The sequence below is a fragment of the Lampris incognitus genome, chromosome 9, assembly GCF_029633865.1.
Source record: "Lampris incognitus isolate fLamInc1 chromosome 9, fLamInc1.hap2, whole genome shotgun sequence".
NCBI classification, from domain to species: Eukaryota; Metazoa; Chordata; class Actinopteri; order Lampriformes; family Lampridae; genus Lampris; species Lampris incognitus.
In genome coordinates this window covers 20,568,118-20,640,206 of record NC_079219.1, presented here as the reverse complement: position 1 = coordinate 20,640,206, position 72,089 = coordinate 20,568,118, and the positions used below count along the sequence as shown (strand labels likewise).

At 44.1% G+C, this 72,089-nt stretch overlaps 2 protein-coding genes and 1 non-coding gene across 3 annotated transcripts in view; 2 read left to right on the top strand and 1 right to left on the bottom strand.

Annotated features, from left to right (window-relative positions):
• The window catches only part of si:dkey-22o22.2 (neural-cadherin), a 178,092-nt gene extending 174,110 nt beyond the window's left edge, over positions 1-3,982 (top strand). Inside the window, exons 31-34 of the mRNA XM_056286943.1 lie at positions 172-352; positions 850-1,103; positions 1,453-1,610; positions 3,269-3,982. Of these exons, the coding sequence (XP_056142918.1) occupies positions 172-352; positions 850-1,103; positions 1,453-1,610; positions 3,269-3,982 (1,307 nt within the window). The remainder of the gene's footprint in view (positions 1-171; positions 353-849; positions 1,104-1,452; positions 1,611-3,268) is intronic.
• Positions 3,983-13,227: 9,245 nt separating this feature from the next.
• On the top strand, positions 13,228-13,437 carry LOC130118697 (small nucleolar RNA U3). Its single transcript, XR_008810768.1, has one exon. It is a non-coding gene; the product is annotated as a small nucleolar RNA U3 (small nucleolar RNA).
• A 48,925-nt stretch (positions 13,438-62,362) lies between these two features.
• ccne2 (cyclin E2) lies at positions 62,363-68,136 on the bottom strand. The gene is made up of 11 exons (XM_056286857.1): positions 68,123-68,136; positions 67,936-68,017; positions 67,767-67,820; positions 67,250-67,395; positions 66,747-66,882; positions 66,017-66,163; positions 65,787-65,882; positions 64,414-64,548; positions 63,889-64,000; positions 62,942-63,099; positions 62,363-62,473 (listed from the first exon to the last, which is right to left on the bottom strand). Exons 1-11 carry the CDS (start codon positions 68,134-68,136, stop codon positions 62,363-62,365), a joined length of 1,191 nt encoding a protein of 396 aa, XP_056142832.1.
• Between the last annotated feature and the right edge of the window lie 3,953 nt (positions 68,137-72,089).

Genomic DNA, 72,089 nt, shown 5'->3' with positions numbered 1-72,089 from the left:
CAAATGTCGCACAGGTAGTGATGTGTTTTACGTCACCCAGTGGCGGGGTGGTCCAAAATGACTCCTGGGAAGTGTATGCCAAAACTGAACGTGACAGAAATCTGTGAGTTTGTCCCTTTAAGCTAAACTTGAATAGAACCGAACCAAGCTAAACTCCTTCCTCCTCCCCAGGCTGTCTGCGTGACTTGCGTCTGAATGGTCACTCCCTCCCTCTGGACGGTCAGAGCTCAGAGTTTGTGACGGTATTGGAGCGTAGGGGCGTGACACCGGGGTGTCGGACCGACGCCTGCAGCTCCAGACCCTGCCGCAGCCCGCTGTACTGTGTGGACCTGTGGAGAAAACATCAGTGCAGGTGGGGAGGACAGCTGTATACATACACACACATGCATACACCACACATATAGACACACCACACACAGACACACACAACTTAACTTCTCACATCTTACACATACACAAAACATAGATGTACACACACACAACAATGCCTACACTTATACCAAAAATCAATATACATTCTCACACATTTACATGCACGCTCAAAAATTCACTTTCACATGTATACACACGTGCCCAGAGACTCCCACTCAGACACACATCGAAACACGTTTAAACACACATTTATGCGCACACACAAACAATGAGACATTAACTATTAGTAACCTCACTTAAAACTACAAGGACAAACTTGAAAAAGCACACACAAATTCACACAGATTGAGAGTTGTCCATCTGAAACAGAAAAATTCCTAAACATCCCACACAATAGGGTTTACATGAAACACAACACTGAATTTCCACATGCCTTTATCTGTCTGACTCCACACCCTGTCTGCCGTTGGTCCTCAGGTGCCCAGGCGGTCAGGTGACCGTGATGGACAACACAACAGGCCAGCAGCGCTGTGTGCCCTCACCTTGCGGCCCCTCAGCATGTCGCAACGGCGGTGTGTGCCAGGCTGTATCCCCAGACAGCTACCAGTGTCGCTGTCAGGAGGGGTTTCGGGGTCAACGCTGTGAGATTGGCCAGGTTAAAGGCCATCGCCTGGCTGCACTCAGCCCGAGCTCTATCCTGGCCATCAGCATGTGTTTGCTGGTGTTCTTCGGTAAGAGCATGGTGGAAAAATCCATTATTGATCGAGTCGTCTGAATGACAAAATCAATCAGTCATTCAGAACTATACATGTCTCCTTAACAACAGAACGAGAGGGATTTCACTCCTACCTAAAACAATCATGGGCGGTCAAAATGACACCTGGTTTTTAAACTCTATATTCTGTCAAGATAAATACCCCATTGAGATATTAATGCATTGCATATGTCTCTCCATCTCTTTTTCACTCAATCAAATTCAAATTTTTAGTCTTTGCAGTTTTTTTTATGTCTGTTCATATTTCTGTCTGTTTACTTTTATTTGTTTGTTGTGTATGAATGCATGTGTGTGTGTGTGTGTAGCTGTGCTGGTAGCAGTGACTGTGTGGAACCAGAAAGGAAGTCGTAATAAGTTCCGAAAGCGCGGTGTTTACCACATTCCTGCTGAACATGAGAGTTGGGAGGACATCAGAGAAAACATCCTCAACTATAATGAGGAGGGGGGCGGGGAGCAGGACCAGGTATGTACACACACACACACACTATCTAGACCAGGGGTCTCCAACCTTTTTGCACAGCAGTCCGGTTTAATATGGACAATATTCTTGCGGACCGGCTGGGGTGGGAGGGGGGTGTTAATCACGACCAGACTATAGGTTAGGTTTACAAGTCAATAGCATCAAGTAAGTAATGTTTGGATATTAAACACACAGCACATATTTTCTTTGCATGAACATATTAAAAACCTTGCAACTCGCCAATATCACCATTATTTGACCATTAACTAGAGTTGCAATGGCCATGTGTACTATTCACAGAGGATTGGGGAATAGTTGCAATCACAGCATTGTAAGATGCCGACAGATGTACTTTTAGGTCCCCCCCCCCCCCCCCGGTTCAGGGATGGTCCTTCCCTCTTCACACAGATGGCCTCCTTTACTCCCCGTTCAAACCAGCGTTCCTCCCTATCAAGGATGTGCACATCCTCATCCTCGGAAGAGTGGCCACTGGCCTGTAGATGGAAGTAGACTGTGGAGTCCAGGCCTGACGTGTTAGCTCTTCTATGTTGTGCCATCTTCTTGGCTAGAGTCTGTCTAGTTTCCCCAATGTATAAGTCACAGCAATCCTCCTGGCACTTAACAGCGTACACTATATTGCTCTGTTTGTGCTGGGGGACCTGATCCTTGGGGTTGACCAATTTCTGGCGCAGTGTGTTTTGGGGTTTGAAAGCAACAGAGCAGCACAGACAGACCGTACTAAATTCAGTGTAATTATAGCACAAATAGCCTATAACGTTATATGTTTATTATTCAGGTTTATTTATTTATTGCCGAATTATATCATTTCCTCGCGGCCCGATAACAAATGCTGTGCAGCCCGGTGTCGGTGGTTGGGGATTGCTGACCCAGACAGACACACACAAAAGGATGAGAGGCCTATTAAGATGGCATTGCAGTGATATGAAACATTGACTAAAACACAGAGAGAACATGCAAGAGATATGTTTTTGTTTTTTTGCAGGAGATATCTAGAACAAGTGTTTCAACAGTGCTTCAAATCACCACTAGGTAGTGTCATTAACACTGGTGCACAGACTAATGAGCTGGAGCCTAGTGGACTGGGCTCAACACAGTCCAATGGGGCAGTAGTTTAAGCCTTTAAAATCACGATATATCCCATTTTCAAAAACGGAAAGCTCACAGTACAGTCACGCTTATCTTCATCTATTTCCTGTTTATTCTGAATGTTTTTCAATAGGGGCAAACCTATAGTATAACAATTGACGGCACGGATGTAGCAAGTATTTGTGGAAGTGCAAATATATTCATTTCAACGTCCTACTATTTTTTCTGTGGAACACGCTAAGACATGTTTCACTATATTGTGAGCTTCTAGTTTTTGAAGAAGGTATATCGGCAAAGTGATAAGTGCCTCAACACTGAAGCAGTTGGTGTACTTTTTTTTTGTATGATTCGAAATGATGCCCAGCAAAGTTTTAATGAGGTCTACATTCAAAACAAATTGAACCTATCCTTTCAATTGATAAACCATAGGGTCTGGTCTCAATCCTATCTTTATCTCCTGTGTCTCCCTCCTAATCTAGTACTACAGCTGAGCAACTTACACTTAACTTTTTAAGAAATTAAGAAGTAAAATATTTCCCTCCATTCTCTTCCAGAATGCCTATGATATCACCGAGCTAAAGCGGCCCTTGTGCTCCAGCCTGTCCCAGTCCTCCTCTTGCACCACAGCCCCCCTCATCAAGTCCTCCCAGGGCTCCCAGGAAGAGGTGCACCCCTCTAGCTCGTCTTGCAGCTCTGGGGCTCCCTACCTCAGTATACCCCACCATCACCACCACCATCACCAGCACCACCCCCATGCTAGCAACACTAGCAGTGCCAGCTACGATGCTAACTATGCTAATGGAGCGGACTACACTAGCGGAGCTAATTATGTTAACCATGCTACCCACAAGACTGGAAATGTTGAGACGAGCGGTGCTGAGGCTAGCTACATGAATGCCCCCGCTGCGGGTTCACACTCTCACGTGGACTTTAAAAGTTATGTGGCCCGCATCATCTGGGAGGCAGACAATGACAGCGAAGCCTTTCCGCTGGATGCCTACCATGTCTGGTGCGTAGAAGGCTCTGGATCGTCGGTTGGAAGCCTCAGTTCGCTGGGGTCGGCCACTTCCCACCGAAATGTCACCGTGTCTGGGGAGGAGGAGGAAGAAAAGGGGGAGTTTGGTTACGATAGGCTATCACGTTGGGGGCCAAAGTTCCAGGCACTCAGTGAAATGTATGATCGGCCCCAGTTGGCCCTCACCTACAGGGACGCAGTGAGCTACATGCAGCGGAGCCACAGTCAGGATCCCCTCCCCCACCCACATTAGGGTTATCTGTACCCACCACGGATTCCCAACCCCAACCCAGCAAACCCACACATAACCAACCCTTGACAGGTACTTATAATGTTTAGCCGCATCTCAATGCCCTTAATGTGGTCCTCTTAAGACGAAGTTCCATCTCCTGAGTCGCTTAATGGATAGAGCAAGGCTCTGTCATTGACCATTAGGGGCTCTGCTCTCTCTAGGGCCTCTCACGTTAAAAAAAAAAAAGTGTTCCAAGGCACTCGAGGGTAAAGATATCCACCATATGGCATGTCTAAAAAAATGTCCTCAAATTTTTTCTTCAGTTTGGATGACAAGATGTGTGACAGGAGAGAGCAAAGGACTTCCAGTTAGTCTTCAGCCTGTCTTTAAGGATCACCAGGGAATAGTAGGCAAAGAAAAGGCCACTGTAGGAAGCTGAGATGTGTCCTTTGACAGTTGCTGCTCAGGAGTGTCAAAGGACAACAGAGCACATTACCAGTGGGTTGGCATAAGAGGCCTAATAGATACATCAGGCAAACAAAAATTTGTTTTTTGCTAAAGCAATTCCATCTGCTGTAATTATTTTGGTTTTTAGGCTTTTTGACAGTGTGTGGGTAGCAGAAGTCGCTCCTCGACACTTGTGACTGTATAATTGAGTCCCAGTGCAAGGCCAGAGTCGGTCACACCCACACTTTGTAACTGTTTTCATTTGGAAATGTTAGAGTTAATGAATTATGTTTGTGTCAATAGACTTTGTTAGTACAAAACCAGACTTGAACCTGTTCTAATAGCAACAAAACCACGAGGGATGTCCCCCGGGCAGCAGGAGCTGGGCACATGAAAATGGTGGCATTCTGATTTTTGATGTTGAAAGGTATCAAAAACAGTAAAATGTTTGCTCTTTTATTTTTGTTCTATTCCTGCTTCTTTATATTTGCCTTTGAATTGTGCAAAACAGTTGCGATTAGTATCTTAGTCAAGCAAGTGGCTTGTAGAGATGTTATATACAAAAATAAATAAATAAAATTTCATTCAACAAAGGTATAGAAGAACAAATTTCCCGACACTCAGCTTTATGATTTGCCATTTGGATGTTAGTCTCCACCACACAGGAGTTTCTACAAGGCAAAATTTAACTTACAAAAACAACACTTTATTTAAAATAAAAATCTTTTTTCTTCGTTTAACATGAATCTCATTGATTTTGTCAGATTAGTTGGATCAACCACAAATTCACTTAGTTTTCTTTTATTCTCGTTGCACTAGTAGAGGATTCTTTGTCCTCACCAAAAGCGGTTTTTTTTTGTTGTCAAAAACAGTTTAAAAAAAATTAAAAGGCTTGTCAAGCTTAGCAGGTGAACCCCCCCCCCCCCCGTATTTCAATCTTGTATAGTAGACACTAAGAAGAGGTTTGCAGAAGAGATTATTTTTATACTCCCATGTATAAACAGTTTCCCCTTCACCCCTTTCAGTTGGTTGTTCGTTGTGTAATGTGGTGGGTGGTGCTTTTCATTGTATTTCTGCTATTAGTTTGCAGTAGCAGTGGTGTTCAAACCCGCTTCTCATGCTGCATTCAGACTGCTAGCAACCACATTGTGAGACAGCGAATTTGAGATAGCCGAGCGACAGCTGTACTGCTAATAATGCTGCAGTGGTGGGCGGGACATAGGGCAATGCTAGTAGGTGATTGGCTGGTGATGGTCAACTTTGGCCAGAAGTTCGGTTACTGCTAGCTTACCCAAGCCGGTCAACATTTTCCGTTTGACTTTTATGAGCTGGTTAATTTAGTTCCTTGGTGATGTGTATGCACTTACTGTGAAAATGTCTTTATAACGACGTCTCATAACAGGTGTGAAAGTGTGGGTGAGGTTGTAGCTCGTTGAAGATATACCCCTCCCAAATTTAGCTGCTCCCACCTGTGGAAACTTTGTTCAAGTGGGGCAGGGAATTAGTTTTTTTCTCTACCAGGCACGATGGCAACTCAATTTCAGTATTCACCAGCCATTCACTATTTAACCAGCCATGTGTGATTTTTAGAAATAAAAATAACAAAACTCATGGTCACAGTTGCCCTCTTGCCAAAGTGGCAGGTAGACAAACCCAACCAGTCTCAGCCCAAGTTTACCAGTATGGTGTCTGGTGGCGGTTTCCCTCCCTACCTCCAAGCACCATCCTTGTAGTGTTGTGAAGAAAATGTCGACTGAATGTATTGTTTTCAAAAAGCCAAGAAATGTTCACGTCAAGGTCTGAAAGGAGACTCGTGGAGGTAGTCTACAAGCAAGCAGAGTACAATCAAGAAAATGTCATTAATGACTTTAACGTTTAACTTTAAAGTCACAAACATTCCTTTTTCATGGAGGATTACATTAGATTCACAATTCATGACAAAATTGATATTTATCAGCGTTATTGATATGAAATGAGGGAATTTGGATGAGGATCCATTTTCAAAATTGACTTCATGTGTAATGAAAATGGACTTCTTAGATGATTCTGTATTACTGTCAGATGTTTGCAGCCGAATCCAATTGCAAACATCCACCTTGCAATTGAATTCAAAATGGCCTCCCTTGTTTGGAATCTTTTTTTTTCCAAAGAGAGAAAAGGATAAAGAGCATTGGTTTTACAGCAGCTGTGAGAATTATTTAACCTCTACATATAATTTCTAAATATTCTTTTGTTTTGTTTTTTTGCCAAAAAACTGGGTTGAAAAATACATTCACAATCATGTTTTATATCAATTTATTATTAGGATGCACCATTGGTGCACCTTTCTCTACATTTATTATGGATATCATCGAAGAAAGAGAGTGAAAAGAACCTGTCGCAAAGCAAAATGAGTTGTTTATATGTGGTGATGATGAATTACAAAGAACTTATTAAGAAGTGTTGAGCACCTTTAAGCAGAACATTCTGTTAGCGTATTTTTAGGCTTCAACACTAGTTTCTTGAAGTACTTTATGTAGACGTTTGAGCCATCAATTCAAATAAATGTGCTTTTAACTAATTTTGTAGCACAGGAATATGTGCAAATGCTGGGAGAATAAATGATTTATATAACCTATGTAATCAAGTCAAATTCTTTGTCTCAAAGCATTTTGCAGACCAAAAGTACAGATTAGTAGCAGAGCTCAAACATAAACCATGATTCCAGGTACAACAGCCTCCCTCCCAACTGTACTGGCACATCGATGCAGAGGGAGCAGTAGAAACATCTTTTTTTTCTCCTCTGATCCTGTACTCAAAATCCAAGTGTCCCTTCTATAAATTGTGCTCTAAGCTATGCATCCAAATCAAATTACACGGGTGTCTTTTTATAAACTTATTTTAAGCTTCAAATACTGCAGTTTGTTTTGAGCTATGTGGTAAACGACAGCTGTGCCGATGTAACACAAAATCCAACGTTTTTTGACAGTCAAATGTATGCAAATGTGTTGATTGCTGAAAGTAACACAGACATACATGCACTTGCAAGACAGCCTTTTCACCCCAAACGAGCCAATGTCTAAAATTGTTGTATTGAAGACAGTCTTGATCTTGTTCTGTATGATATAATGTACATATATGTACGTTTTATAGCAACCGAACATGGAATATTCCTTTTGTATATGACTTTTAATAAAACAACTTCCCCCAAAGTACTTCTCGCTAAATAGATATCTTTCTTTTATCTCAGATATATGTCAAAAAAGAGAATAGATCGACAGATACAGAGACAGAAAGACGGATAACACCACAGTGCCACCGCCTGGTGAAATCCAAAAACGCCCAATCGGAGTAGAAAAAGGGGTTTTAAACGAGATCATAATAGCTTTATTTACTGATTTTACCTGCTCAATATCTATCAGTGATTTCAGAATTAGTTTCTCTGCTTTTCATTTTGACAGTCCATGTTTTCAAAGTGATTTTATACTAACCTTAAACCCGCTTTATGGACTATTGGCCTATTGAAGCAGACTTTCTCTTGTTTTGAGGCTACACAGCACTGGATTAAGCCTTCATCAAACTGACTTAGCCACCACGTGTATGATCGGTAGGGTCAAATTGATTCCTGCTTAGGGCTACGAAAAGGCTTGGGACTTGTTCTGGACTTATTTGATCTTTAAAGTAAAAGTGCTCCCCACTCTCTAAGGATGGTAAAGGCCTGGTTAGAAAAAAACAAAACATTTTGTATAGCAACACACCACACACGGACACACACACACACACAGAGGCGACTGGCGTGTAGGTGCCGGTGAACCCAATTGGAGCATATGAATTGTTCAATACTGCTGAATTGAGGTTAGTGAGCAAGTACGTACAGCTGTGGGGTGGGGGATGTGTAGCTTGGACACTCACCCCAAGCTTACAGTGCTTTCTCCCACGTTGCATTGTCCCTGACCTATATTGTGGCAGGCCTGAGATGGGTGGCGCTATGCTTTTGTCTTGTCCTGTCGCTGCAGTGAAATGGTTTCAGTTTACCTTCTAATACAGATTACACGTTTAATAACATAAAAAAGACTATGTGAAGTAGGCGTGAAATCGATTTATTTGCTAAGTGAATTTTACACATGCGCACATTTTTTTCTCTATCTGCATTTAATCTATCAAAACTTTCAGGAGCAGTGGGCTTCCCCATTCTCCGCTGCCCAGGGACAGAGTTTCAAGTTTATTTGTTATTCTCATGATGAAATTCCTGTTTTTGCCTGCTCAACACACAAGGGGGAAATAAAAGTACTTGGAGAAATCAAAGTGCAAAGAACAACATACAAGTACAAAACCAGCTCTAGATCTGGAGCCAGTGCCTCGGTCAAGGGCAATGGCAGGAGTACCGTATTTCCAAGACTATAAATCGCGATTTTTTACTCATCTGGCTGGTCCTGCGATTTCTATTCCAAAGTGATTTACACAATGTAATTTCGTTGGACTAATACACTGCATTTCAACTTAAGGCCGCTAGAAGAGAGTTTAATGTTGTGACTAAATTGAAAATACTGTACCACAGAAATTGAACGACGACAGAACGGACGTTGGAACTGTCTGCCGTGGTCATTTGAGTACAGGTAGTCCCTGGGTTAAGAACGCCCGACATACGAACTCCCGTACTTAACGAACCGCCCTCCGTAAAGCCTATTTAAAAAAAGAAAGAAGTTGTTCGTACTAACGAACGGACGGACTACTTTGCGCGACGCTCAAAACAATGCGTTTTGGGCGGTTCGTCGGCCCGAGAGGGAGAACAACGCCATTCATAACCATTACTGCGCTGGCAAGCGCGAATGGGGAAACCCCTGTGACTTTTGTCGAGCCCCTAGAGCCGAGGTATCAACCAAAAACACGTTAGAATAACCACAGTTCAGTGCAAGGATCGTAGAAGATGTTTGAACAAAGAACCAAAAAACACTTGCCAGACAGTAATATTAATTAAAAACACACGCTTTCGTGCAAATGCGGTTTTTCAGGGCTCTGTTTAAGTATCTTAAAGTCCATCAGTATCACTGAAAATTTGTATGCATTGTTTCGGTACGAAATAGGGAGCCCACAAAATGTCAACCCCCTAGACTGTTTAGTTTTTGTGTAGTGATCGCTCGAAATTTTCCGTAATTCAGTCTAAGATATATTTAACCAAAAACCAATAAATTGGTTGGAATTATGAATGGGGAAACCTAGTGCGTACTGCGTAGGGGCAATACCATCAATACCAACGGCACATGGGGCGCTTAGGGGATGGACAAGAGACGGACAGGGGACGGCCAGGGAGCGGCTAGGAGACGGGCACGGGGACCTGGGCGAGACTCAGGCGGGACTGTATCATAACGGAAATGGTAGTGGTACGTGTGATGTTCAGTATTAGGGGAATACACCTTTAAGGACACAGGGAATTATGGGATAGTAAACAGAGCAGCCACGGGAGCGGGAAGGCAAACGAAGGCCAGTCGGATCATGTGCACGTTATGCATGGAGCGAAATAAACATGCCGAAGTTCCACGGCTAATTCAGAAACGGGGTTATCATCTGTGAGAGTGAAAAGTAGGTCATTACAGTACGGAACTCTGGTAAAACAGAACCGATACTCGGATGGGACTCTAAACGGAATTATGGTACTTTAGCAGAACTCTGGTGAGACTGTTAACGGAACTGACTCGAAACGGGACTGCTATAAAAACTCTAAACGGGACTGCTACTTCAGTTTGATTTTAGTTGTCAACGTTACTCGACAATTTTATATTTCAAGCCCATGAGCTTATTACTGCACTGAATTGTAAGTAAGTCAATTCAAAATGTGTCGATATGGAATTCTAAAGATTTGATATGAAATTTTAGAATGGGGAAAACGGAAATCCCCATTCGCTTTTGTGTGTGTGTGAGTGTGTGAGTGTGTGTGTGTGTGTGGGGGGGGGGGGCTGTGATGGCCTGGCGGTCTGTCCAAGGTGTCTCCCCGCCTACCGCCCAATGACTGCTGGGATAGGCTCCAGCATCCCCGCGACCCTGAGAGCAGGATAAGCGGTGGTGTGCGTTGTTTTCGCTTAAAATTTTCGTGTTTACCCTCGTACTCATGGCTTCACAGCATAAATCTGATGCAAGTGATGGTGATGTACCGGAGAAAATGAAAACGATCACGGTTGAAACGAAAGTGGAAATAATAAAGCGTTCAGAGAGAGGTGAAACGCTCTTATTCTCCCCCCCCACCCCCCCACTTACCCGGTGGGCGAGCCCCGAGCAGGCTGTCGTTTCTGGCATTAAACGGCCGGGGCCAGCCTCCGCCGGTTGCGACCCACTCCCGGCCGGGACAGTGGCAGGTGGGGAGTTTGAAATGTTTCCTTAAAAGTTTTTTATATACTGCTCAAAAAAATAAAGGGAACACCTAAAAACACAATATAGACCTCGATGAATGAAATATTTCAGCTGAAAATCTTTATTTATTAGACAGAGGAATGTGTTTAGAGCAAAATAACCTAAGAATGATCAATGGAAATCAAAATCATTAGCCCATTAAGGTCTGGATTCAGAATCATACTCAAAATCAAAGTGGAAAATGAAAACATAGGCTGATCCAACTTCTGTGGAAATTCTTCAAGACGATTCAAAATGAGGCTCAGTAGTGTGGTCGGCCTCCACGTGCCTGTATGCACTCCCTACAACGTCTGGGCATGCTCCTGATGAGACGACGGATGGTCTCCTGAGGGATCTCCTCCCAGACCTGGATCAGGGCATCGGTCAACTCCTGGACAGTCTGTGGTGCGACATCGCGTTGGCGGATGGTACGAGACATGATGTCCCAGAGGTGCTCGATTGGATTCAGGTCTGGGGAACGTGCAGGCCAGTCCATAGCATCAATGCCCTCGACATACAGGAACTGCTGACACACTCTGGCCACATGAGGACGAGCATTGTCATGCATGAGCAGGAACCCAGGGCCCACTGCACCAGCATATGGTCTGAGGATCTCATCCCGGTACCTAATGGCAGTCATGGTACCTCTGACTAGCACGTAGAGGTCTGTGCGGCCCTCCGAGGATATGCCTCCCCAGACCATCACTGACCCACCGCCAAACCGGTCATGCTGGAGGATGTTGCAGGCAGCAGAACGTTCTCCACAGCGTGTCCAGACTCTCTCACGTCTGTCACATGTGTTCAGTGTGAACCTGCTCTCATCTGTGAAGAGCACAGGGCGCCAATGGCGAATCTGCCAACCAAGATGTTCTCTGGCAAAGGTCAATCGGGCTGCACGGTGTTGGGCTGTGAGCACAGGCCCCAATTGTGGACATCGGGCCCTCATACCATCCTCATGCATTCTGTTTCTCACTGTTTGAGCAGAAACCTGCACATTAGTGGCCTGTTGAAGGTCGTTTTGTAGGGCTCCAGCAGTGCTCCTCCTGTTCCTCCTTGCACAAAGGACCAGATAGTGGTCCTGCTGCGGGGTTGTTGTCCTCCTGCGGCCCCCTCCACGTCTCCTGGTGTACTGGCCTGTCTCCTGGTACCTCCTCCATGCTCTGGACACTGCGCTGGGAGACACATCAAATCTTCTTGCCACAGCACGCATTGATGTGCCATCCTGGATGAGCTGCACTACCTAAGCAACTTCTGTAGGTTGCAGATACCGCCTCATGCCACCTCTAGTGGTGAGGGCACTAGCAAAATGAAAAACTAACCAAAGATCAGCCAGAAAAGATGAGGACAGGCAAATGGTCTGTGGCCACCACTTGCAAATCCATTCCTTTTATAGGGGTTGTCTTGCAAATTGTCTAATTTCCACCTGGTGGAAATTAGACAATTTACCAACAGGTGAAATTGATTCACAAATCAGTGTTGCTTCCTAACTGGACAGGTTGATATCTCAAAAGTGTGATTGACTTGGAGCTACATTGCATTGCTTATGTGTTCCCTTTATTTTTTTGAGCAGTGTACATACCTGTATACTATGAAAGGTGTCCATGCACTAAATCCTTCAAGCAGTAGTTTTTCTATAAATTTATTTCTGATTTTTCCCTTTTTTCTCCCAATTTAGTGGCCAATCGATCCCTATTTTAATTCAAACACCCACCCTCGTACTGCATGCGTTCGCCAACTGCATCTCTCCGGCCGGCAGTCTCGAAGGAGACTGTCTCCCCACTTTCGTAACAAGGCGACTCCAGGCCGAATCGCTGTTTTTTCCGACACACACAGAGACGCATTCACGTGACGAACACAAGCCGACTCCGCCCCCTCCCGAAGACAGCGTTGCCAATGACTGCTGCTTCATCGAGTCCGGCCATAGTTGGATCTGACGAGACCGGGGCGCGAACCCCAGTCCCCAGTGGGCAACTGCATCGACACAAAGCCGATGCTTAGACCGCTACACCACCGCGGACTCTTAAGCAGTAGTTTTTGAGAGAGGAGGCTGCTCTCCTATTGGCCAATGCTTATGAGTCAAATACTGAAAATCTAAAACATGAACTTCATCAGACAAGGAGAGTGTTCGATAGACTACAGAAAGCAGAAAAAGTGAGTCCTAGCACTCTGATGGAATTTGCACAATTTTTGGAGCCATACCAGGATGGGTTCTATGAGCTGTTCAGGTTGTGCAAAATAGCTATAGTGTTACCAATGAGCAGTGCAACATGTGAACGGAGTTTTTCAACTCTCAGGATCATAAAGAATTATTTGCGGTGTACTATGACGGAATAGATTGTCAAGTTTGGCTATACTCAGCATTGAATCAAAACGCAGCAAAGTTTTGGATCTAAATAAGTTTGTTGGGCGTTTTGCAGAACAACACGGTAATTGCCGTATTCAGCTCTTGTAGCTTCAAGACTATACTTTCAGGGATCGTTTCCATAGGTCTTAACTTGAGAAATGTGTTTCTAAAGTGTGAGTCCCGCCACCCACGACGACGAGTTGCGGCGTTTCTTTCTGAGCGCGAAGCGGGTCCAGGGAAGTGATTTGATCACAGGCTCTGTACTATTGATGACCGTTCAATGTTCCTTATGGGAGCATCGAGGGAAGGAGCGCGTTCAGAGCTCTTGTAGATTCATGTCAACTTTATGCTGCACTGGCTCTGCTCACTAATGTAAGGCTTTTTTTCTGGAAAATCTTGAATATGTGTCATGTACATCCTTGTTTCATTTCTTTTTGCCAGAATGATATGGTCCAAAGAATCTTATCGCATTTTGGTGAAAATTAGGATGTTAAAAGTAGGCCTATCATTTCCATCCACTTCACTTCAGTTGAAATTTCTATGTTTACACAAAAAACTTAAATGATGAAGCCAGTTTTTGATTTATTGTTGCTATAGAAGGTATGGAAACTGAATGTAAGCAAAATGGAATGGCTTAATCCTGTAAATAGATTACTATTGCACTGAAGTTGGACTTGTGATTGACAACTGATGGGAATAACTCATATCTACAACTGCCTGACAAATACAAATGAGATTTACTAATTTAACAGACCTATTGCAGCAGTCTTTGCATAAATTTGATGACCCCTGCTGGTCTAATAGTGCAAAAGAAAGAATTTTGGGGATAGGCAAGTCAGCTTTTTTATATAATTTAATGGGTTTTTGCTGCTTCTGCCTAGCTTTTAGGCTGCAGAGATTAAAGGTGGCCTTATCGTTTAGTTTCTCAATTTTGTTGGTTTTGTCCTCGTCCTTTTATTGGTTTTAGTTTGGGAACATCCAAAAATGTCTAAAGATTTGGTAAAAAAAAAACAACTTCTAATGCTAGCTTCAGATATTTCTATTCAATGTTTTAAATCTACCACAATAATGTTTTTGAGTTCAAATATCTCAATTCGGGGGCTTTTCCAAGCAAATACTGATATATGTGATCATTTGCGATTAAATCAGCATATATATATATTTCTGCCACTCCTCAAAGTCTCCATGCCACCCCCATGAATATTTCTCTAGATCCGCCCCTGATCAGAATGTCTGTTCTACTCATTCAATTTCTATGGTATCACCATATAAATACACATTATACACCTAAGAAACATGTTTTTTTCTTCACAACAACACGTTTTTTGTTTTTTTTTTGCTGAGTGCGATTCTTACTCTGGTATGACTTGTAGTCCGGGAAATATGCTATCTACTTTCCATCAAATCAGATAATGAAGTGCTCATTTATTCTCTGACCTTTTTCTTGTTCAATAGTTCTAAAATCTGTTCTAGAATCTCAGTCATAAACATAATTTTACTTTGTCAAACCAAAGACTTAATTTCCTAGCCATCCTTTAAAAAATGTTTTAAGTTTTGTTCACTTGGAAGAAAACCTAAAACTTTAAATGATTACACTAAGGGATCTTGTACAATTTCCTAGGAGGATACTTATATTATAACATATAAGTTGATCCATAAGCTACATTTCACACAAGCGGAAAATGCTTTCTAAAAAAAAAGAAAAGAGTTTTAAGCCTAATGCTTACTTGTTAGAATGGCCGACTGACCGATTACGCAACTGTTTTGGTATACCAGAGGGGTGTGTGTGTGTGTGTGTGTGTGTGTGTGTGTGTGTGTCAGAACAATGCCGGTATTTGGAGATGAGGGGCACGCTTTCCCAGGCCAACACAATAAACTTACTCCACAGGGGCTCTCTGGGAGGAGGGGAGAGTCTGGCACAATCGCCTATACACATGTATAGCCTATAATATATATGTCTGGCACAAACTGAAGGATGCCAAGCTGCTAAGCACAGGGTTCACTGCCGCGGTCACGATTCAGCCTTTTGTGAATACTGGGAGGACAGAGATTTGTGTGTGTGTGTGTGTGTGTAATGTTTGTGTATGTCTGTATTGTTCATGTTTACCAGCCCAAACAAACCCTGTTTCTAGCGACATCACATTTCAAAGTTTCCAATCATCAAAATTCCTCCATTTTTTTACTTTACTCAACACTTGATGGAAGTGTCGCCCTCTATCTTCTGTCAGGTCATTTCCTGTTGGAAAATTCACACTAAATTGTGACCCTGATGGTTGTTTTTGACACCCGCGTGATAAAAGAGTCTACCAACAAGAGAGCCTCCTCTGGGATGTGGAAGCGGGTGCTATTGCCATCCCCCCACAGATAGTAAGTACAGTTCAAACACACAGAGGAAACAAATGAAGAGGTTCCCCTTCATGTACATACTCCGTTTCTATCCTTCATTGGTATCATAGCATTGTGTTAGCATCTAGTATGAACAAGATGAGAAAATGAACATTTACAATTATGTAAATTGCAGAGATAAGCATCTTAAAACTGGCAGCCCTGATGTATGTTTGAATCCTAATCAAGGGGAAAAAAGTTTTCTTTAAAACAATTAAGACCACCCAGCAATGTAATGCTGAACACACCATGGGCGTAGGCTTGCTTGGAAAGATGGTGGGGAGTCTGTGGACATAATTATTTTTTTAAACTCTCATAACACCAAGGGATCATGTTGCACTTGAAGGTTTGCACAGATTTACAGACATACACATAAGTTTGCTCATGTACGTACTTCTTTTTCGTAAACTTTTGCAAACATTCTTTCAGGTTTTATGCAAAACCTCCTCTCTTTTTTTAGACAAGAAAATTTTGAAAAAAAAAATTCAGTGGGCTCAGTTTTCATAAATGGTAGGGACACTGTAGTAAACCCTACAAGTTGATGAGGACAGACCCAACCGTCTGCACTTAAATCTACACCCATGCTGTACACACATTACAGGTCCCTGATATGCCTCAAAGTTGCTTAATAACACAGAGTAAAATTACGCCCAAATCGAGAAGGAGCTTTATGCAGCCCTCTATGGATGTAAGAGATTTCATGCATACATCTATGTGCGATGTGTAACAGTGGAATCAGATCACAAGCCACTAGAGGCAATACTCTGCAAGCCTCTAGCCCTTGCACCCCCTCATCTACAGCGCATGATGCTCACGCTGCAAAAATAGAGCATAACCCTCATCCACAGAGCCGGCAAAGAGATTCCAGTTGCCGACACACTGTCAAGAAAATCCATGGATGATGAGGACAGTTCACTATCTGAGGTTATGGAGACCCAAGTACACACCGTCATCAGCACAGCTCCAGTGAGTGCTGACAGGCTAGATGACATCAAGGCAGCTACAGCTGAGGATGAGCAGCTGTCCACCCTTAAGCAAGTCATTCAGTCAGGCTGACCAGAGACAAGAAAAAAATGTCACTCACTCATCAGTGAATATCGGAACCACCGTGATGAGATCACAGAGGCTGATGGAATCCTCCTGAAAGGAGAGTAAATCATCATTCCACACAAACTCTGAGCAGACATGCTACAGCGCATACATAGGGGAGAGCAGGGTGACTTGAGCCTGTGGGGAAGCTGAGCCACCCTTTGTTTCGAGGCAACCATGGACAAAATTGGTCATGTGACCACACATTTTTGAAGAGTCATCTATTTTACACGTTTAAGTTCAAAAACTGTTTTTGCCGTGATTTTTTTATGTTCAGGGAGTCATAATTCTTGTGTCTGAACAATTTCAGACAAGTTTGAAAAAATCTCACACGTGTTAATGCTTTATGAAGTTAAAATATAGGCTATACTGTTAGCATGACATTAGCTCTAAACTGCTGGATGATACAAATTTGTTAAAATGGCAGATGTGGGGAAATTTGAGCCAAAAGGCCAGGGGGAAGCTGAGCCAGTGGCTCAACTCCCCCGCTTATGATTATTATTATTAAAGTTTTATTTTACTGTAATTCTACATTAAATTCTTGCATTTTATCACTGAAATGATGTGACATTTTGAATTTTAGACCAAAAACCATCATGCCACATAAATGGAAGACAGACAGGGCTTCAACTCCTCTTGTGGATTTGGAGAGAGCAGTGGAAAAGGTATAGAATGGTAAGTCCATACGTCAGGTGGCAAGGGACATTAAGATCGACAGGATGACTTTAAAGTGATACATGGATTTGAAACAACTAGGAGAAGTAAAAAGAAGAGGGTATGAGAAAACAGGACATGCCAATCAAGTCTTCGATGAAAAAACTGAGACAGCGCTTGCAGACCATATAAAAAATCTAGCTGCAATGTTTCACGGTCTAAGTGCCATGAAATGTCGTGAACTGGCATTTGAGTTGGCACGACGAAATGAAAATGTCCCTGCAAGCTGGATCAGAGAGGAAAACGCAGGTTAGTCTGAGTGTGCATTTATAGAAATGGGGAATATTAATAATTATTTTCCCAGGAAATGCCCACCATTACTTTGCGGCTAGCATGTGGAGAAGTGCCCACAGAATGACTGTTTAATGACTATTGTTGAAAACAGCTCTGCCAGTAAAAAAGTCCCAAACTGGACATTTATTTAGAGATTATAGCTTTAACTTGTTGTGTAAATCTCAATGATAACTGCAATAGTTGAATAAAGGATGAACTTTTAACCTTTTCTAGGACGTGATTGATTCATGAGTTTTAAGGTGCGCCACCATCTGTCATGCCGCACTCCTGAAGCAACCTCTCTCGGAAGAGCCACTGCCTTTAATAGGCCTACCACATTAACTGACTAAATCTGCAACCTCAAACTGTGTTAAGCTTCTCTGATTAACAGCACTCATTTTGAATCTCATTTCACATATAACGTCCCTCCACACATGATCTATAACATAGAAGAAACTGGTGTTACAATGGTGCAGACACCCAAGCAGATTGTAACAGATGGGGAAGAAGCAAGTGGGTTCGGTAACATCTGCTGAAAGAGGGGAGCTCGTCACTGTGGCCTGTGCAGTAAATGCAGCCCCACCCATGTTCACCTTTCCTTGTGTCTGTATCAAAGACCACTTCATCAGGGGATCACCAGCAGGATCCATAGGTCATGCAACAAAATCTGGATGGCTGAATGAAGAAGCCTTTGTCATGTTCCTGGAGCACTTCATACGTCACACAAACTGCTCCACTGATCATCCAGTTCTGCTGATTCTTGATAATTGTGAATCTCACATTTCACTTAAGGCTGTGAAAACTGCAAAAGAAAATGGTGTTGTCATACTCACTCTGCCACCTCACACCCCCCATCGCGTACAACCCTTAGATAAAACAATCTATGGACTACTGAAGACCTACTACAATAGAGCCATGGATAGTTGGATGCGTACAAATCCTGGTAAAACCGCAACAATGTATGATATTTCGGGACTTGTGAAGGAAGCATTCATCTCTGCAATGACACCAAGGAACATATTCTCAGGATTCAAAGTGACAGGCATATTCCCGTTCAACAGGGATATTTTTCCAGATGAAGGTTGTGCCCCATCCATGGTCACAGAAAAGCCAAACCCAAAACCCAGAGGAGCGATCCAACAGTGCTGACCTGCCTGTACCATCAACTCATGCCATGAGTCCCGATTGCTCATCAGCAGTTCCAGACCCAGAGGAGCCACCTGCTACTCTGCCTGAACCATTAAACAGAAACATAAATCCCAAACACTCACCTGTAAGTGATTCTATACTGGTTCTCCTGCCCATTTGGGGTATGTGTCCCCAGAAGACATACTTCCCTGCCCTAAAGCCACATCAACTAAATCTAGAATGAAAAGGAAGAAAGTACAAACAAAAATCTTGACCAACACACCAGAAAAGCTGGAGAAAGCACACAATGACAGAGAAAATAAAGGCTAAAAAAGAGAAGAAAAAGACTGAAAAAGAGAAGAAAAGGGCTCTGAAAGGATCAATACAAATCAAAATCAAGAAGAAAACTTGTCTACAGTAGCTCAGAAGAAAGTGACATAAACATTTTGCTTAATGACACCACTGACTATGATAGTTCAGAAGATGACCTGGGTGATGATGATGGTGACAAGACTCTGTCTGCTGGTGACTCTGTCATTGTGAACTTTGCAGGTAAAAACCAATCATGTAATTACATTGGATTGGTAGAGAAGGTTGAGGGTGCTGACATCAGTGCAAAGTTTCTGAGGCAAAGTCGTGGGAGTTCTGTGGATGGAAAGCCCACCTTCACATTGAAAGAGAATGATGAAGGACTCATCCCTAGAGGCGATGTGCTCAAGAAACTACCCAAACCGCAAAAACTCGCCACAACAGCCAGAAGGGAGCTGAAGTTCATATTCCCCCGCAGCATTGACAAGTGGGATGTTGAGTAGCAGCCCAGTTCTGTGAGGAGAATTGAAGTCGATTTTGTTCTTCATTTTGACCTTGATTTTGTTCTGAAAATTTTAAATAGGCATTGTTTAAGAAAATTTGCCTTTGAAGTTGTTAACTTTATATTTAGATAAAACCTTTAAGAAGTCATTTGGTATTGAATTTGTCTTGTTTTGATATAGCATTACATGAGGTGAAAATATTCACTTTTACTTCAATATAATCAGTGGTACAATTTACCTCCATGTGGCTCAACTTATCCTATCCCAAGGCTCAACTTACCCCTCATTGGGGCAAATTGAGCCAAGAAACCACTTTTCTTTGGAAATTAATATTTTGAAAACTGTTTATTTTAGATCCAAAGTGATTATTCCCATGGATGTGCCACACCCTGAGATATACAGTGCTGCTTGAAAGTTTGTGAACCCTCCAGACACGGTCACTGTTTTTGTAAAAAACATTAAAATAAGCTTATTACACATACATCCAAATCCCAATTTGTAAAGCACACCTTCCAAATAATGGACACACACACAAAGAGATATATTTTCATTATTTAATTCAACAAAGGCGGTTTATTTCACAAAAACTGAAAACAACATGTGCAAAAGTATGTGAACCCTTGTATTAGTAGCTTGTGGCTCCTCCTTTTGCAGCCATTAATTCAACCAAACGTCTTCTGTAACCACTAACCAGTCTCTCGCATCTGCTTATGGGGATTTTTGCCCACTCCTCCTTGCAGAACTCAGCCAGTTGAGAGAGGTTGGAGGGACATCTGGTATGTACCAACTTCTTCAGGTCTCGCCACAACATTTCAATTGGATTAAGATCTGGACTTTGACTGGGCCTATCCAGAGTACGAATCCTCTTTCTCTGAAGCCATTCCTTTGTAGTTTTGCTGGAATGCTTTGGGTAATTGTCTTGTTGCATAATCCATTTTTGTCCCAGCTTCAACTCCCTGACTGATGGCAGGAGATTCTGGTCAAGAATTTGTTGATATGCCGGAGAATCCATGGTTCCTTGGATAATATGGAGTCGTCCAGGTCCAGAAGCAGAAAAGCAGCCCCAGACCTTCACATTTCCACCACCATGCTTCACTGTTGGGAGAAGGTTCTTTTCTTCATATGCAGTCTTGGCTTTTCTCCAAACATGTTCATTTTGATTGTGACCAAAAAATTCTATTTTGGACTCATCTGTCCAGAAAATGGCCTTCCAGAAGGTCTCTGGTTTGTCCAAGTGCTCTTTGGCAAAGTTGAAATGGGCAGCTTTGTTCTTTTTTGAGAGCAGAGGCTTCCTTCTAGCAACCCTCCCATGAATGTCATGGCTATTCAATTTTCGTCTGATTGTAGACGCATGCACATTTGTCTCAGATGCTACCAGAGAGGTCTGCAACTCTCTAGAGGTGATGTGTGGGTTGGCCTTTACCTGATTTATTATTTTTCTGGTGCTTCTGGGTGATATTTTTGATGGGTGTCCACTTCTAGGCAGAGTTGCTGTCATGTTGAAGGCCCTCCATTTGTAAATTATTTGTCTTACAGTGGATGGATGGAGCTGGAATCTTTTGGAGATGGTCTTATATCCCTCCCCAGACTGATGGGCTGTCACTACCCTCTTCTTCATGTCCTCGCATATCTCCTTTGCTCTCGGCATTGTTGATTTGTATGGGAGCACAGTGGTTTGGTTGGTTTCCTCTCTCTTTTAATTAGTGCAGGCCAAACCCTTTCCCAAGGATGTCTCATTTCATTCGTCTGCTTAAATGATTAATTAAGCACCCAAATGTGTTTCACCCGTGTCTGTTACCTGCTTGACTTAACCAATGCAGCTGGGGGTTCACTTACTTTTGCACATACACTAATTTCATGTTTCATGTAGTTTTTGGGCTACTTAAACAAGTCCCACTAAACAAGTACATGCAACTGATAAACATATATCTGACATTTCATACAAAAACTAGTGATGATGGAATAAGAAAATCATGGTAAAACAACAGAAAAATCTAAACTGCTCAAAGGGTTCACATACTTTCAAGCAGCACTGTATGTACATATTTTAGTTGGAGACATCACTGTCATGCCCTCACTAAAAGACACCTCAAGTAAAAACTGGCTCAACTCACCCCACTCTCCCCTACAGGACACTTTGCGGTGGAGAAAAGTAAACACAGAGCAAGGGACATAATGTTTTGGCCAGGCATGAGTCAACAGATAGAGGAAACGGTGATAAAGTGTGGCACATGCCAAACACACTGCAATGCGAACACAAATGAGCCATGCTCTCACAGCCTATTCCAGGGAACCCGTGGCAAACTGTAGCCACAGATCTATTCTCCTGGAATTCTAAAAACTACATTGTCATATGTGACTACCTCAGCAGGAACTTTGAAATCAACCACCTGCACAACATCGCCACGGCTGCTGTCATCCATATAATGAAAGCTGTGTTTGCTATACATGGCATACCAAAAACAGTCATTAGTGACAATGGGCCATGTTACAGCTCATGCGAATTCCAACAGTTCGCACAGTCATGGGCTTTTCAGCATGTTACTTTGAGCCCTCATCACCCCCAGAGCAACAGCCTAGCTGAAAAATGACTGTCCAGACCACAAAGCAGATCCTCACAAAGGCCAAAGAGGACAAGTAATCCAGTAATATTAGGTAATTTTTTCGCCAAGGTTGGAAAAAATTAGTATAAAGCTGGAAATTGCTGGATGCAATCCTTTAAGCATCCTCAACAACATACTAAAATTCCCCTTGTATCCTCCTTGAGCTTTTGCTGTTATGACGTCATGATGTCATGAGTGTCACTGATGTCGAAAATAGTGTTTGAGCTAAGACATACAGTCCATGAGTTCATCATTTACTTCTTTGCAGTGCTAGCTTCATTGTTTGAAAAAAGAGACTGTTTCAAAATGAAACATGTTATATCATGACATCAAATAGATGTCATGACATCATGTCATGACGCCATCGTGGTGTCATGATGTCATGTTGTAAATATGTCCTAATTGAGCTTCATGTTGTTTTTCCTTAATCTTTCACAGTATCAGGACGTTTTTTTCCACGTTTTTCAGGGTATGTCAAGAAGTTAAGATTCAGAAGAGTAAACACTGTCGTCATGGTTGAGGACAGCATTTGCATTCTGTGTGATAAAGAACTCTTAGCAGAGGAGGCAGTTACTGTGACTAGAGGACTGGATACCATTCGAAAAAGCAGCGTGCAGCGAGGGGACAGAATCGCAGAGAGGTTGACTGCCCTTTCATCCACTGATGTGCACAAAATATGTCGTAAAAACTATACACATCAATCTAGTATTGTGTTCGTGCTTCATCCTTCTCCAAAAAAAACAAAAAACCCTCAGATCATCACTGCCACCATTTCACTTTAAACAACACTGCTTGTTTTGTGGTGATGACTGTGACATATCAGTGGAAACAAAAAAGCATTTGGGCAGGCGGAAAAGTATACACAAAGTACGAACAATGTCCTGTAAAGACACTATTGCCAAAGCAGCAGATGAACGCGATGACGAATGGGGACACATAGTACTTTCGCGTGTTGATTCCGTGATTGACTTGGTGACTGCTGAAGCCAATTACCATGGCAAATGTTATGCAAATTTCTTCAAATTGCCATCAGAACATAAGCCAGGCCGTCCACAAGACAACGCTTTGGCCGAGGCACATGAAAAACTGTTCGCATACCTGAGTGAAAACGATGAATGCCAATTGATGAGTTACTTCAAAAACTTGCAGAATATCTTCCACAATCTGCAGAACTGTGTTCCAAGAAGAAAATGAAGAAAAAACTCCAAAGAACATTTTGAGGATGATGTTATCATTGCTAGCAGATGTGGAAAAACACCAGTTGTTTGTTTTAAAGACATGGGATTTAAGATTCTCAATAACTCTTGGTATGAACAAAGATTTCCAAGTCCAAAAGCTGAACGTTTGCGGATCGTGAAGACTGCAGCCACTATTATAAGGGAAGATATTCGCTCAAAGGCTTTCGACACTGATGTGTATGCAACTTCTGAAACAGCATGGCGAACTGAGAATGTCTCATCAATTGCACGATAACAAAGATGTGGATACTCTACTACAATGGCTTATGGTCCATAGTCCCATGCCATCAAATCGGGAATTGATGTCACTAGCAACTGGTGTCGTTGGTGGTGACATGATAAATTGTGATTCTGCAGTTGAAGTTGGAACAGCAGCAATGCAGAAGATATTGGGTAAGACATTTGGAGACATCCATCTGCACCAAAAAGTCAAAGTTCTTCCACGTCCTGCATAGCAGTATCCCTCGCTCTACCTGTCAACGATAGAGCCACAGCCAACGCTTGCTTTTTCTTGTCCAAGTTCGTCACCCGTCTCCATATTTCCACTTCATTTTTCCAGTTTTCATACGGCTTCTTTTCATCAAATCCCGGAGGCTGTCTGAAGTCATTCGAGGCAACCATCCTCTGCTACCAATGATAGTTTCAAATAAGACAACTGTACTTATTTAACTGAGTTTTATTTGCGCTCTCAACAGCAAGTGGCCACAGCCTACCCAACATTTCAACAACTGCCTTTTACTAGCAGCGCGCCTTCCTCCTAACAGGAGGGTTACCGTAAAGACTGCAGTAGAAGTGACTAACAAAACAGGCTACCGTATTAACTGTATTATAGGCACCAACAAAAGTTAACTTAACAAACTTAACACTTGTCAGAAGCATCTAGCACGTTGCTCTTCTTGCACGCCATGACTGGTTGTGACATCACATCTGCCTTGTACAGACAAGGCAAGAAGAAGGCATTCAACCTTCTGCAGAAAAACAAGGAACTACAGCGCCATGTGGTGAAGGTATTCAATGATCCAACCTCTTCACCAGATTCTGTGTCATCCGTAGAACAGTTCCTGCTGGCCTTGTATGGTTCTCCCAATACCACAACATCTCTGAATGTTCACAGACACAAACGATTCATGAAGGCAGTAGCTAACTGTCCTCTTCAAAACAAGATACAACTTGCAGCTTTACCACTGACATCTGCAGCAGCAAAGGAACATTCATTCAGGGTTTATCACCAAGTGCAGCAGTGGTTAGGAGTGGAGCTGCCACCAACTGAATGGGGTTGGGAATTGACAAATGGACAGCTACAACCAGTTCCCACCCGCCAACCACCTGCACCTGAAAAACTGTTAACTTTGATTTCCTGCAACTGCAAGAGTGGTTGTGAGCAATCGTGTGGATGCAAGAAGTCAGGTCTGTTCTGTACAGTTCTATGTGGCCATTGCCATGGAAATGGCTGCAGCAATTCCAAAAAACCAGTCATTTATGAATCAGACACTGATGAAGATCATGACTTTGGTGCAAAAGAGAGCGAAGATGAATTCAATTCCGATTCGCTGGTACTCGGATATGAAGCATTTGATTTCCAGATGGCTGGTGAGGATTTTGCCCTGGAGGATCATTCTGATGAATATGACTTTTCATCAGCAAATGAAAATCCACAAAAGCGAAAATGCAAATCATAACATGACATGTAGGAGCAGTCTGATGCTGTTATATGTTTGAACCGTAATACTTTGTGAACTCAAGCCCCCGAATTTGAAAAGTTGGGTAGAACTCCTAGCCTGGATTGTATAACGTCATGTTTTAATAGTATTTTTCTGTTCTTCAACATCCCAGTGAAAATCACTATTATTACCAACTGTGAGGTAATTCAACATGATGTCATCCTATTATGACATTATAAATGAGGTCATGAGGTCATGATCTCATGCTCATGTTTATTTACATTCAAGGCAATGTTCCAAAGCATCGTATGGCCGTTTAGTAAAAAATAATCAAATAACATATAGTTGTGTATACTAAAATACATCTCCGAAATGGCCATTTCTCACGTAAACATAACATATGACATCATGACATCATAACGGTGAAAGCTCAAGGAGGATACATGGGGACTTTTAGTACGTTATCAAGGCTACTGAGAGGAGTGCATACACCAATTTTCAGCTTTTTACTCTTTTTTTCCAACCTTTTGCCCATTTTGACTGGACTAAAGAAAGACCCATACCTTAGCCTGCTGGAATATAGCAATACACAATGGTCGACGGCCTCAAATCTCCAGCACAGATCCTGATGAGCCGAAGGCTGCGCTTTCTTATCCACAACAGCAGTGCAGCTACAACCTCAGGTAACCCCTCAGAACACAGTGCGAGCAAGGAGAGAGAAATGCCAGCAACAGCACTACAACAGGTCTGCTAGACCTCTGTTGACATTGCATACCGGAACGGCCATCCGCTTCCAGCAGGAAGATGGTAGGTGGAAACCAACAACAGTCATCCAAGCTGCAGAAACTCCATGGAGCTACCACATCGAAACCAGCAATGGACAGACCTTCAGACACAACCGACACAACCTTCTCAACATCCGAGAAGACAAGTACACACCCAACACACAGCAGCGTGAGATCAACAAAGATGATCAGGTCACTGGACAAGGAGAACAAGAACCTCACCATGGTTCTGTGTGCAAACCAAATTACTCTGAGCCTCGTCTCCACACGAGGTATGGCCGTGTCATTAAGCCATGGCAAGTCCTTGACTTATAATTGATTGAAAAGGGTGTAGGCAGATTGCTACCCTATTTTTAAAAAAAAAAAAAAATGTGTGAAAAAAAACTACCTGTTATATGAAAAACATCTTACCTGTTATGTGAGGTTTACTCAGTTTATTACTGTATCCTGATGTGAAAACAGTTTATTCTTTGTTATATCAGCTACTGTTACTTAAGTTCAGGACCAGTGTTGGGAGTAACGCGTTACTAAGTAACGCATTACTGTAACTCCACTACTTTTTGCGGTAACTAGTAGTGTAACTAATTACTTTTCAAATTCAATAAGGCCATTACAAGTACTGAAATTTAAATGGGCTCGTTACACCATTATTTCATGTGAAAATAGCCAACAACTTCAGAGGATTAAGGTTTATTATCATTCGACTTGGTGGGTGAGACCTTAACGTCAACACAGGAGCATTCTAGGGGGGGAAATATGGCGCGCAGTAAGCCCACACATTGCACTCAATGGCTGATGATCGTTCAGGTGTGAGCTTTCGATCATGGAAATAGCAGCATTATTTTTCCCTCCTCGAGACAAAGGACAAGACTATAGTGGTGAGCGTAATCGGCCCTGTGATGGTCCGGCGGCCTGTCCAGGGTGTCTCCCCGCCTGCCGCCCAATGACTGCTGGGATAGGCTCCAGCATCCCCACAACCCTGAGAGCAGGATAAGCAGTTCGGGTAATGGCTGACTGGCTGTAATCTACGTGCGGGAAGGAAAACTTTGTCCACATCCAAGAATAGCAATTCTAATCTCCTGAAGCACCTAGCAAAACAACACGCTTCTACTAAACTGGTTGCCAAAGACCCCGGTGCAGCTAAAACCGGTGACCCAGGTGCAGCCCACGTTAGTTCGGCTGACCAAGGAGGGGCCACTCCATCCAAACAGCCAAGGCTTGATGTTAAATCGCCCTCTGCTCCACAGTCTGTAAGCCTGGCAGAACTAAACAGAATGATTGCAAGGTAAGTTGTTGAAGACAAGCTTCAAAAATCAACAGTTAAGTCTGTTGCCTTCAGAGAATTAGCAAAATACCGGTGAGAACAGCAGATGGGCCACCATGCAGAAAGACATTTAACAAATGCCTGGACAAAGAATATGCTAAAATGGAAGTCAAGCTCAAAAAGACATTTGAGGAGATAGAACATGTCTCTACCACAGCAGACATTTGGACTGTGCATAATAAAGGTTTGCTTGGCGTAACCGCACATTGGATAAATCCACACAACATGCAACGTGGGAAAGCAGCACTGGCATGCAGAAGATTTAAGGGTCGGCATACGTATGACAGTATTGCAAGTGAGCTCGATATCGTCCACTCAACCCATGGCCTATCATAAAGTCACAGCAACTGTCATGGATAACGGCTCTAATTTTGTCAAGGCTTTACAAGTATACCAGCCACCTGAGGACTCTGAAGATAAGGAGGATGAAGTGACTTTTACAAACATCGGGGATGTGCTGCTCAATGGCGCTGATGATGTTGATGACATGATTTCTTTACCTCCGCATCAGAGATGCGCATCCCACACATTGAATCTCATATCACGCACTGATGTGGATAAATGGCTGGTGTCAACACCTGAAACGAAAGCCATCTACAGAAACGCTACCACAAAATGGGCAGGGCTGTGGAACAAGGCGAGTTCATTTTACGATGCCCTGGCTCGAATTTCTGAGATACCTATGGTCGAGTTGAACCATCTCCTCCAAACTACAAATGAAGTGTATCAGTGAAAGGGAACATCAGTTTCTCAGAGTATTGTGCTGTCATGAAGCCACTTACTGTGGCACTAGACATTCTTCAGGGAGAAGACAATTTTTTTTATGGCACACTGCTACCCACACTGGAAACATTGATGTCCAAGACTGAAACTGAAGAATGGACTGCAAATCCGTGTTGGCCTACAAGATGCAATTGTCCAGGTGAGAGTTGTTATTTTCTTTTGCATTTATCCTGAATTTAATCAATTAATCAATCAATCAATCAATCGCCCAATTGCATTTTGTTGATGTCACTCATATGGGTGTATAGGCTATGTGTGATTGATATGTAGCCTACAGGTGATGCTGTATGAAACACTTTTATGACAATCAACGTGCAAAGCCTTTAGCTGTAATAAATACAACTTATAGGCTAGGCCTACACATTTTTTGCACTGAATTAAAATACATTATGAAACTATGTAATGTATAATGCAATATTTTTTAAACTATGCTCATAATGTATAATGCTCTTGTTACATATATGTCATTTCAGGCAATCAAAACAAGATTTGCACATGTTCTTGAAAGTAAAGATGCTGTCCTGGCTGCTGTGACACTACCAAAGTTCAGCTTCGTCGGTTGCGTGACCAGGAGGGGAATGGCCAGGCAAAGGCAAGTCTGGTAGCAGAGTGCCGAAAGCATGTCCTGGAACAGGAGCAGCAACCAGGAAAAACCAACCCAACACAGCACCACAGCACAGGTTCTACCAAAGAGGAGGAGTTATTTTCCTTTGAAGAGGATGAAGACATCTATTCCACTGCTGAAACTGAAGTAGCCGATTACCTCAAATCAGGAGCGACAGGGATAGACACTGAATCAATTTCCAAAGATAAAGAAAATATCTCTTAAACATAATGCAGCACTCCCTCCAGTTTCCCAGTAGAATGACTCTTTAGCCTGGGAAACATGATTCTCTCTCCAAAGAGGAACAGGCTATCAGATCAAAAGTTTGAGAAGCTTCTTCGCTTGAGGTACAATCTTTGGTTTGTGGGCTAGGATGTGGAGGAGCTTGGAAAACTTCCTGCTGCAATCCACAAAGTTGTCTTTTTGTGGGGAAAAAATACTAATATGATGGATATTTGGAGAGAGGCAGAGAGAGGGAGTAAATGAACATTGCACTGCTGGACTAAAGCCTAAAGAGACCAACAAAAAAAAAGAGCCAGAGAAAGACACATACACACACACACACACACACACACACACACACACACACACACACACACACACACACACACACACACACACACACACACACACACACACACACACACACACACACACACACAACACTTTCACTGAGAGAAGGTTAGTTTGTAATGTAAGAACAGAACTTTGAGGAGGGACATGTAGGTCACTGGCCAGAGGTAAACTAGCCTTGGAGTATTCTGTTAACCCATATATGGTTGGATACCTTTTGTTAAGCATTACGCATCCAGACTTTGCCGCCTTACTGAAAAGCATCTCAAGCTATCTGTATAGTTTTTCCTTATGAGGCTAAAAGCATTTCTTAAATGTATCCACAATTAAGTTTATCCACCATTATTGATTTCTTCAGCTAAATGGCCAGATGTGAGGTAAATAGTTTTTATTAAACCATTACTGTGTTTTGTTTCACTTTGTGAGGCTGAATATACTTTACATTATTGAATCTCCAGTTGGTGAATGGAGTTCAGTTGATTTAAATTTATTTCTGTTAATGTTACAGAGGATAAACCACAGTGTTTTTTTTTAACAATATGATAGTTACATACATCTGGTGATGCACTTGTCCTGGACACATCTTCAGTAGTGGTACCTTTCTTTCTTTTTTGTAAATAACTTTTATTTCATTAAGCTTATCATTTGACTGTCAAATGTCTGAGGAACAGTATATTTTGTATTTAAGTTTTACACTGCCAAAGAGTGTAGTTGTCATTTAGTTTTACACTGCTAAGAGTGTAGTTGTTATTTAATTTGCTTTGTACACTGCCACAATAGTGTAGTAATAGTGTAGTTATTTAATTTTAAATTGCTGAAAGAGTGCACTAATGCTTGATTTGAAGCTACAGTAAATGTGCCAAAAATATCAAAAGTTTCAAAATATATGTGGTGATAATGGCTACAATAAGATGAAATTTGAGCGTTGTCTTGTCTCACACTGTGCCACAGCAACACTAACATTAATAAGAGTATATTTGTAGCACTCTCAACACCTATTGTGTGTGAAAGAATCGCTTTTGGGTTCTTTTACGAAATATTTTGTTGTATCTTGGATTCCTGAACGGTGAAATCAACTATAAATCAGTCAAAGTAGTGAATACTATTCTTTACAAAGTAGTTATAACTATTAAAGGTATTACTAAATTTACTGACTTGCTCCTTTAATATTGTAGCGAAGTTGCTACCCCGTAAGAATTGTGCCAATTGTCCTGTTTTACCCATCAGGCACTGCGTGCAGATTGTCAGTTGTTATTAAATGTTTTGTAAGTGTTTTATGTGGTTTTATGTGTTTATGTGATTACTATTTGTTGTGGTGTAATTGTAGTTGTCACTCTGTTGTGTGTGTAACCTTGGAACTGAAACCCTGAACAACTTTGTTGTTCGAGTAGATGAGCCCCATGTATTGTGTCACATTTGTGTAAGTTCTAGTTTCTGTGAGAGTTCAATAAAGGGGCTGCAAAGTTACCTTTGTCGGTGCTTCTACGTTCCCCACAATATCAACCAGGCAAACAAGAAGGATTCTTAATAAAAGGCAAATTATTATTTTCAAAAGTGAAATAAAATCAAATACAGCAACAAATTCAGCAATACAGCCTTTCAGTGGTTATTTGAAAAGTAAAATAAAAGTAGATATCAGTTGACCGTTTAAGCACACGCATGAAAAACTTAACAACTTCACCATCACTAACATCAATACCCAGAGCTAGCAATTTCCTATGACGCGCACTTAGTTTCCTAGCAAGCTAACAATGCTATGGGCCCATACTAGTCGGCAAACACTGTCCCAAACCTGTAATGATCTGTGCCCTCTGGCTATGTTAACTTATAACATTAATAAAGCAAGGACGACTTCTCTCGTGCTGGGTGTTTATTCACCGACCGGATTCCGACTGACGTTGTTACGTACATCACGTGACTTTGTTGTGGCGCTACGGAAAGCCGTAAGGGACATTAGCAAATCAAATATTACTAGCAAATATTACATCTCCCTTTTTCTGAAAAGTGCTGCTTTCTCTGCAGAGATACAGATCACATTGAGCACGTTTATAAGCGAATACAATCTTAATAAGAAAGAATATGAAAGTGGAACTCATATAACTGGACTGCAACAAAGTAGTGTAAAACATTTCCTTCACTGTCTAAATGTGACACCATAATAACATTTCATCTTTTTTTTTTCATTTCATTACTGGTAACTGCAAACAGCAGGTAGGTACATAAGGTAAGTGAACGCTGTAAATATTTCTTTTCAAAACATAGCAGGTATAGTACAGGTTGGTGTAAAATTCTCTCTTTTTTTTAACATTCATAAGTCAAGGATTTGTCTTGGTTTGATCGTGCGACCTGACCTCGTGGTGTAACCAGGCTGTGTGTCTGGTTGTCGCTGATTGTTCGTGTCTGGAGGTTCAGCATGCTCTTGCTGATGGGCTTGTGTGTTGTTGTTAGCGCTGGTAACAGTCTGCTGTGAAGTGTGTGTGTGCGTAGTGTGAGTGTTCACTCTGCTTTGTCGCAGGTGTTGACGGTTGCGTTGGTAGATCTGACCTTCTTTGGTTTGGATGTGGTAGCTCCTGTCTGTGTTCGCTGGTCTTTCCACAGTTGCAGGTCTCCAGGATCCATCCTCCTGCCGGAAGCGGATTGGTGTGCCTGCGGGCAGGTGGGGCAGAGGTTTGGCTGTTCGGTTGTAGTATGCCTGCTGGCGCTGTTGACATACCTCTCTCCTTTTGTGAACATCCTCCTGACTGGCGATCTGTGGCTGCAGGTGTTTTGCTGTTGATGGGAGAATGGACCGCAGCCTCCGACTCATCAGTAGCTGTGCCGGTGATTTCAGGTTGTCCACCGGTGTGTTGCGATACTCCAGCAAGCTCATGTAGGGGTCTTTGTTCTCAGCTTTGGCTTTGTCCAGGATGCGTTTGGCCGTCTGGACAGTCTTCTCGGAGAGGCCGTTGCTCTGTGGGTAGTGGGGGCTTGTGGTGGTGTGTGAGAAACCCCATGTCTGTGAGAAGTTGCGGAACTCACCAGAGCTGTAGCACGGACCGTTGTCGCTGATGATAGTCTCGGGGATTCCGTGTCGAGCCATTGCTGCTTTCAGCTTCATGATGACGGCAGATGAGGTGCAGCTGTAAAGTCTCTCTAGCTCGAAGAATCTGGAGTAGTAGTCCACAGTGACTATGAAGTCCTGTGAGTTCCATGTGAATAGGTCTGTGCCTATCACTTGCCACGGCCGCTCGGGTATGGCGTGTGACATCATTGGTTCCTTTGCATTTGCGCTGCGCCGTTCTTGGCATATGCTGCAGTCTGCTACCGCATCCTCGATCAGTTTCCCCATGCCAGGCCAGAACAGTAAGTCTCTTGCTCGGCATTTGCTTTTTTCCACGCCAAGGTGGCTGGCATGGATGCGCTGTATCATGTCCTTGCGAAGCTTTTGGGGGACAATGATTCTCTCACCTTTGAACAGGATACCGTCCATTTCTGAGATTTCTGCTCTGTGGTTCCAGTATTCCTGGATGCTGGGCGGGCACTTTTTCTTTGTGTCTGGCCAGCCAGTGAGTGTGGCTCGTCTGAGTGCGGTGAGCTGTGGATCTTGCGCTGTTTCCTGCTTGATTTCTGTGAGTCTTGTGTCGCTCACAGGGATGTTGCTGAGGACTGTGTGCACTTGGGCCTCCATCCCTTCCTGTAGGTCACTGTCGTGGTGTTCTATTGACTTGCGTGACAGCGTGTCGGCCACCGGTATGTCCTTACCGGGGCGGTGGATGATTTGGATGTCGTATTTTTGGAGCGCCAGGATCATCCGTTGCAGCCGGGGTGGTGCTGCTGCCAGTGGCTTTTTTAGTATTGCCTCCAGAGGCTTGTGGTCTGACTCCACAATCACTTTTCGTCCATACATGTACTCGTGGAACCTCTTGCAGCCGAAGACCACAGCGTAGAGCTCCTTCTCTATCTGTGCGTAGTTTTCTTCAGTGCTGTTGAGTGACTTGGACGCATAGGCAATTGGTTTGCCATCTTGGAGCATGACAGCCCCAAGGCCACTTTTGGATGCATCCACTTGGAGTCGCAGCTCTTTCTGCGGGTCGAAATATGAGAGTACTGGACCTGGGTGCTGTGTAATGAGATTCTTCATCTCTTGGAACGCCTTGTCGTGGACTGCATCCCACACAAACTCACTGTCCTGTTTCAGAAGCTGTCTGAGGGGTGAGTTTATCTGTGAGAGGTGTGGAGCAAATCTGGCGAGGTAGTTGATCATGCCGAGGACTGTCTCCAGCTCTGCTTTGTTCTGTGGGGGTTGCATGTCCTTGACCGCCTTCACCTTGTGTGGGTCTGGTTTGATGCCTTCGTGTGAGAGCGTGTGGCCAAAGTAGCTTACCTCGGACACGCATATGTGACACTTGTCGGGGTTGAGCCGCACCCCTCGCTCCCTTGTGCGCTTCAGCATCGCTCTGAGACGCTGGTCATGTTCCTCTTTAGTCTTGCCGAACACTAGTATGTCGTCCACTATGGCCGTCACACCGTCCAATCCTTCATATGTTTCATCCACGCGTCTCTGGAACTCGTCTTGAGCGGACACGATTCCGAATGGCAGTCTGAGGAAACGATACCTGCCAAACACTGTGTTAAATGTCGTCAACATTGAGGATTCAGTGCTCAGTTTGATGGCCCAATAGCCTGACCGCGCGTCTAACACGCTAAAGTACTCAGCTCCAGCAAGCTTTGTGGTGGCGTCCTCCAGCGTGGGGAGGGGGTAGTGAGGTCGTTGTATCACTTTGTTAAGAGCTCTGGGGTCTAAACACACTCTAAGTTTGCCTGTCTTTGGCTTCTCAACAATGACGAGTGCGTTCACCCATTCTGTGGGTTCTGTTACCTTACAGATTATGCCGCCTTTCTCCATGCTGTCAAGCTCGTCCCTCAGTTTGCTGCGTAGGGCGATGGGGATTCTGCGTGGCGGGCAGACGACCGGCGTTGCATCTGGTGTGACGCGGAAGGTGCACTCGCCTGGGAACTCTCCTATTCCCTGGAAAACATCTGCATACTCATCCATTATGCTCTGTGATGTGACATTGTTTTCCTCGCTCACAGCCATCACTATTTTTACCAAGTTTAGGTCACGGCATGTTTTCATTGCCATGACTGGTGGGGCGTTTGTGTCAATGACGTAAAAGTCCAGCATCATTGCATTGTCTCTGTACTTACATTTGAGTTTGCATGTGCCTTTCACGCTCAGCGCGCCTCCTCCATATTCAGTGAGTCTGTGTATTGCTGGTTTCAGTGTCACATTTTTGAACAGCGCCTGGAACAGGTTGGTGGGAATAGTATTGGCCTGTGCCCCAGTGTCTAGTTTAAACTTTACCTTCTGTGGAGGTGTGCCAATTCCAACCTCTACGTAAGCCTGCTCGTTGCTTTTTCCGTTGTTCTCTATTGAGATGCAGTCTATGTACAGCTCTGTCTGTTCTCCCACAGCGGTGCTCTCCACTGTAACGTTGTCGAAGTACAGTTCTTCCTGCTCTCTGTCAGTGGTGTACTCTTCTGGGTTCTCTCCGACGGCATGTACTGTGCCGCGGTAGTACTTTGTCTGTCCCTGGGAGCTAGACTTGCATACTTTAGCAAAATGATTGAGCTTCTTGCATTTAATGCATTGTTTACCCTTAGCTGGGCAAGTGGCTTTAGCGCCGTGTAGCCCTCCACAATAGCTACACGCCCTAGCGGCGGTGCTAACGTCCCTTTGTCTGAAGTTAGCGTTAGCTGCTTTGGGTGCGTTCGGTTTGTAAGTCTTTCTGCCTATTGCGTGCACCGTTTCATGTGTGCTGCCCTGGCCCATAAACGTTAGCTGTTGCTTTGCTAGCTCGTGTGAGCGGGCTACATCTATGGCTTTTTCTAGCGTTAGCTCAGCTCCCTGGCTAAGTAGCTTTTCTCTCACTCTGGGTGAGTTGGTGGCAAACACGATGCGGTCCCTGACCATCTCGTCGGCATTTGGGTAGCCACAGTCTTTGACTAGGAGCTTTAGCTCAGTTACAAATCGTTCGAAGGATTCACTCTCTCCCTGCATCTTTTCATGAAATTTATATCTGGCATAAATCGGGTTTGCTTTGGGGGTGATGTACTCAGTGTACTTATCATAGTACGTTTCTAGCTTCTTGGCTTGTTCTCCGCTGAGTGTCCAAGTGTTGTGCACATCGCGCCCTTTTTCCCCTATCCAGAGCAGGAGGTAGCTGCATTTCTCCTCTTCATTCTTCCCGCGCAGGGGGCCCGTGAACATTAGCTCCGTTGTTTGTCGAAATCGTCTCCATGCTTCAGGTAAGTTCGCCGATTCCCAGTCCATCCGTGGAGCTGGAACGCCGTACGAATCCATATTGGGTATTTAAACTCCGCTACTCTGACACCATGTAATGTTCTGTGCCCTCTGGCTATGTTAACTTATAACATTAATAAAGCAAGGACGACTTCTCTCGTGCTGGGTGTTTATTCACCGACCGGATTCCGACTGACGTTGTTACGTACATCACGTGACTTTGTTGTGGCGCTACGGAAAGCCGTAAGGGACATTAGCAAATCAAATATTACTAGCAAATATTACAAAACCCCACGTAGCAGGCCTGGTTCGTTGCTCATGTTCGTGGTGGCCCAGTAAACCAGAAATTGGCCTCTTCACACTCCGTAGAGCTAAATAAAAAGAAAACGAGTGTCTACCTTATTCTCGTCGAATGTGGTCTTCTTCCGCTCAGTGAATCCTTCAACCTCGTTCTGGCCGAACTTGGTCAAAAGCTGTCTCGGTGTGCCTTGGATCGTTTGGCCAACAATCCCTCCAACACAGGAACAACTCACACAGCGAGCACGAAGTCCACTTCGGAGAAACTAGCCGTCTCTCTCGTCCTCCGTAGCCTTCGCTAAGTCACCGGCATCTCGCTCGTCTTCTCTTCTTCGCGAACTCATTTTCTCTTCCCATAATGCTCTAGTATAACCCAATCAGAATTAAGTAAATCTGAGGCAACCAATTAGAATTTACTGACATTACGTGTATCTACGCAGCATTGGTTTCAACAGGTTTTCACTCACTAAGCAACAGATTTCCATACAAATTAAAAGAATAAAAGAAAACTTAAACATTGTGTATAAGGACCAATAATAATATGGCTATTCTCTTCAACCATACAGCTTCAACTCTTAAGCCATACATACATGGAATTTTAAGTGTTGTAGCGAATTCGGGGGACAACGCGACCACAGGAACTGCCGCGGCCGGGAAGCGAACCCGTATCGCCCGCACCGCAGGAGGCATCGCTAACCGCTCGACTAAAGGGTCAGACTCGCGAGCCAGCGTGTCTACTAAACCATGCACGTTACACTACCTCCCTCCTTCGGGAAGCGCATCCCCGCGCTTAAGCATATCAGCTCCTTCACGCCTCAGGGCGCCTACGCTTCCGATGGCCTTACGGTGCCCCCATCCCACTTCTGAAACCAATGTAGCGAATTCGGGGGACAACGCAACCACAGAAACTGCCGCGGCCGGGAAGCGAACCCGTATCGCCCGCACCGCAGGAGGCATCGCTAACCGCTCGACTAAAGGGTCAGGCCAGCGTGACTACTAATCCATGCACTTTAAAGTATATTCATTCTGCATGAAATATAAACCTTTTTAACCTTTAGTCCTTATTATAATATTGTCGCGGGACTGGGTTTAGATGTTCTTATATTAAGTAGTTGGAGGCTGGGAATTATGGTGCGACAACACAGTCTCTGGCGTTAATTAGCCGGGCTAGGCTACGGGTTTAGCAACCCACCTTGCACTGCTCCTGCAGTCTGCAGACGATGACGGACGCTGGCTAGCCTGGCTGGGATGGTCTCACTCTGCAGACACTCGCACTGTCACTGGCTGCACACTCTGATCTCTCTCTGGGGGCTGGTAATCACTCTTACTGGTTCTATTATGGTCGTCGCTGGTTAGTCACTGTCTAGCGTCAGCTCAGTCGAGGTGTAGGAGTCAGGAATGTTACGTCTGATCGCTAACACGTTATGCTAAGCTAACACTGTGTGACAGTCTGTAAACCACTATAACAACTAACTCACGCTGTGCTGTGCAATGGATAACAATAGGCAGCACGCACGCATTCCTAAGTCTCTTCTCATTGGCTAACAGGGTCTCGCGTTACTTTAGTCAGACTGTCTGTCTGTCAGGGAGCTGTCCCGCAACACTACCCCCCCTTTAGATTGTTGAGTCCCTTCAACATAAAGATAAAATAACTCTGGGAACTAGAGTCAGAATTACACCCGGGACAAAACACCCGGCACACAACTAGGCCCGGAACTAAGGGCGTCAAAATAAACTGGTTGGGTGGTCACTATTAAAGTAGGACTCCTGTGACTAGCCTAGTAACCCCCTAAGTCAACTAGTCACGTCCGTCAAGATCAGTCTCGAACAGAGTCCCGGAGCCAGGCAGGCGGCCGGACTGGTCTGCCCCGTCTAGTGGTGGGGAGGGGCAGGGGCTCAGCAACGTCTGCTTCGGCTCCCTCTGGGTCAGGGGCGGAAGACTGCCCGCCTGGAACACGGGCTGCGGCCTCTCGGCGTCGAGTAGTGGTCGGCTCCCCTGGAGAACTGCTGGCAGCCAAGGGCGGAGACAAGGAGGGAGACACCTGGGCGCTCGTGGGGCTTTCATGGGGCTTTCGTGGGGCTTTCGTGGGGCTTTCATGGGGCTTGAGCTTGAGCCCGCTGGCTTGGACCCGCTCGAGGACGATGGCCAGGTTCTTCAACCCATCTTCAACACTGCGGCCAATGACGATGACGTCATCTAGGTACACGAGGAGGCTCTTCCACTGCAACCCGCGCAGGACAACCTCCATGGCCCTCTGGAAGGTGCCTGGCGCGTTGCAGAGTCCGAAAGGCATTCGGGCGTACTCGTACAGGCCATAGCGAGTAATGAAGGCCGTCTTGCATCGGTCAGCAGGATGGACTCCAATTTGCCAGTATCCACTCTGCATGTCTAACGTGGAGAACACGGTTGCGCCTTCCAGGGTGTCCAGACACTCTTCAATCCTTGGAAGCGGGTACGCGTCCTTCAGCGTCAGTTCATTGAGTCTTCGGTAGTCGATACACCATCGAACGCCTCCATCTTTCTTCCTCACCCGGACCACAGGTGAAGCCCACTCAGACGTCGATGGCGTTATCACTCCAGCCTTCAGCATTTCCTGGAGGTGCTGTTCCTCCTCTTGCTGGAACCCCAGCGGTGTGCGGCGGGTTGCCTGGCGTACTGGGCGTCCCTCTCTGGTGTCGATGCGGTGCTGGACAGCATCAAAACAGCCCAGGTCGTCGTTTGCTGCTGCAAAGACCTCCTTGTGCTTGACCAGAAGCTGTAGTAGGGCTCTCTGCTGCCCCTCTTCGAGCTCCTTACTGGCGGCTGCATACAGGGATGACAGATGGTCTGGTAGATCCAAGGCTGTTGCGGACTCCAGCCGTCGCACTGACACTTGTTCCTTCTCCGCCGGGTTCGTGGGGTTCGGCTCTAGGGACGGGGTTTCCTCTGCCTCAACCAACACGCCCAAGCAAACACCTCTCCTTAGGGTCACTTCGCGGGGCGACAAGTTGCATAGTCGCACAGGGACTCTCTTGGCAACGTCGACTACTACACTGCCTGAAGAGACTCCTTCTGCAAGGCCAGTGGGCTCCAGGACGGCAGAAATTCCTGGCTTTGGGCCTTCCACTAGACCCCAGACGTCGCGTTCGCTCTCCGCTGGTAAAGTCGAGGGGCACTCCAGCAGTACTCTGGAAACCGTGTACTCTCCTAGCGACCTGCCTATGACGACAGTGCCGATCGGTTCTCCATCAACGTGTACTTGTCCTCCGACCGAAACTGTGACTCTGGCGGCTAGCATAAAGTCCAGACCCAGGAGAAAGGGGTCGCGGATGGGTGCGACGTAGACGTCCCAGTCCTTGGTCTTACGGCCCAAGCGGATGGCGACTCTATACTTCGGAGTCTCGGTCATTTCTTTCCCCTCCTCCGCGTTCCTCAGGACGGCAGTCCCCACACTTGGCTGACCAGCTAGCTCCAGCTGACGGAAGGTGTCCTCAGACATGACGGTCGCCTCCGCGCCGGTGTCCACAACGCACTTGAGTTCCAGTTTGTTGACCGTGATGGGCACTACCAGACTAGGACCATCTCCTGCTGCTCGGTTTATGCGGGGTGCTGGCTGGCTATCGGCCTTTTCCTTGACGTGAGGGCTCGGTGAGCGGGAGGTGCAGTCTCGTTGGAAGTGGCCCTGGCCTCCACACTGGTAACAGGAGCCTCTAGGGGTGGCGCCCGGACTCGGTGATTGGTAACGCCGCTGCCCATTAGTGCTGCTCGCCGGCCGCTCTAGAGTTCTGCCCCGTTCCTCCTTCTTCTGTTCGGCTGTGTCGGATGTCAGCTGCGAGGGGGACGGTTTCCAGGAACGCCGCATTTCCTGCAGCAGCGCCGCTACCTCGGCTTTCAACTCCTTGATGTCAGCATTTAGGTCGGACTGCGTCGCGCCGGTGGCCGTCGATGTCGGGTTTGGCGCTCCCCCTTTACGCTCCGCTGGAGTACTGGTGACAAGGGGTTTGGGATGGTGACTTCTGTTGCGGCCATCCGCTACTGGGCCGACATTCTCCATTCCCGGGGGCAAAGCATATTCACGGGGTCTCACATCCGGTCCGTCTGGACGGGGGACCAGTGGAGTAGTTAACTCCATGTCCTGCACCTCCAATGTTGTAATGCTATGACTGGCTCCATGGCCACTATCAAAGCCCTCCTGATAGCCATTGAATGGCTGCGGGGAACTAGGGAGCGGGTGGAGTCCCGTGCTCAATTGCTGCACAGCGGGAGGTTGGGGATGTGGCACAACTCGCCCGACAAGTACCCCTTTAAGCATGCACTTCACCTCCTCCATTGATTGTTCCTGCTTTTCTTGGTTAAGGAGGGACCGCTCAAACATTTGGGCTAGACGACACATCTGCTTTTCCATTTCGCTTTCCACAGCGCTATCCTCTCCCCCCCCTACATCACCGTGCTCCACGTGCTCGATCTCCTCAGTAGGTTCCAACATCATCTAGATCACATGCAACGATGGCCTTGATAAAGTGCTACTGCACGTAATTAGCCGGTTGCTAGTTAGCAAGGACGCTAACGTAAATAGCAATAGCACCGCTATTCTGTATGGAGACAGAATGCAATCCAATTATCCCACTTCTGACACCACTTGTCGCGGGACTGGGTTTAGATGTTCTTATATTAAGTAGTTGGAGGCTGGGAATTATGGTGCGACAACACAGTCTCTGGCGTTAATTAGCCGGGCTAGGCTACGGGTTTAGCAACCCACCTTGCACTGCTCCTGCAGTCTGCAGACGATGACGGACGCTGGCTAGCCTGGCTGGGATGGTCTCACTCTGCAGACACTCGCACTGTCACTGGCTGCACACTCTGATCTCTCTCTGGGGGCTGGTAATCACTCTTACTGGTTCTATTATGGTCGTCGCTGGTTAGTCACTGTCTAGCGTCAGCTCAGTCGAGGTGTAGGAGTCAGGAATGTTACGTCTGATCGCTAACACGTTATGCTAAGCTAACACTGTGTGACAGTCTGTAAACCACTATAACAACTAACTCACGCTGTGCTGTGCAATGGATAACAATAGGCAGCACGCACGCATTCCTAAGTCTCTTCTCATTGGCTAACAGGGTCTCGCGTTACTTTAGTCAGACTGTCTGTCTGTCAGGGAGCTGTCCCGCAACAATATGAACTGTGATATATAATCTCACTGGATATGTTTACATTTTTAACTATAGTTACTCTAATTATGAACTTTTATTGTATTTATGCATTAAATCATAGCCTTATTTCCGTAAGGCTACATATTGATGCAAAAAGTAACGCAAACGTTACTTTCTCGAGTAACTAATTACTTTTATAATGCAGTAACTCCGTTTGTAACTCAGTTATTTTTGACAGCAATAACTAGTAACTGTAACTAATTACTAATTTTCAGTAACTTGCCCAACACTGTTCAGGACGCAGGTGATGTTACAAGACTGTTGGGTTATGTGCCTTCATATATATTTGAGCCGTTTGTATATTTGTGCCTTTTGTATATTTGCACTCTTTTTTGTTTGTTTTTTGAAGGGAGATGTAATGTTTGGTACTGCTGGATGAAGGAGCAACTACTACATTACCCATAATGCATTAACCGGATGTAGCGGACGTGGTTAATCTAACGGGGCCGCGTGGTCTCACGCGGGCGTGTGTGATTAGCGGGACGAAATTGAACGAGCAGAGGAATCCAACTCCCAGACAACTGAATGTACCTGGCATTATTCTTTATTAGACAGTCACAACAGACGCCTTTGCCAACAATCAAAATAACAGACGCATTGTTCTTCTATGAAGACGTCTAATGGTGAGTGACTGTTTGCCATCTAACAGTTGTTCTCATGCCTCACCATTATTATTTACTTATATTTTGTAAATTATCATTTATTCTATGAGTTGTGCACTCATTGCTTACCTGTTGAGCCGGCCCAACTGTTATATACCTGGAGACGTATGTTATGCTGGGCGTCTAGCGGTTTGTTACGGTTTTTGGGATGTTGGAGAGAAATGGCAGTCGCGTTGTGTTATATCGGGTTTGTACGGTTTTGATCTGGATCGAGGTCTGATACGATATTTTTAGACAAACAGCGGTGCATGAGGTTTCTGTCGCTGACCCGCTCTGTGTGTGTGTTTGAGTGCGCGCATACAGTGTGTGAGGGAGCTGTTTTGAGCTCAAGTCTGATTCTGTCGTACTTTCGTAGTGCTCAATGTGCGTATTAGCCACTCTTAACATGTGCGATTGCGTTTGGTCGTGCGTGCATATACTGGTATAGCCACAGTTCCGCAGCACCCCCAATAGTCAAGTTCCGACTGAGCACTCCCAATAAAAATCCGCTGGCGCCGCCAGTTACCCTGAAGGTGGCTCTAAATTGACACCAAGCGTTTCAGATTCCGGTTGGATCGACAGCAGCCTATTTGTGGAGTGGCTGTGTCCCCCTTTGCGAAAAACGTGAATTGCAGCAAGAATGATCCACACATCCTCATTCTTGATGGGCACCACTCACATAAAACCTTTATGAGATTGCTGGCCTTTTGGTGAAGCCTACAGCCAGGCTGCCAGTGTGGGATAGGGGGTGGAAGGGTTCAGGGTTTGTGGCCTTATGCCATGTAACAGGGACATTTTTGGAGAAGAGGACTTCAGGGCAGCGGAGGTCACAGAGGAGTCAGACCCTGCCCTACAGCCTACTCCACCCATCTCCAAGGCTGTACCACCTACCCTACAACCTACTCCACCCACCTCCAATGCTATATCACCTACCCTACAACATACTCCATCCACCTCCAAGGCTGTACCACCTACCCTACAACCTATTCCACCCACCTCCAAGGCTGTACCATCTGCCTTACAGCCTATTCCATCCACCTCACACCAGGCTGCTCAAGAACCCATTCCTGGTAAGACAAGATAAGTGTCCTTTCATATTTCAGAGGCTACATGTGTTATCAACAGTCCTAACACTGTTTTCTGCCCATCTGAACAGAAACCACTGAACCTTCAGTGTCAAGTCTCATCCTGGCAATCTCACTTCAGCCGAAGTTACAGCAGGCAAAGCCAAAAAAAAGGAAGGTCGAGTCAGCAGCAGTGCTTACAGCCTCACCCTACAGGAGAGCTCTGGAGGAGAAAGCCAATGGCAAGAAAATGCTGAAAAAGTCCCAAGCAAATAGGAAGATCCAAGGAAAGAAGAAGACCCAGGAAGATGAGGATGCTGAATGTCTGTACTGCATTGAGCTGTTCTCAGTTAGTGGTGGCAAGTGGTTAAGATGTGAAAACTGTATGAAATGGGCTCACGAGGACTGCAGCAATGCAACGGAGGCAGGTTTCTTGTGTGAGTTTTGTGCAGGAGTTTTAATTTTTGTTGTGCTTTCCTGGTTTAAATGGCATTTCTTAGGCCCAGTGGCGTAACCAGGGATATTTTTGTAGGTGGGCCTGAGTGAAAATGGGTGGGCCAAAATTTTCCAGCAATAATCCTTCAAACAAGACGTAAATTCGAACACATTACAGCAGTAAACACATAACACAGGTTTTTAGTACGTGACCAAGAAACATACAAAAACTTTAATAAAAACCCACTTAAACAAATACCACCCCAGTCATTCTCGCCAGGCTCTGCACAACCATTTAAACATCACTGAGGAAAACAGCCCGACTCGGTCTAAAAGATCATGATACAACATGTAAGCTATAGGCCTATAGTACACGTTTTACAGCACAATGTGTAGACGCCGAGGGCGAGCGTTGAAGATCGAGATTATTTCATCATAGTCCAAAGAGTCAGTAAGTTCCCTTTCAAAGGACAACAGGGATAGATTGTTGAGGCGTGCAGTTAGCATGGAAGATCTTAGACACGTTTTGATATGGCCTGTAGTGGAGAAGAGTCTTGCAACAGTACATGAAGTCAGGGGAATGGTGATCATTGCCCTTAACAGTCTGTTAATGTTTGGGAAAACGTCAGAGTTGCAGCTGTCCAGCACTTCAATGAGGGATGGGTAACACTGACCCCTCTCCACTTTACGACGCAGTGCCTGAATGAAAACGGTCCATTCCGAACCCTCAAATTTACCAAGTGCAATACAGTGGGGGGGGGTTGCTAGCCTGATGTTTCGAGCATGCCTGGCGGAGGTGCTTCCAATCTACAAACCCGCTTCGAAAAAACGTGTTTTCCATATGGGGCTCGGGGAAATGCCTACACATTTTACAGAAAACAGCGTTCCTTGCTGAGCTGTATTCAAGCCACTTACATTCTTCATACCACTTATGGGAAAAAGAACGTAATTTTCCTGAAATGTTGGTTGCGGGGAACACTAATTTAGGCTGCGAGGGTGGCTCATCCACAGCAGACAAATCTGGAGGTGGCATGGTCAAGGGAATCGTCTCACCGTCGTCAGAGGGGGGAGGAGAAGCTGCCTGCAACGGAGAAGCTGTAGCCTCCTCTGTCGTTCTCTCCGGCGGTATCTCACTCTCATTGGGCAGCTCAGTCGGTGCTGGAGCAGGTGTGCTTTCCTCCTCTCCATCCGTGGCTTTTTAAAAAAGCGGAAGATTGAACTTTGTTTCGCCATTCCATAAGTTATGGCTAACTGTTGGCTATTGGCTAGTTAGCAGCAGTGAAAAATACAGAGCGTGATGGTATGCGCGCTCAGATTTTGCAGTTCTACGTACGTAAAAGGGGCCGGCCTACGTGCTTGTAAGCCAGTGTGATTGGGTGGGCCTGGGCTTGAAATGGGTGGGCCTGTGACAGGCCAGGCCCACCCGTGGTTACGCCCCTGCTTAGGCCTGATTGTTAAATTGTTTGCCTGACTTGAAAATAAAATTTTAAGCTTGTTCACATCAAAATGAAATTTTAATAGCTATTTTACTGAATATTTGAAAATGCAACCTGAATTGAAAGTATTGAAAATAATACCATTATTCACCTCATTTTAATGGGGTTTTTTTTCACACTTGCATGCAGTTTTATGTAGCAGTATTTTTATGTCAGTAAATTAAATATCAATGATAATAAAGTTATAATGTTTTTAAACAAATCTCTCCCATTGTGATTTGTCCTACGCCCATCAATTCGAAATTAATTAGCAATAATCAAAATGTTGTAAAAACAATCAAAAATAATTTCTGTATGTTTAATACAACATTTATGTTGCAGTTAAACTATGAGCAACATCAAAATTTGAAAATCAAGTTCATCTTATGCATAAATACCAAGTTTGCTCAAAATGGCTTGTGAGGCAAGATGCCCCCCGGGGGCGTCTTTCCCCGGTAGGGGGGCATCTTCCCCGTGTTGTGGGGGAAGATGCGCCTTTTCAAGATTTTACATTTAGTATTATAACAAGGTTGTAGTCACCTATGTTTTAATTACCCTCTAAATGTGTTTACTTAAGGATACTTCTTGTGGACATATTATATTGATATTGTGTGTATGTGTATATATATATATATATATATATATATATATATATATATATATATATATATACACTACCGTTCAAAAGTTTGGGATCACCCAAACAATTTTGTGTTTTCCATGAAAAGTCACACTTATTCACCACCATATGTTGTGAAATGAATAGAAGATAGAGTCAAGACATTGACAAGGTTAGAAATAATGATTTGTATTTGAAATAAGATTTTTTTTTTACATCAAACTTTGCTTTCGTCAAAGAATCCTCCATTTGCAGCAATTACAGCATTGCAGACCTTTGGCATTCTAGCTGTTAATTTGTTGAGGTAATCTGGAGAAATTGCACCCCACGCTTCCAGAAGCAGCTCCAACAAGTTGGATTGGTTGGATGGGCACTTCTTGCGTACCATACGGTCAAGCTGCTCCCACAACAGCTCAATGGGGTTCAGATCTGGTGACTGCGCTGGCCACTCCATTACCGATAGAATACCAGCTGCCTGCTTCTGCTCTAAATAGTTCTTGCACAATTTGGAGGTGTGTTTAGGGTCATTGTCCTGTTGTAGGATGAAATTGGCTCCAATCAAGCGCTGTCCACTGGGTATGGCATGGCGTTGCAAAATGGAGTGATAGCCTTCCTTATTCAGAATCCCTTTTACCCTGTACAAATCTCCCACCTTACCAGCACCAAAGCAACCCCAGACCATCACATTACCTCCACCATGCTTAACAGATGGCGTCAGGCATTCTTCCAGCATCTTTTCATTTGTTCTGCGTCTCACAAACGTTCTTCTTTGTGATCCAAACACCTCAAACTTGGATTCATCCGTCCACAACACTTTTTTCCAGTCTTCCTCTGTCCAATGTCTGTGTTCTTTTGCCCATCTTAATCTTTTTCTTTTATTGGTCAGTCTCAGATATGGCTTTTTCTTTGCCACTCTGCCCTGAAGCCCAGAATCCCGCAGCCGCCTCTTCACTGTAGATGTTGACACTGGTGTTTTGCGGGTACTATTTAATGAAGATGCCAGTTGGGGACCTGTGAGGCGTCTGTTTCTCAAACTAGAGACTCTAATGTACTTATCTTCTTGCTCAGTTGTGCAACGCGGCCTCCCACTTCTTTTTCTACTCTGGTTAGAGCCTGTTTGTGCTGTCCTCTGAAGGGAGTAGTACACACCGGTGTAGGAAATCTTCAATTTCTTAGCAATTTCTCGCATGGAATAGCCTTCATTTCTAAGAACAAGAATAGACTGTCGAGTTTCAGATGAAAGTTCTCTTTTTCTGGCCATTTTGAGCGTTTAATTGACCCCACAAATGTGATGCTCCAGAAACTCAATCTGCTCAAAGGAAGGTCAGTTTTGTAGCTTCTGTAACGAGCTAAACTGTTTTCAGATGTGTGAACATGATTGCACAAGGGTTTTCTAATCATCAATTAGCCTTCTGAGCCAATGAGCAAACACATTGTACCATTAGAACACTGGAGTGATAGTTGCTTGAAATGGGCCTCTATACACCTATGTAGATATTGCACCAAAAACCAGACATTTGCAGCCAGAATAGTCATTTACCACATTAGCAATGTATAGAGTGTATTTCTTTAAAGTTAAGACTAGTTTAAAGTGATCTTCATTGAAAAGTACAGTGCCTTTCCTTCAAAAATATGGACATTTCAATGTGATCCCAAACTTTTGAACGGTAGTGTATATATATATATTCTGCCACCCCTATAGACAACTCCTCCTCCAATCACCACGCTGAAGAGGGTGCTTAGTTCCACTCCGTTTAATGGTTGACTGGAAGTAGGGTAAAACTACAAGAAATACAACACAACAAGTATATGAAGTTCAGCACATCAACAAAATGACTATGAAATCACATTTGAGTTTCAAGTGTGTTACTGCTATGCAATTTCTACCATACACTTTATTATTGACCAACTAAGGTGAGTGTGTTGGCTAAACTGATGACAAGGGATTATCACATCCAATTCATTCACTAGCATTAGCATTCACTAATAACAGCACATGTAATATTATGAACTCATACAATAAAATACAAAATATTTACATCAAGCCAAACTAATATGATTAACAAATGTGACTTACACTTATGTTAAGAATATTAAGATACCGACAATGCATCCAAAAGCATGAAATGTATGCAGAGAATAGCGATATCGTGAACAAAACGTCTCAAGGCTTTATCAGGTTTTCTGTTGACTACTGCACTTCCTGTATTGTCGATGTGGTGCTGGTGACGTCATCAGTGAACAGAAGACTCTTCGAGACGATACATATTAACTAATACTGACAGCACACTCCCCGCCTGGTATCCTAGGATGCCACTACCTTTGCCTATAACAACACAAACAAAGAAAAACTGACCTATCATTACTCTGCGGGAAGGAGTGTCACTACTTGAGTTATATGTCTTAGGAAAAACGTCATCCCTTCTTTATCCACAACCTTGATTTCCACCTTACAGATTTTTCCATCATCACTAGGGAATACTTTACTGATATGCCCTAATGGCTAGTCATTCCTTTTGGACTGAGAGTCTTTCATAAGCACTACAGTCTCTTCTGCGATGTTCTCCTTGTCAGCCTGCCCCTTTCTTGTGGGTCGAAGCATAGACATGTATTGTTTCTGCCACCTGTCCCAAAAGGTGCTTGCCAAGCTCTGCACCTGTTTCCACTGGTGCCTGTAGAAGTCAGCATCATCAAACTCGCCTGGAAGAACAGGACATGGACCAGACTTCTGTGTAAGTAGAGTTGTGGGCGTCAAAATTAAAGGGTCCTCCGGATCTGTGGAGACAGGTATCAGAGGCCTGGAATTCACAATGGCAGTCACCTCGGCCATTAATGTAGTAAGCACTTCATGAGTAATTCTTGAGGGTCCCATTTGAATCATAGAGTCCAGAATGTTCCGGGTAATGCCAATCATCCACTCCCACGCACCCCCCGTATGCGAGGCATGGAGCGGGTTGAAAATCCATGAACATCCTTGTTCTGTGAGAGACTTAGATGGTCTGTTCTCGTCTAAGTTGGAGGGGATGTTCAACTCTGCATGCTCCTACAAAACTGGTTCCTCGATCGGAGCGTATCTGCTTCACTGGACCATGAATGGCGATAAAGCGTCTCATGGTGTTTATGAGGCAAGATGTGTCGATACTCTCTATGATCTCAATGTGGATTGCTCTGATGCTTAGGCAGGTGAATAGCACTGCCCATCTCTTATCATTGGCGTGGCCTCCCCTGGTGCGGCGAGTAGAGATGGTCCAGGATCCAAACACGTCAAATCCCACATATGTAAATGGAGGTTCAATGCTGACTCTGTCCATGGGTAAGTCTGCCATTTTCTGCACTTCACATCTGCCACAGAGCCTTCGGCACATAACACATCTAAAGATGAGGGAGCATACAGATCGTTTAGCTCCCACAATCCAGTAACCTGCCATGCATACAGCACCTTCAGTTAAATGCGGCCCCTGATGTTGAGACTGCTCATGATAATGTCTCACAATGAGCACTACAAGGTGATGTCGTCCAGGGATTATGATGGGATTCTTGTCATTATGTCCAATGTTTGCTCAAGAAATGCGTCCTCCAACTGTCAGCAGGCCATCCTCTCCTATGACAGGAATCAGGGCAAGGAGGGGGCAATCTTTTGGGAGGCTCTTACCATTTCTAATGCACTGAATTTCTTTTGCATAAGCCTCTGCCTGTACAGCTTTGATGACAACATTCTTTGCTCGTGTGAGCTCATCCACAGCACAGGCTGTAGCATAATGATGCCAACCTTTACAAACTCTCGACTCTTTGGGTGGATCTCTTTTGAAAGAGCAAGCAATATGTATCAGACATGCAACACTCTGAAGTAGTGACTTCCAGGAGGAAAAGCGCTCAAAGCGTCCTGCGCCAAGGTGGAGTTCTTTGGTAGTAGTGCTGAGTGCCATTACTTCGGGACGCACATCTACATCTTCATCGGGACTCACCAGGTCAAACATGTCTGCACTGCAAGGTGTCTGGTCTGGCTGAGTCAAGAAGGCTGGGCCTGTAAGCCATGTAATGTCCTTAAGGCGGGCTGTGGGGACATATCTTGTCGCTAAGTCGGCTGGATTCTGGTTGTTTGGCACGTAACGCCACTGTTGCAGCTGAGTGCTTCTCCCAATGCTCTGTACTCTGTTGTTCACAAACACGTAGAATCTACATTTTTCATTGTTGATGTAACCAAGGACAATTTTGCTGCCAATAAAAAAGTTCACCTTGTCAAGTTCAATGTCCATCTCTGATCTTATGAGCTCAGCCACATCCACAGCTAACCCAGCAGCACAGAGTTCGAGGTAGGGGATGGTTAAATCTGGACATGGGGCAAGCTTGGCTTTCCCAAGGATGAAACCTGTCTGATGGTTCCCATGTGAGTCCGAGATCTTCAGGTATGCCACTGCACCTATCGCTAAGACAGAAGCATCTGAGAAGATGCCGAGCTCTCTGTTATTGGGTACATGCTGTCTCTGAGGCTTGAAGGGGAGGGGGGCTACCCAACTGTTTCCTTTATCTTTGTAGAAGCCTTGTTTCATGATATGAAGGAAGGTCAGGTCTTTGATGGAAGGGGCTAGCTTTTCATCATCTTCCGTTCTCTTGAAGACGTCATCTCCCGTATGAAATCTGCCCTTGTCTCGTGTTGGTTTCTTAGCTGAGACATTAGTGTGCATTCCTTGGGCCTTTATTTTACAGAAACTCTCCTTCACATGAAAAGTGTTAGGGCATGGTTTAAAGAGTGACAGCCTACCATTTTCCAGAGTGTTGGTAAAGAAGACCTTGACGCTAAGTGGCTTATGGACTCTGCCCAAACAAACGTTACCGACTAGGACCCACCCAAGTTCTAGTTTTTGGGCATATGGTGCGTCATGTGGTCCATTTATCTGTCCTCTTGCCGTGTGTATTCTGATGATATCTCTGCCAAGTAGCATCATGACTGGAGCATCATGGTCGAGCTCTGGGATCTGGCCTGCTATAGGCTGTAAGTGTGGGTGATGAAGAGTAGCTTGTGGTGTAGGGATCTCCAACTGGTTATTTGGAATGTTGTTACACTCTATTAAGGTCAGAAGAGAAAGAGTGACATGTCCGTCTATGGAACTTACTTGAAAGCCATGCGCTCGTCTCCCACTTTTCTCTGCCACACCTGTGCAGGTTTTTAGACGGTAAGGAGAACTGTGGCTGTCCAACTTGAAAACATGAAAGAATTCTGGTCTCACCAAGGAACGATTACTGTGGTCATCAATGACAGCATACTTCGATTGCCTTATCCTGCTGACCATTCGGAAACACTTTGACGAGGCAGGTCTTTGAGCAGGTTTTACCACTCAGATTACCTCCAAAGATTTCAGTGCAATTGGCTGACACAACTTCTTTGGAAATATCACCCCCCCCCCCCATGATCTTCAGTAGGGGTGAGGGCGTTTACAGACTTGGGTGCAGGCCTTGGGTGTAGAGCAGAGTGATGCCTCTCACTGCCGCACTCATTACACTTTAAAGACCTTTCGCAATTCCTTGCTAGGTGTGTGGTTGACGCTATGCATTTAAAGCAAATGCCATTCTGCTTTGGAAAGGTTTTCCTGTCTTCCAGAGACTTTTCCCTGAACCCCTCTGCATTTGTGTAAATGGCGTGGCTTCTTATGAATTTGATACAGTTTTCCGGAACAACGTTAGCCTTTTGCATGTCTTCGTCTGCGGTTTTGTTCAGAGATATGTCTTTCTTGTGGACAGAGACAGATGTTCTGTTCGAGTTTCTAAGGTGTTCTGATTTTGTGTGGTCTGCACAGAAAGGGAGAAAGAAACTAGGATCATTGCGCATCTTTGCTTGATCTGATATGAAATCAACAAGGACAGAAAATGGAGGAAAGGAGACCCCATGCTGCTTTTTGAATGTGTAGCCTAGCATCATCCATCTCTCTTGTAGATTAAAGAGCAGTTTTTGAACTATGCTGGTTATGCCCTGTGTTGTATCTAAACAGGCAAGACCAGAAAGCACTCCCTCTGATTTTGCTGCTTGAAGCTCCATCAACAGGTCTCCCAGTTCTCTGTTTCTTCCAGTCTTTGTTTGAAATCTTTGGGAAGCTGTCAACTCTTTTGAGTAATGCACTCTCAATGACCTCAGGTGCCCCAAAGCATTCATCAAGCCGCTGCCAAGTCATCTGAAGTCCCTTTTCTGGGTTATAGACAAGTATGGCTCTTATCCGTTTTGCTTGTTCTCTTGACTCTGCACCTAACCACTTAACTAGGAGATCCTTCTCTTCTCTAACTGAGAGGTGAAGGCCTATTGTGGTGTTCAAGAATGACACTTTCCAGGCCCTATAATTTTCTGGGTGATCATCAAACTGCAGTAGGCCTGTGGCAATAACTTCTCTTCGTGCCATGAACCTAACAAGATCAGACATAATCTGATTGTCTCCATAGTGAACCTGTGGGGTGCTAACAGGAACCAGGCATGTGTTTTTAGTGAAGGTGGGTGTGGCTTCACCTGTGGGTAAGTCTGAGATTGTGGCGCTGAGGTTAGGGCTGGTGGCTGCGCCATACCATGGTGGAGAGTATCTGCGGGTAAGTAACTATGATTCTCAGGTGGCCTGACATGGCCGAAATAAGCTTTGTGCTTCTGCTCTCTAAAGCCTGAATGCTCTGTGGTTTGTGATGGCCTGGTAGCATTTGCATCAGAGTAGGTAACTTGTCTCTCCATGCTCATTGCATTTCCACTAGGGAAATGTGTTTCAACATCATAGGTGGCCCTTGTAGGTGGCCTGCTATGGGGAAAGCTACTGTCTGTGTCTAGGCCATAAATTTGGGATGTCACTGGTGGTGGCCTTGGCTCTTCTGATGTCATGACTGGGTCTGCCTGAGTGTCAGTCCATAGTCTGGTCTGCTCTTGAACATAGTCAATGGTTCGCTGAGCAGAATCATGAGCACTGAGTCCTACATCACTTTTCAACTCAAAGTCCGATTCTTTGTTGCACATGAGGGCTGCCGCCAATGCTTCGGCCCTTGCAACTGCTGCTGCTGCTGCTGTTTTTTCAGCATTTAGGACATGAAGTTGTGCATCTAAGCATACTTTCTCTGCATCCAAGTGTGCTTTTTGCATTTTAATCTGCATTTCCTTTTCTGCATATTTTACTTAAGCTTTGGCCTCTTCAGCCTCTGCAAAGGCTATGGCAGCCGCTGAGCTAGCAGAGGAGCCGCGAGAGCATTTAGATGTTGCTGATCCGCCAGACCAGGTAATACAGCCGTTTGGGGATCGTGACTTCTGTTCTTCCATAATGCCGTGGAAGCCTGATTGTTAAGCTGGTGTTTTGTTGTAAGCCTGTTTCACTGTTCTGTTGTGATGACACTGACCTGCTCTGCTGTATCTCAGCCCGTTAGGAAGCTGTCGTTTTACTATTCTGCCACCCCTATACACCCTGCATAAGCTGGCAGGTAGACAACTCCTCCTCCAATCACCATGCTGAAGAGGGTGCTTAGCTCCACTCTGTTTAATGGTTGACTGGAAGTAGGGTAAAACGACAAGAAATACAACACAACAAGTATATGAAGTTCAACACATCAACAAAATGATTATGAAATCACATTTGAGTTTCAAGTGTGTTACTGCTATGCAATTCCTAGCATACACTTTATTATTGACCAACTAATGTGAGTGTTTTGACTAAACTGATGACAAGGGATTATCGCATCCAATTAATTCGCTAGCGTTAGCATTCGCTAATAACAGCACATGTAATATTATGAACTCATACAATAAAATACAAAATATTTACATCAAGCCAAACTAATATGATTAACAAATGTGACTTACACTTATGTTAAGAATACTAACATACCAACAGTGCATCCAAAAGCATGAAATGTATGTAGAGAATAGCGATATCGTGAACAACGTCTCAAGGCTTTATCAGGTTTTCAGTTGACTACTGCACTTCCTGTATTGTCGACGTGGTGCTGGTGATGTCATCAGTGAACAGAAGACTCTTAGAGACAATACATATTAACTAATACTGACAGCACTATCTAAAGAAAATAGACATTGTTCTTAAAGGGGCGTCTTACCCCAGTTTACCCTATTATGCAAGATATCCTGAGATAGCACACTCACTAGCACCTTTAAACATACTAGGCTACATACCACTACAGGTAGGGATTGACTCCTGGTGATTAAAGGCACTGGCTGCGTCCGAAATCCCATACTACTAACTATGTATGTGTACCATCTTTCACCATACTATTAGCATGTGAGCAAAAAGTACAACGGCTGTTCGGACATACTTCTTCATAGAGCCGCGTCACTTCCTTTCGACGACACGACCGGTGAGGTGACCCAGATCTTTTTTTAAAATGTAAAAATAAATGAAGATGTAACCACTTTCTGCTAAGCATAGCAAAAAGTAATCCGTCGCTTACCAACACGGGGATTGCCGGGTCGAATCCCTGTGTTACCTCCCGTCTGGCGACTCCACATGTATCGTAGGAGGCATGTGGTAGTCTGCAGCCCTCCCCGGTTCGGCAGAAGGGGTGAAGCAGTGACCGGGACGGCTCGGAAGAGTTGGGTAATTGGCCAGATACAATTGGGGAGAAAAGGGAGGGAAGTATTAAAAAAATGGGGTTTAAGCACACTCTTCCGCATTCCGACTCGGCCAGCTCGATCATTTCTGGGCAGTGCTGGAAGTGATATGGATAGTTGACAACAACAGTGAATCAATGGCGTTTTTCACTCGGTCTCTTCAAGATCTACCCAAACTCACGCTTAACAACGTTAGTCGCAATATCCAAGAAGCATGCCATACATCAGTGTAATAAACTAATGAATGAGCTTTTGTTTATTATAAGTATGACTACCAAGAGTTCAGTATTTTGCAATTAAAGGATGGGTTTATTCTCCGTGCTCTTTGGTTCCACAACATCATCAGCATCCATGTGTAACGCACTGACTGCTTTTCAGCACCTCCCACTTACAGTAGCAACTGTCATAAAACACATGTCATAAAACTCACATCTATGACATCTCCCCCTTTTAGATACTGTCATTATCCATATCTGCGTAACGCGCAATACTTAATATAAACAACAGCACCCTCTTGTGGCCTAAGAGTAACCGAAGAGAGAAAGAGTAAATGTTTACCAACCATTATGTCTCTCAACAAACATGCATAACCAACAATGTCGTACCTTTTTTCCCACACTAAACAAACATGACAGTCCTGTTTTTTTTCCTCTTTTTTTTTTTCAAACTCAAGTCTCTGACTAAACCTTCCCTTCACAAGTCAACTCTCTGGACAGGTTTAACAACCCTACCAGACGTGGTTTGTGGCAGTCCATCAGTGTTCACTTTTGGGCCAGGTGAGCTATGTTTTGGGCTCGCTTGAATGTCTGGTGGGTCATTCCTGGGGTTTGTGTTGGCCTCCACTGGGGACCCTGCAATGGGCACCGCCTGGAGATGGCGACGGTTTCACCTGTACAGAGCTCCTTGCTCTGTCTCGATGATGTACAACCCCTGTGTAGTGATCACACCTGCCACTACTGCCGGTGTGGCCCAGGCTTTCTGATGGTCCAGCCTTGTGAGGACATGGTCTCCTTGCTGTGAGCTTTTTCACGCCGTGACGCTTGTTGTAGTAAAAGGCCTGTTTACTCTTCTCCGCAGCATCTCTACCTCTGATGTGATGTCAGCTTGGCCATTTTGGTTGCAGATTCTTGGGAAGGATGGGCAGAGGCGTCCTGATTTTCCGCCCCATCAGGAATTCGGCCGGACTGACACTCGTGCTGCTGTGTGGAGAGGATCTGTAGATCATGAGAGCAAGGAGAGGATCTTTTTGTTTCAGAATCCCCTTGGCTGTTTGGACTGCACGCTCTGCATGTCCGTTTCCTTGTGGGTTATGGGGGCTAGGGGTCGTGTGCTTGAAGTTCATTTCACGGGCAAAGTCTCTGAAGACATCATTACTGAACTGTGGCCCATTGTCACTGACAACCTCCTCCGGTATTCCGTACTGGGCAAATGTAGCTCTTAGCTTCAAGGCTACCTGTGTGCTTGTCGTGGTTGACATGTGGAGTATCTCCAGGTATCGAGAGTAGTAGTCCGTTATGACCAGGTAATTTTCTCTTTCATGTTCACACAAATCTGTGCCGATTTTCTTCCACAGCCTGTCTGGGAGAGGTGTTGACAAGAGAGTCTCTCTGCTGTGTGCTCTCCTCTGCTCACGACAGTACGTGCAGTTCTTGACCTTGTGTGTGATCTGTGAGGCTATGCCAGGCCACCACACTAAAGTGTTGGCTCTGTCTCGGCATTTGTTAAGCCCTTGGTGGCCCTCATGTATGCGTTCTAGTATCTCTGACCTCATTGTCCCTGGTATCACTATCCTACTCCCCCTGATGACTACCCAGTCATGTACAGACAGTTAATTTCTCACTGGAAAGTAGTCTTTGACGCAGCTGTGTGTATGTGTGGTGTGTTCAGGCCACCCCCCTTGTATGTACCTGATCACTTCTTGGAGCTGCTCGTCGGCTGCTGTCTCTGCTCGCATGCTGTCCATCTTCTGTGGCGATGCCGGAATGCTGCTGATCACAGACAGCTGCGCCGTAACACTCCACGTCTGTGTGACTGTCGGCTGTGCTCTGGGTCCCTCTGCGGACTCCCGGACAGCATGTCTGCCACAACGAGGGTCTTCCCTGGTGCATATTCTGCCTCTAGGTTGAACCTCATCAACCGCATGAGAAGTCTCTGGCAGCGGATCAGCACATTGTCAAGATCTCTAGAGTTCATCAGTGGAATGAGGGGTTTGGGATCTGTGATCAGTTTGAATGCAGGCAGGCCATGGAGGTACATTTCAAACCTCTCACATGCCCACACGCATGCCAGGCACTCCTTTTCTATTTGAGCGTACCTCGTTTCAGCATCGCTCAGTCGCCTTGAACAGTACGCCACCGGTCTCCAGTCCTCGCCATGGAGCTGCAACAGGGCGCCACCTATCCCATAGCTGCTTACATTAGCTGAGACTACTGTGCTCTTGTTTACATCGTAGAACATCAAGGTAGGTTCGAAGGCTGTCTGTTGCACTGGACCCCACACCCACACTGAGTCAGACTTTAGCAGTCCATACAGTGGCTGACCCACTGTAGCTAGGTCGGGAATGTATTTCCCCAGGGTAATTTATCATGCCGAGCGCCCTCTTCAGCTCTTGGACGTTTTCAGGCGGGTTGTTGACTGCAGACACTTTGGTCGGGTTGCACGCCATCGTTATTGATCACCTGACCCAGGAAATGTAGTTCCCTCTTTCTCAGTACACACTTCTCTGAGTTCAGCTTTAGGCCTGCAGACTCTAGTTGCTCCATGACTTTCTGCAGCCGTTCAGCGTGCTCTCACATGTCGCTGCCGTGGAAGATGATGTCGTCCATATAAATGGCAACTCCCTGCAGCCCCTCCAGCATGTCCGTCATCTTTCTTTGAAAGATCTCAGGGGCACTGGTGATCCCAAATGGAAGACGTTTAAAACAATACCTTCCATACGGTGTAATAAAGGTGGTCAACCTCTGGCTGTCTTTGTCCAGTGGGATCTGCCAGAACCCCGAGGCTGCATCTAATGATGACAAGACTGTGGAGCGGTTGAGCTGAACGATCATCTCCTCTGATGTCGGCAGCATGAACCTCTCTCTTGACAGCTTTGTTAAGCTTCTTTAAGTCGACACAGATGCGCGCTTTACCTGACTTTTTTTGGGACTGGCACCATCGGGGCACACCACTCTGTGGGTTCAGTCACAGCCTCAATGTTGTTGGCTTCCATCTGTTCCAACTCTTCTTTCACTGCACCCAGGAGAGGTATGGGGACACGGTGTGCGGTGCAGACTGCATAGGGCTGGGCATTTTCCTGCAGCACTATTTTTACAGGCTGTGTTTTAAGTAGACCAAACTCCTGTTCACTGCTGCTGATTTCATACACTCTCTTTACTAGCCCCATTGCTAAAGCTACAGGCCTGCTCAGTAGGTTATTCATGCTTGCCCCTCTAATAACATAGAGCCTGAATGTGTATGGTTTGCCTTTGTAGCTGGTCTGAGTTATAAACTGCCCTAAACGGTTCAAACTGCCCCCTGGACCACTCAGTACTTTCTTTGGCCTCTGTAGGACTCTCTTGGGCTTGAGTGTTTTGTACACCGCTTCACTCATGACGCTACAATCAGCCCGTGTCAATTTTAAATTCTATGGGCACACTACTGATGTTCAATGTAACTGTCCATTCATCATCATTGTGAGTTGTGCTATTAACTGAGCCCAGATAATAGTGTCCATCATGTTCCTCACCCTCGGTCACTTCACTCACCAGCCTGCTTTTACATACCCTCTCCCAGTGTCCACTTTTCCCACATTTGTTGCAAGTAGACTTCCTTGCTGGGCACTTATCCTCCTGGCTTTGTGGTGTTTTGCCGCACCGCCCGCACTTTCTGTGGTCACTGCCATGGTCCCTGTGCTTGTCTGTCTGTGGGAGCCGCCATTTTGCCTTTGCGCCGTTGTTGCGCTACCTCCTGTATAGCACAAGTCCTCTCTCCCTGCTGATTGACCTGAGCCTTTACCTCCTCTGACTGCCGCGCCTCCTGCACAGTCGTCTCCAGAGTGAGGTTCGGGATCAGCTGTAGCCTCTGTGACAGGTCTTTATCCCGAATGCCCACCACGATGCGGTCCCTGACGTGTTCGTCACAGTTTGTTCCGAAATCGCAGTGTTCCGACAGTTCGTACAGAGCAGGATGAATGTCTCTGCACGCTCTCCCGCACGCTGCGCGTGCTGGTTAAAGCATGCTCGTTCGTGAATAACGCTGCATCTCGGGATAAAATATGCATCAAACTTCACCAATACCACCTCATATTGCGACTCATTTTCCCCCTCACCGTAGGTGAAAGAGCTAAGAAAATTTTCTGCTTCTTTCCCGAGTGCATACACCAGCATGCTTACTTGAACTGGGCCGTCCTCTTGGTCCAGTTTAATAGCCGTTCTTTAGCGGGTAAACCGTTTTTTCCAGTCGGGCCACTCGGCGGGCTTCTCAAAGCAAAAGCTCTCTGACGGTTGAGACTTTACCATCCTCAACCGCTTCTGACACCATGTAATAAACTAATAAACTAATAAACCAGCTTTTGTTTATTATAAGAATGACTGGAGAGAGTTCAGTATTTTGCAATTAAAGAATGGGTTTATTCTCCGTGCTCTTAGCCTCCACAACATCAGCATCCGTGTGTAACATACCGACTGCTTTTCAGCACCTCCCACTTACAGTAGTAACTGTCGTAAAACACGTCATAAAACTCACATCTATGACAATCAGTTACCAAAATGGAGACGGGCTTTAAACTTTACGTTTCAAGCTACATCCACAATTACCACGGCAAGATCCGGATGTGTAATGTTAGTACCCAGCATGTTTTTGTACTAGCCAATGCTAGCATAGTGATAAGTTACTGCTAATGTTATGTGTCAATCACTGTTATAATTGTCCTAACGGCATTGTCAATCTCAGTACCGGTTAAATTGAACAGTGAATGTATTTGAGTAAACCAGTATTCAGTAAGCAAGCAAGCTGATTTATGTAGCACATTTTGTACACAGGGCAATTCAGTGTGCTTCACACAAATAAAAACAGAAAAGGAACAACCGTATGAAATATAATTAAAAGTGAGTAAATAAAAACAAATGGCAACAATCATATATAAAATATAATTAAAACAGTACAAAGTACATAAAATGTACTTTGAAATAGTAATTAAAAAGAGTAATATAATTAAAAGATAGGTACTATGAAAAGAAAATACAAAGTACAAAAAAATAGAATGAATACATAGTCACTTCCCTGCCGGGAGTGACTACTTCCAGAATTAAAGTGCAGTAATAACTTGAACTATTGGTTCAAGTTCAGTCTAAATATATACAAATATATATAAAGTTCTTCAGTCTAAACAGTTTAGACTGAAGAGGTCACTTAGATGAGTGATGAGACGTTTCTCTTTCAATAAACTGTGTGTCCAGATGAACTGATTAAAGTTTCTTTGATATTCAAGTGTAGATCAGAGGTAAGAATGAAACCCCATTTTCCCATTTTCATATGACCTTTAATCCCAGTTAGCAGAGTAACGATGAACCCGTCTCACTGCCTCAAAGCACATTCTGAGAGTCAATCAATAACTGATTAACTGAATGATGTCCAGATTAGGTTAACTGGACATCATTCAGTTAATAATTGATTACCTGAAGGATGTCCGGTTAACCTAATCTGACATCTTAATTTTCATTTTTCCTTTGAAACGAAGGGCTTCTTTTAAAAGTCTCTACTGAGTGTTTCTGAGTAAATAAACCTTGAAAAGATGTTGGTCGGTGGGTCAGGTGAGCAAAGCCACACTTTTGAACCTATTCCCCATTGAACCTTCCTTTTAGTGGGACTCGTTCACCCATCAAACCCTCACCCCATCGATGGCCCCAGTACCTCAAATGAGACAAATGCAGAGGATGAAGCTTCTACGGTTATTAGTAAATAAACAAACCCAAAATATGAGTCCAGTATTCATTTATTCATATTCCAATATAACAAAAGAAAATGACATTTGGCATTGAAGTATTTACAAGATACACATTTAGAGACTACACACAGTTAACATGTTCTCGGTTCACTGCTCTCTCCTAATGCTGAAGGCTACACATTTGTTAGTTTACAGTCTCAGATACGTTCGACACGCAGGCTCATCGGCCTCTGAACCGAGCCCTTTGGACCACGTTCTGCCTTAAATCAAGCACCCATACAGTTCATTCCAACACTAATTTCCCACTGGCCGAAAAAACCCACTAACATTCGTCTTTTTACATTGACCAAAGGTGGACATAAGCGGGTTTTTTGGCCAGTGGGAAAAGGGCTTAAGGCACCTAAGTAGTGGACAGTTATGTGTACTGCACATGTAATGAGGAATTGTATGTAAAACAATTGCCACACCTTAAGAACTTGACAAAGCAAAAATCATAAATACTTTTTGCCTTTGGCAGTGATCAGATACCAGTCATTTATAACTTTTTTGTTTGTTTACATATTAATATATTGTACATACTAAGTTGTTTAAAATAAATACAAGGATTTCTTTTTTTTTCCTAAAGAAAAAAAAACATTCTGTACAATGGTAGGTGATCTCCCTACACAAGTCAAGTTTCCCAGGAATGTAACCAGAGTTGCAACCAACACGCAACGGTGACGAGGAGGATAAGAAAACTGAGCATTTTTAAAGCTCTGTCTGTGGGGTAATCAACATCAAACTCAAGGTTTTAAAAATCAAACCTGAGGTTTTGGAAGGTTGTAAAGCACATATGTGGCGATATCTGGACAGATCCTATGGCTCGTGTAGCAACATGACAAGACACAGCTAGCAGGGAAACTATTTCAACAAGTATTACAGCCTGGCTCCTCGTCTTTTTTTTCATTTTTTTTTTTCCTCATTCACCTAAAGATATGTTATATATTAACTCTAAGTTGATATAAAATCTCCTCACTTAAGTCACTGAGACAAATTCTTGCACATTTGTTGTAGTTGATGACTAAAAGCAATTCAGATTCAGTCCCCTGAAACTTGGAACCACCACTCCCCCAAGCTATGAAAATCCAGCCCTTTTTGACTTTTTCACACTGAATGAAATACTGTTTATGGCTGGCGCAGCTTAAACTGGGAGAATGGTCACAACATTCAATCTCTGAACACAACATTTCACTGTAATAATTCATATATCATGAAATCATTTATACTTCCGTTTTCATTTACCTCCAAATTTTGCACTACTGTAGAGACGCTTGAGCACAATTTGTTCAACAATACTGGCAAAACCCAAAGGACTGCACATGCTACGCATGGAATTCAATTCAAGACGGAATTCAGAACCAGCATCAAAACCCGGTGAATTTCAGAAAGGGAGCTGAATGAATAATTTTTCATTTACAACCGTCTCTAGACATAAATACAGCTCCAGGTATGTGACAATTAAGAAAGGTCTGGTGTCCCATTTGTTTTTTCAATTTCAATTGGCTAAGCTGATTGGCTTTCTCTGTTTAGCCAGCCAAAAATGTTTTCCAAAGTAAGACAAAAACCTACTTTGGTTGCTTACCAGCTAAAATGCCATTAAGAATATAACAACTTCAGACAGAAAAAAATACTCGCATTTGGCTGGTGCCAATAACACCCAACATCAGGGTTTCCTGAGACTCCCAATTCATCAAATTAACTTTTAGAACTAGAGGAAACAGAATAGGCAACAATCAAGGAGCTGAGCAACAAATTAAACTATCTTGATGCATTCTCAATAATCCAGGTAAGAAAATCAAAGGTTGAATCTGTTCATCTGGATACAACATTTATTGACTGATAAGTTTCATCACTCAACTAAGTGATATCTTCAGTCTTCTTGTCCCTCTAGTCTTCAACGCTACACGTTCTATAAAACAAAGGGAACACAGCAGCCTAAATTATCGTTTGACTTTTACGAAGATTAAGGCTTTCAGAAGCCTCCACCCATTTAAAATATGGCTGACATGGCGAAGAAAACAGATGATATTGCGAGTACACATCGGAACTTAAACAAGAAAAGTAAAAGTAAAGAGAATGCTCAGCCTGCATATTGAAGAAAGTCCTCTGTCAAAAACAAATGTATCTTCCTCAGTGATTACCCTACACCTGAAAAAGCAATGAAAAAGAGAAACCCTTGGCAAAAGGGGACGGTTTTAAAGAGGTGAAGTCATCCTCTGAGCAGCCTCCTAAAAAGTTCATGACCACACAGAAAGATGGGACACAAGGTGTTGTCAGTGATGCCACAAAACGACACTCTAAGCCAGGGTTTTTTCACTCAACAGGTTATGTGAAACAGAAAACTTGTTGCAGAGGTTACAAAGCCTGCAAATCCACCGGCTGCTGTGCCAACAGCTAACTCTGCTCCAGGTATGTACAAAGGTAGAGTCATCCAGTCATAAATTGGGTCCATTTGGAAGTCTAAGTGACATATGAAAAATATCTGTCAATAGACATTTTATCCAGATGAACTGATTCAACCTTCTTTGAACAACCTAAACTCAATTTCGAGTTAAACTGAAAGTTACCCAACATGCAGTGTAAAAGTTCTCATTCAGTAAAAGCTTGTTGGTCAGGGAGGTTTGCGGTCAAGTTGGCTCCCAATATGCGATTGTTCAGAGAACTCTTCAGCTGGTCATGTAGTAATTGGTCGACTAGTCAAGATGCATTGGCTCACCGGGTCTGTAAGGATTAGGGATTGGTCGGTTTTTCTGTGCTGTTGGGTGGAGTAAGGATCACTTCCACGGCAACAGGAGATCGTTGGCAGTCAATGCTGTCAATCTGTCTCTCTTGAGCATTTCTCTGCAAGAGGAGGGTTTAATGTCAGATAAAGGAAATTAAAATGGCTGTTTTGTGTCTACTTAAAAGTCCATGCCAATACAGAACTGATGCTGTTCCTCTGAGCTCAACAGATACCCCATGCCCCGTCTTCATTATGCATGCCATTTCTTTATGTACTGGATATGATGCCATTTGAAGTCATTTCTAATGTCTAGTTGATATTACATAGGGTTTCTTCTTTTATATATGTCAGCAGGCTCTTGCCAATGACTGCCTTTATCTTAGCATGACTAGAAGATTATCATGATTGTGATTATTATGATTAGAAGCTTATCACAAGTTGTTTTAGCGCACCTTATATAAAAATGTGCACATTTTGCAACCCACTTTCTGTGGAGACTGAACTGGCTCTTTTCTTTGGCTTAACTGGGCCAGTCTCAGCTTCTCCAGTTAGTGCTGCGTATGAAGTGACTACAAATGTGTGCTTACCAGGAGCGGTAGGTAGTCAATATGCGTCTGGATGTTGTGCCAATCATCAGCCTTGACTTTGGTGAAATTTTTCAGCACGGCTCTAGGTACACTCCGCATTGTGTCTACAAATGGAGTCATCCACCGGATACAGGGAGCCACACTTTCCCATGTCACACCTGCAGACACAAGACACATAGTCTGACCATAGTCAGGAGCCTTCAGATACAAAACGAAGAAGACAAACAGGATTTCTAGGATTTGACAGGTGATGTCCTAACATCTTGAACCATGACAGAAGAGTAATGGCAGACAATGTAATGTCCTGATCATTGGATGCTTTTGAAAAAGACAATAAAAAGCTCTTCAGTTGTATCGAGATATGTTTATGCAAGCTTTTGTCCAACAGGTTAATGACACATTGTCAGTGCAGAAAGGGCCCTCAGTTAACAAGGAACTGACTTTGATCAGATCAGGTCTTGATGCATGCTCAATAATCCAGTTAAGGTAATCACAGAAAGTTGAAATCAGTTCATCTGGACACTGTTTATTGAGAGAAACGTTTCATCGCTCATCTAAGTGACCTCTGAAGTCAAGTGACTGCAGGTATCCCCACCCTTATAAACAATACAATGGCATAACGACTGAAAACAACGATTGGTTTCATATGCAAATTGCTGTGACCATTAATTAGAGTTAACAATGGCAATGTGTACTATTCACACAGAATTGGGGAATAGTTGCAATCACAGATCACAGCATTGTAAGATGGCCACAGATGTACTTTCAAATCACAGCATTGTAAGATGGCCACAGATGTACTTTGAAATATTGCCCAAGATGTTTTTCTTTATCTGTGCATGCACAAAGTTACAACTACATGCAACACACTGTTTCCGTCAGTTACGTCATTGCAATAGTTTTCTGGTTTTAAAACAAAGGATTCAGCAGTTAACCAAACTACTAACCTGACACTTTGTGAACCACTTCAAAGGAATGGAAGTAGCAGAAGGCAGCAGCGGCAAGGACACTGTAGTTGAAATCCAATGAGCCGATGTCCATTATACACAAGTCCAGGAGCTGTGACACAGAAGTTAAGGGTCAGAACATACTAGGATTGTTCAGATTCAGACTGTCTCAAAAAGCACAACTAACAAAAAATGCTTTCTGTGAAAACAAAGTCTAAATAACAATGGAAGGTAACTGAGCAGAGGTATGACTTAAATTTCAACAAGCGCTAAGCCACACAGTTCAATTTTGTCTTGATGAAAAGAAGATTGTCCATACCCAGCAAGTCTGTCAGTTCTCCACTGCCCAGTTCAACTTAACAATCCCTGTTCAACCCTTTAACTAAAAAAAACTTAAAAGTTGCTACTGAAGTGCCTTTTGAAGTAAAACAACAAGATGTATTTTTCCAATCTGGCCACTACGTCCAAAGATTTCTATGTTTTCATACAGAAACAGACAGACAGACAGACACACACACACGGTACCTGTGTGATCTGGATGTAAGTGTCTTGAGAAAACTGGGGGACAAGGAAGTTGTGCCCATCTGCCTGAGCCTCCACCTGAGCGTAGAGCTTCAGCCATGAGATGGGAGTCTCAGGACACAGATTCCATTCCAATGCCTGAAGGAAGACAGGGACTTGAGTCAAAAATGATGATTCAAGTCATTTTTTGAAATTGCTAAAGCTCAGCAGAGTGATGTTTCATGTTACATTAATATAATTTATCCACTGGAACGTCCGGGTAGCGTAGCGGTCTATTCCGTTACCTACCAACACAGGGATCATCAGTTCGAATCCCCGTGTTACCTCCAGCTTGGTCGGGCGTCCCTACAGACACAATTTGCAGGTGGGAAGCTGGATCTGGGTGTGTGTCCTGGTTGCTGCACTAGTGCCCCCTCTGATTGGTTGGGGCACCTGTTCGGGGAGGAGGGGGAACAGCGTGATCCTCCCACACACTACATCTCCCTAGCGAAACTCCTCACTGTCAGGTGAAAAGAAGCGGCTGGTGACTCCACATGTATCGGAGGTGGCATGTGGTAGTCTGCAGCCCTTCCCAGGTTGGCAGAAGGGGTGGAGCAGCAACCGGGACAGCTCGGAAGAGTGGGGTAATTGGCCAAGTACAATTGGGGAGAAAAAGGAGGGAGAAAAAATATAAAATTTATCCACTTTTCTCCCTCTGTCTTAGGTACAGAGCGTAGCAAGTCAGGGTTCAATATTGTATGATGGGATACAAAGGACCACACAGGGGAAACTGAGTGTTCCTCTCAGTGGAAGGAACCCCACCTATTTGCAAGTTGTCCTGTGCCACAATTTTACATTTGACGTTTTACTCCCCTCACATATTTCTCATTTCATCTTTCATGATCACTTGTTTTAAGATAGTTACCTTTCTTATTGGCTTTACAAATTGTCTTGTTTTTATTAGTAATTTAATATTGTTATCTGTACATACCCTTAAGTATTATCCACTGTATAGATTTTATCTTAACAAGTAGGCTGTTCAATGCATTATGTATTAAGTGTTTTTTTTTAATCTTTTACACCATTTATTTCTGCTGCACTACAGCTTAACTGTGGAGAAAAGTCTTTTTAGCTTACTGTAAAAATTGTAGGATAGCTTTTGTTCTGAATGTTCTCTAGTGCAAAAACTTGGATTTGCTCTCAACAGCAAATTATACTGTATCTTGAGATTGTTCAAACAAAAACTGTGTTTAAACTTGAAAGTTACCATTTAACACCGAAGACAATTCGCTAAACCCACTACCTTCTGGTCACTTAGACCCCCCTGCCACCCCAGGTGAAAAAGTAAAGTGGAGTCTACATAAAGTTGACTTTCACACATGTATTTGCAAGCCTACCTTCAACATGACGAGCTCTGTACGTTGGATGTCCCACATATCACAGGCTCCGTCTGTTACATAGGCAAACTCATTGACCTTGGGAGGGTAGATCTCCTATGGAAAGGAAGAGTCAGAGTTCTACATCAATACTAAAGAGATATTTTTAAAGTTTTAATTTTAAAAAGTTTATTTTAATCTTGTGAGAGATGTGATCTGACAGATGCTTTGGTGCCAGAAGAGGAACTTACCTCTATCTTAGAGGCGATGAAGAGGGCTGTGATGCCAATGAGCTGCAGGTAGTCCTTGTTGACATTTTCTTGGGTCAACATGAAACGGTCAAAGTAGTCCTGGGCCAGATAGGCTGTCTGTCGGTGAAGGCAATACACCTCGCTCACCTAAAAAGACCCAGATGTCAGTGCATGAGACAAAGACGGCCATTTTGTTGTCCTAACACGCCATTCAAGCATAACGTGCTAGCAAAAAAGTTAACAGCATTCTATGTCTATTAGTGTCATTTCAATGGCAGCAGAATGTCCTGGAATAAGAACAAATTAAATGAGTTTGGAGAGGGGGAAACATCCCATCAGAGAATGCCCAGCCATTGAATTATGTGCTTAAGGACATGTCTGTGAATGTTCTCATTCATCCAGGTCATGGTTATCCAAAGGAGCTGAATCAAGTGCAACTGGACTTGGTATATATCCGTGAAGACGTTTCACCTCTCATCCAAGAGGCCTCCTCAGTTCGTGCCTTTTTTACTAGACCAAGCTAGTCTGACTAGCTTGATCTAGTCAAAAATGCACTTGATTCAACTCCTTTGGATTGCTTAAGGACATTATGAATAAGGTTATTTGCATTATACAAACGATCGTCTATAGTTCTGTATTTTAAACTGTAGCAATATGGGAGGGGGACATATTTTGCCTGTCTTACACCACAACAATATCTTAAAAACCTCAACAAATTTGGACCGTGTACCTCAAAGAGCCAGTCCAAGAGAATGGCCCTCATCTTGGACTGCATCTTGGGATGACGCTGGAGGTAGCTCTTATCATGGATATATTTCAGCTCTTTGTTCAACATCTTGATCCAAATATCGTCCGAGCTGGCCCAACTGAACAAATGATATGTTTGTTAGCTGATGCTTTTGTAAAAAAATGGTACACTATTCATTTCCAACCTCCAGAAGTATGATGATATCAAAATCCTCAGTTTTACTTTCAAGTAAGGAACCCTTTTGACAGTTATTGTCAGTTAAACTGTAAATCTCGGATTAGTGTAAAACCATTTAAAATTGAGTAAAATTACACACAAGAACGTTTAACAAAAAAAAAAAAGAAAAAAAAAAGATTAAACTGAATGCAAATACAAAAGTCATGCTGGAGACTGATTACAATTCAACAACTACAGTGATGCAACAACTCAGTGGAGAGCCGAATGAAAAGGAAATGGAAAGCCACACACAGACACAAAACACATACCTAAGGCAGGGGATGGGCGAAGGCTTGATGAAGAGGTTCTTAAACCGGTACTGTCTGAAGCTGGACAGGTCCTCTGTGGGTTCCAGCTCTTTGTGAGGAGTTTCAATGAGGACACACGGGCTGGCACCCTCCTCAGACCAACAGCTCTGAAATTGAATACAGTAGCGTCTCTTTGTATGCTCTACAAACTTTTACAACAAAATTAAACTTTTGCCTACGAATAAGCACGTGTTGCAAAAAAAAGCAGTTAAAATCATCAAGTAATTTAAAACTAGCAGACAAGCTAAACTACGTGTTCAATTAGAAAACAGCGATATGGTAAGAGACCTCCCTACAAGGGAGGGGACCCAAGACGCAGGGCAGAACAGCGCGCCATCCGACCTGCACAGATAAATGACCCGGCAACAAAAAAACACACCCTTGTCCCTGGAACTTATCAGCTATTCTGCACATTACACTATCTCTGTGTCTCCAAAATAAAAAATAAAAATGCGGAAGGCAAGAAGGATGCACTGACCTGTATTTCATAATTTTGTTTCTTGGCGGCGGGTTGCAGCTTCTTCTTGGACGGCTGGGAAAGAAATAATGTATACGTGAGCTAGCGCTAACGTGTGTGTCATAATTATATTAATGCACCGACTTCCCAGCCGCCAATATGAGAGATCAAGACTTAATGTCACACACACCTCCGATTTTCTTTTCTTTGATGTGACCTTGCTTGTCTGTTCTTGTGCATTCTCGTCCCTTGTGTGCAATGTGATGCGGCCACTGTAATACAAAGCACCAATTAATTGGCACAAAGACCTGTATCACGGTATACATGTAATCCGTTGCTGAAAACCAGCATTCTTGTTCAAGTTAAAAGTAGCCTACCTTCGTCTAGACATTATGAGGATTGTGGTTATGGCTCAGCTGCAAGGGGGGGGGGAGAACACGTCAGTAAGGATGAGTGGCATAAATGTGGCGTTTTCTTTGACACCAAGTGCGAATCTTAAAATGATGGACTTTTGAGATGCTTAACTTTATCTTGGTATCGTTGGACCATTGCGGCCACATATAAAAAAATCAAATCAAATAAAAAAATCAAAACTAGCCAGCTAACATCAATAGCTAGTCATAGCCAGTCACAAGGAGAGGGGGGTTGGTTAAGAGTTGCTTCCTAGTTTTGGCTTAAAAATACAAGCAATAGTAGTTTATTTACCAATATTTCTTCAACCCATCAAAGAAGCATTATTCGTCAACAGATCAAGGTTAGTTTGAGTTCGTATAACATTAAGATATGGATACATTTTCTTATTTGCGAAACTAAAACACGCGCCAATTTATCCAGCAAAGCGGGAGGATTTGAGCCCTGCCTTGTTCTAGCTGGCGCACTCTTAATCCATTTCTGCTATTAAAAGTTGAAATTATTCATCACCGTCAGAAATTACTGGCCTTCGCAGCTCTGATCAGGTTAAACAAATCTTAAAACTGTATTTTGTTAGACCTTGCAAGTTCTGTATAAGTACAGCATGACCAAGTCACAAACAAACGCTAGCATAGCCAACAGCACTGAAAGGGGAAGGGTGCTAAATTAGCCCATAGTGCTAGGTTAAAGCTAATCATTTGAGCAATAACTTAACCCCGAAATCTAGACAAACTCATACACCACGGCAAACTTAAACTTATGCTTATTCTGGACGACTTGGAAAAAAATTGCAGACGATAAAGCGACCAAATGGATGCGTTGAAAAGTTGTTGAATCCATTCCCTCCATACTACGATTAAGTCCGATAGACGCTTGATATCCAGTTTAAACGGAGACGCTGCGAGAGTTGGAACCCACGATGCAATCCTCGGAATATTGAAGCTACGAAATGTCTTTCAAAATTATAATTTAATCGTTTTCAGTCGACCGTCTATCAGGCAGTCGACCGTCTTACCTTCAGGACGAAGAATGAATAAGTAGATCAGCTGGGGCGCCGGCGCCAATCCTTATATTGATGCATTGTACAGCGAGTGCGCATGTGTGTTCCCGGTTCATTTAAACGCGCTAAATGTTCAAATCTCTCTCTCTCTTAGCTGTAAATATGCACGAATGTAGAATCGATTACACACCTCGGCGATATACATCCGACTTATATTCAAATACACGAGTAGAAGTTTCTTTTACCTTTGTTAACCGGGCATGACATCCATTATGCTTACACAGTGTATTACCGAACGGTTTTTTGGAGCAAAAAGTGGTTTCCTTATTTTCCGGTCAAAATTAAATGACCCGGTAGGTATTTCCCTAAGTAATTTGTCCAGAATTACTATGTATATATTGCTCAAACTGGCAAATTTCGTCGTTTTTCGCTGCATCGACAACACTTCCGCGTTGTAGACCCGCCTCTGGGATGGGTTTTGTCATAGGCTGAACCAATGAAAGGCCAGCCTGGAGAGACAACGTGCTCGCTGTCCAAGATGTAAACAAATGGAGCGGCTGTCAAAGGGTGCTTGGTTGTCGTTCAGCTTATAATTAAAAAAACATAAATACAAATATAATTAGCCTTCAGATTCAATACACGATCAGTGTCGCCCAATAAATGTCCATTCTTCAATACAGAGGAAAAGCCGACGGACGTCTTCCACAACACGGTATAGTAGAGACACTAGTAATAGCATTGTTAGTACTTGTGTAAGTGGTTATAGACATTCAGTGTTCGAACTATACCGTGGCCTTCGGGGGAGCCCACTTTTTGTAATTTTTCTTCACCGACGGAGGGGCCGGGCGCTTGCGCGTGCCTCAAAAAGAGGACTTACAATGACTTACAAAGATACAACAGCTGCAAGTGTATGGCCTACTTGCTTTATGCCAGCACATCGTATAGGCTATATATACTCTTGTACTCTGTAGTGTATGGAGATACACACGAAAGCAAATGTTTTTATTTGCAGTAATATGTATTTTATGTTTGACCTCCGACCCTCGATGTCTATTGGTTGTGTATGTTGTATAAATGTACGCGCGCCACTCTGGTAGCGCTTGGAAGAAGACTAGAGTAAACTACTAATAAGACACGTTAATCGCTAGCTAACGGGTCTGACCCTTTAACCGAGCGGTTAGTGATGTCGCCTTGTGGTGCAGTACACCTCGTATCGAATCCCGCACCGGGCAAGAAAATAACCGGTTACATTGGTGGCAGCGGTGGGATCCGGAAGTGTGCAGATCCTCAGAAGTCTCCTCGGAGCGCGGAATGACAAAGCGCGAGGGCGCGCTTCCGGGGAGGGTGACGACTGTAAACTACTAATAAGACACGTTAGTCCCTAGCTAACGGATCTCACCCTTTAGCCGAGCGGTTAGTGATGTCGCCTTGTGGTGCAATACACCCTGTATCGAATCCCGCACCGGGCAATAAATAACCGGTTACAATAGAGCAGGAGAGTCACTCATGTGTTTTCGTGCCTGCTTAACGCAGTCATTTTGTAATGTTACTACGGTCTAGCAAATAAAAGAGGAAGACCAAGATACACCGCGATCGTTGTGTAATTCAGTTATCCTGTAGATACACGACACGTTTTGGCGAAGAGGATGGGATTTTCCTCTTTATTTTTATGTGCAACGGGTTGCTCCCGTCTTGACCGGTCATTTTTGAACGATGCTAGCAGCTTAGCAGCTAACGTACGCGATGGCACTGTATAGTACAGATATAGGACTGCAGTTCGACGGAACGGCACAAACCTTCGACAGTTATGAAGAAAGGCTTACGCAATTCTTGTCTGCTAACAAAATTGAGCAAGATAGGAGAAGAGCCGTATTTTTGTCCGTGGTTGGACCGAAGAATTTTGCCTTGCTAAAGGACTTGATATCACCGAAAAAGTTCAGTGAAGTTGCTTTTGCAACCTTGCTACAGGCGTTGCGGGATTTTTACACGCCAAAGAAGAACGTATTGGCGGAAAGATTTACTTTTAGAAGCCATCGACAACAGTCTGGAGAGACTTTTGCTGATTACATTGCTAGCTTGAAAGGATCAGCTTCTACATGCAAATTTAGCGCGAGCCTCGAGAAGCAGCTCCGAGATCAGCTCGTGTGTGGGACATCTAACAAAGAGCTGCGTCGAAAGTTACTGAATGCCGCCAGTGGCGAGGGATTAACATGGCAAAAGATGGTGGAATTAACGAACAATTTCGAATGCACGAATTCTCTATTAGAAAGCATGCAGAAGGGACAGTCATCTGTGGATATGCGAGCGATCATGTCGGAGTGCGGAGACACCGAGAGCCCAGGACTTCGCCGAACCAGAGGGAGGTCAGCGACAGCCACCAGGACTGCTACAGGTGCCTCGGCAAAGGACACGGACCGGGGAGCTGCCGCTTCAAAGACTTCCAGTGTTGCGGATGTGGAAAGAACGGACATCTGGAGCGAGCCTGTCTGAACAAGCGCACCGACGCCGGTAGGGACCAAGGGATGCGGTCTGCTGGACATTCGTCTGCCCGCCCGCCTCAGACCAAAGGCGGCCCAGAGGTGAACTTTGTGGACCAGGCAGACACAACTCGCGAACCGGACTCAGCGACTGATTCTGAACAGCGAACTGATATGAGACTGTATTCAGTAAAGACTAAGTGTGAGTATGTGAAACCTTACAAGGTGATGGTAAAATGCAATGGTGTCAGGATGTACATGGAGGTAGATACCGGGGCAGCAATGTCGGTTATCTCAGAGAGCCTGTACAAATCGAAACTGAAAGGGTCGAAATTGCATTCATGTGACATTACATTGAGAACATACACAGACCAACCGTTAGCTTTGTTGGGTAAAATCCTAGTGAATGTGCAATGTGGGAAGCAGCATTTACAGCTGCCCTTGCTAGTGGCCCGT

Excerpts from the sequence above, each read along its gene's own strand:
- ccne2 (XM_056286857.1), bottom strand. Across the intron at positions 66,883-67,249 it reads TCGCCCATCCCCTGCCTTAG|TTGGGCCAGCTCGGACGATA; the intron begins GTATGTGTTTTG and ends TCATTTGTTCAG. Across the intron at positions 62,474-62,941 it reads TTGACTACCTACCGCTCCTG|AGAAATGCTCAAGAGAGACA; the intron begins GTAAGCACACAT and ends CTCCTCTTGCAG.